Here is a 72,089-nt window from a genome sequence, read left to right on the forward strand (position 1 = left end):
AAAACCAGGCAATCATTCCATACTCTGAACGATAAGGCAACAGTTGGAAAAAGAAAGAACAGAGGGCCTGGATTCAGAAGACCTGAGTTCAGGCCTTTGTATTGCCTTTTACTAGCTGTGTGGCCTCAGAGGTGAGTCATCCACCTTGAATACCTAATTTAACCTGTAAGAATTGGGAGATTATAATAAATGGAACCTGGTGTGTGTCCGGCACACTGTGCTGGGTTCTTACACCTGGGAATAGGAATTATTATCCCTATTAAGAGATAATTATATGCTCCCCGGAGATTTCATTTCCTTTCCATCTTCGAGGTGGGATGTGAAAGCACTTTGTAAACTGTAAGGCACTATCTAGTAGTCAACTATTACACATGGTACAGCACCACGCTTCTCAAACTATAGTGTGTGTACTCTTGGGGTCATGAAGCCACCAAATAGATCGGAATGCATTTTCTTTGGGTGTAAATTTTACCCTATAATAAATACTTTAAAACATTTTTTAAGTAAACAGATATTATGGAGTAAAATGCAAATTTTACATTTCTAAGATAAAAACAAAACTTCAGAGAAATAGCTGTCTTAATTTTCTCATATATAAAATGTGTTTAAAATGTGATTATTATTCTATAAAAGGGTTATAGGAAGATTGGTTTCTTATTGACAAGTAGAAAGCATGCCAAGCTGACTATTTATCACACTGTAGATACTTAACAAAGGACAATTTCCTTCCTCGCTTTCATCAGTAGGACTAGGACAGTTGGGCAGCTTTATCATTCCAAATATTTCAAATGTATTCCTTATTCTGAAAATGATACTGATAATAATTTTAGTTTTCACTTATGAAATCTACATGTGTAAGTAGAGTTTCTCCAGCCCTTACTAGCCTATAAAAATTATAAGGCCGTATTCATAGTAATCATTTAGAATTTATTAACATTGACTGTACTGATGGGGGTATTCAGGCTCCCCTAAAATTCACAATCAATTATTTTCATATCATAAACATCCTCTCGTTCTTTGGTGTATGTCTTCCTATGTCACTGTTTTTGGAAGTCACTAATTACTAGTTATGTCAAACATCTTCTTTTATATTTACTGGATATTTGAGTAGATTGCTCATTCATAATTTTTGCCCATTTTTTAGAAAGACCGTTTATCTTTTTCTTACTGATGCATAGTTCTCCATATATTTTCTTACTGATACATGGTTCTCTATATATTTATATTCCCTATATAAGGAAAACAAGTTATATACACTGTAGATGTCTTCTCAGTTCTTGCCTTGTATTTTCACTTTGTTTACTGTGTGTGTGTGTGTGTGTGTGTGTGTGTGTTTCCTACAGAGAAATTTAGAATGTGAATCAGATTTAACAAAATTTTTCTTTCTGGCTTGTCCTTTTTGTGCCATTTTTAAGAAACCCTCTCCTACCTCAATGTAATGAGTAGTTCTCTTGTGATTTCTTCAACATCATTATGATTCCTATTTAGATATGTAATATAGCTAGATATATATTTTGTATATGATATGAGATAAAGATCCAACATTATTATTTTACATATATGTTGTCATTTGTCTGTACACTTTTTATAGTTGGCCAACTTTTCCTTGTGATTTGTATTGCCACTCTGGTGATATAACGTGCTTTAATTTATGTGTAGTTCTATTTCCATACTGTATCTATTAGTTGATTTCTCTCTGTGCCACTATCATATTGTTTTAATTATTATACATTTATATTAAGTATTGATATATAGTAGAGATAGTGCTTTCTAATAAACATTTTTAACTTATGTATTTTTTTATCTTTACTTTTTTTACTTAGGTTTTAGGATCATCCTGATAAGTTCTAGAGAAAGCCGTTTGAGATTTTGCATGGAGTTTATAGATTAATATGACAAAGTTAGCATCTTCATTTTATTGACTCTTCTCATTTAAAATATCAAATATATACCTATTTAATTAAGTCTTTTAAATCTTTCAATAAAGTTTTATAATGTTCTCTTTAAAGCTCTTAAATATCTTTTATTAGATGTTCTTAAGTACTTTGTAGTTTTGCTGTTATTGGAAAGTGTATTTTTTATTCAATATTTTTTCTGTTGGAGTGTTATTGAAATAAAGAAATGCATTTTGTATATAATCTTATATTTAGAAACATTATTGAATTATTTTTGATATTTTATATATTATTTTGGATATTGTACATAGACAATCACATTGCACAATGTGGTATTGGCAACAAGATGGAGAAGATTAATGGACAGAATAAAGAACCCAGAAACAGACCCACTTACATTTGGACGACTGATTTTTGACAAAGGCACAAAAGCAAGTCTCTAAAGAAAGGATAGTCTTTTTAACATATGATTCTGGGAAAATCCATATCCATGTGAACAAAAAAAAGAATTTTGCATCCTACATCCCCCATATACAAAATAATGTAAAATGGGTCATAGACCTAAATGGAAAAAGACCAAACTATAAAATTTCTAGAGGAAAACATAGAAGAAAATCTTCTAATCTTGAGATTGGAAAATATTTCTTAAATATGACACCAAAAGCATGATCCATGTAAGAACAAATAGATTAATTGTACTTCATCAAATATATGTAGGTGCCAAAAATTACCAAATTGCATGCTTCAAGTATATGCACTGTTCTGTATGTCACTTATGCCACAGTAAATCTGTTTTAAAGGCAACAGGAGAATCTATCCTATTCTCTGAGAATTCCAGAGGCATCGCATACTCTCTGAAGACATGCTTCCCAAGAGTAGTGACCATCTTCTTAAGAAGTTCATGCTTATATTTCACCCAAATCTCTTTTACCATACTGAAAACATTTTGTTTAGATTCCCTGTAAATTAACAACTCACCTTGCTTTATTTTGAATGTAGAAGCCTTTAGATGTGTAATGTTACATGTTTCGATTTCTTATAGGCTGATCCGAAAGTTGTGAAATGGAGAGTAAATATAAGGAAATACTGTTACTGATGGGCCTGGATCAAATCGATGATGAGGAGGAACTGGATAGGTTTAAGTTCTTTCTTCCAGGGGAGTTTGGAGTTACAATCCCTAAGGGCAAACTGAAGACTGCAAACAGGACAGAGGTAGCTAACTTGATGATTCAAAATGCTGGTGTGGTGTCTGCAGTGATGAAGACCATTAATGTTTTCCAGAAGATGAATTACATGGAACTGGCAAAAAGTCTTCAGGAAGAGAAGGAGAAAGGTAACGTGGGAGTACCCCACCTGCTCCGTGCCTTCCTCCGACAGCCTCGGCCTTTCCTTTCCTGACATCAGCGGGAAAAGGCCCCACTGCTTGTTGTTGCAATTTGTTTGCGAACTTGTGCATCTGCCTCTTTGTCTCTTTCTGCTGCAAATCACTTCTAGGAAGTCTTTGTTACAAATTCCGCAAATCCATTGCAGCATTTGTTTTCCGTCTCTTGTTCCCGCCCTTAGGGCTACCACTTACCATTTCATCATCTTTTCACTTTGCCTGTCTTTGCCTCTAGTCTACTTTCAGTGAACATCCACGCAGAATTTCAATGTTAACATCTCAACCCCCCATTCATACAGTGTGTATTGCTCTCACATTTCATCGAAGCCTTGAAAATAACATAGTTACAGCACTGGAAAATCGAAACTGGGATGTCAGGCACCTTTGTTCTTCCACACAGTTTGTCCATTCCCCTCCTTTCCCCAGACAGTCCTCCTTTCTTCAGGGGACAATCCTCTCTTTCTAATTCAGGGATTCTCTCTCCTCTCTCCAGCACAGGTGACAATATAAATTCCCCTCCCCACAAAGACTGTTTTTTACATTAGTCAATAAATCACTGATCATCTCTTTCTAAAGTATCTACACTTGATTTGAATCCTGATTTTGTTCCCTAAGAGCAATTGGTATGTCCTGGCTTTACATCCAAATGACTAAAAAGAGCAGAGGAGCATCTCACCCAAAGACTCTCCCAAATGACAGACTCCAAATGCAACAGTTTTAGGATTAAAGTACAGCTCTATTTTACCACAAAAATTACAACAGCTTTTTTCTTTTCTTTTTTTTTTTTTTTTTTTTTTTTTGAGACAAGATCTCACTCTGTTGCCCAGGCTAGAGTGCAGTTGCATCATCAAAGCTCACTGCAACCTCAAACTCCTGAACTGGGTTCAAGTGATCATCCTGCCTCAGCTTCCGAAGCAGCTGGGACTACAGGTGCAAGCCACCATGCTCGGATGATTTTTCTATTTTTTGTAGAGATGGGGGTCTTACTCTGGCTCAAGCTGGTCTCAAACTCCTGGCCTCAAGTGATCCTCCCTCCTTGGCCTCCCAAAGTCCTGGGATTACAGACATGAGCCATCACACCCGGCCCAACAACAGCTTTTAAATTGTGTGTGTGTGTGTGTGTGTGTGTGTGTACACCAGTGACATGGTTTCTCACACATTATTTCTTTGAAAGCTATATGGGGATATAAGCACATAATTCTATGCAGATATAAACTGTTGGGTAGCATCTAAGGCACTTTAGAGAAAAGACTTATTGTGTCATACATTTTATTAATATTTTCCCAGGCTATCTGGTTAGAAGGTGTAGTAGTTCTTAGATATGGCCATGAGATGGCAGCAACTATACATAATTGCTTCCAGGTAACCACAGTCCAGTTTTTCTGATCTGGGCAAGAGGCAGGAATCTAGGAGTTGTTGGCAAACATAGACTAAAGATATTTATCTTTTATTTTTCCCTCAAATAAAGAATTCATTCTTCTCTTTGACCAGGATAGCACCAAATTTCTCCTACTGAACTCTTTCTCCCATTTTGCTATTCTAATAATCCTGGGATTTTATTAGCTTAATTAGCTAAAAATGATCCAGTGTGAGATCAGGTTGGAAACTCAGGAGTGACTGGCAGCTCTGAGCACTGTACCAGAAGTCAATTTAGTTCCTTTATAGCTTCAAAATTCCATCCAAGGCCATATTTAGCCCTCCTTTGAATGTAGAAAGTTTATTTGTGCCCCATGCTATCTCTAACTATTATGATAGGAAATCGGTTTTTGTTTTCTCTGTTTCACCTTTCATTCTGTGTTGAATGCTCCGTCTCCATAGTGTTTGCATGTCTGCATGCAGAGTGCTATGTGCTGTGCTACTCCCAGCCTCGCCCCATAGAAGGTAGAGGAGAGCTGAAGAAATCTTTAGTGAAGACAGAGGAAATAATCAGTAGATGGGAGAGGTTTTTGTGGGAAGAGAGATGAAAAATATATGAGGACACCTAAGCCTGTAAAAAGGAAATTGAGAAAGACTGTGATCAAAGTTTAGAAAAGTCCTGTAAGATTAAACTAGATGATTGAAAATGATAAATGAAAAATCTGCACCTGATTATTAAGGAAAATGAGAGGAGGGCAGATGTGCTCTTCCGCAAATTCGTCATTGGCCCCACTATGTGTGAGATGGAGAATGGCTGATGTGATGTGGTAGAACGGTATGTTTATTTCCTTGGCCTCACTAGACTGTTGTTTTCTTTCCTGTACTGTCAACATAGAAGGGAGATTTTATATGCATGTTTCTCTGAATCACCAGTTTCACGGAGCTAACATACCACTGAAGGTCAGTTTAACTTCTTCCTAGAACAGAGATCCCTTTACAATATCCCTGCCAGAGAGTCAACCTCTTTCTGCGCTTTGAAAGGTAATACAGAGAACCTACTCATAAGCTACTTATAAGGCAGCTCATTCTACACTTAGCTCTAATAATTAAATCATTCTTCTTTCTGATAAAATTAAGGTGATTGCCTTTTTACTTCAGACCAGAACTGCTCAAGTTCTAACAGAAATGATATCTAATAATTTCTCATGCTCTCTTCTGCCTGAGAGTGCCTTAAATAGTTGTACATGATCATTTTGTTACATGGTCTTTTTAAAATCAGGACTAGAAGTTGGCTTTTCATAATAAAATATAACTGTATATAACCTGACCATAGAGTTGGGGCACCCGAGCCAGACTCTACAGCTGCATTATGGTGGTACTGGGGAGGAACTGGCCTGCCATCCACTCATCCACCCATTTATCCATTCAGTAAATATCTGCTGAATTGCTAATAGGTACAGGGAACTCTCTTAGGTTCTGGGGGTAGAACAAGGAGCAGCACAATTCATAATTGCAAAGATGTGGAAACAACCCTAGTGCCCATCAATACATGAATGGATTAATAAAATGTGGTATATGTATACCATGGAGTACTACTCAGCTATAAGAAATAATGGGGATATAGCCCCTCTTATATTTTCCTGGATAGAGCTGGAACCCATTCTACTAAGTGAAGTATCCCAAGAATGGAAAAATAAGGCACCACATGTAGTCACCATCAAATTGATTTCACTGATCATCACCTAAGAGCACATTTAGGAATAACATTAATTGGGTGTCGGGCAGATGTGGGGGGAAGGGATGGGGTACACATACATAATGAGTGTGATGTGCACCGTCTAGGGTATGGACACGCTTGAAACTCTGACTCGGGGTGGGGGCAGCAAGGGCAATATACGTAACCTAAACTTTTGTACCCCCATAGTATGCTGAAATAAAATTAAAAAAAAACAAAAACAAAAACAAATCCAAATTGTGTAGAGCTTATACTCTCATGTAGGAGGTAGATTTTTTTTCTTAAAACCAAATAAATGAATGTAATAAACTGAGATAAGTACTCTGATGGAAAGGAAGAAGGTTCTTCGAGGGCATGTGTCAAAAGAGCCTTAACATAAGCCAGGATTTAGAACTGGTATTGGTGAGAAGAGGTTTCCCCAGGGAGATGACCCTGGAGCTGAGCTCTGAAAAATGCATAGAAGTTAAAGACGTCTTCAGTCAGAGGGAACGCTTTGTGAAAAGGCCCTGTGGCAGCAGGTGTTGACTTGCATGAGGACTTCAGAGAAGGCCAGTGTGGCCAGAGTACAGAGAATAGCTAGAGGGCAGTATGAGATTCCTTTGACAGACAGACAGACAATGCAAGGCCTTGTAGAACATGATTAGAAGTCTGCCTTTGTTTTAAGAGAAGTCAGAAGTGATTAAAAGGTTTAAGCAGGAGAGCAATGCCAAATTTGTAATGTGAAATGATCCTTCTGGATTCTGCATTTGGAGGGTCCACTTTGGCTACTGGGAGAATAACTATTGCCACAGATCAGGAAGAGATAATGGTAGCTTTGATTAGCTTATACAAATGGAAATGAAGAGAAATATACTGAATTGAAATGTGGGAGGAAGAAGCATTAAAACTTAGTGATAGATTGGAGATGGAAGTTTAATGAATATGCATTATCAAGGAGGGTGCTTTGATTTCATTCAAATAATTAAGGTTTCCTGAGTAAAATATACATACGTGTGTTGGACACATGTATATACACACATTATACATATATACATGCACGTATGTATATATCTGTGTATTATTTTTATTGCAGTATATCACAAATACAGAAAGTATACAAATCTGAAGAGTAGAGCTCAATACGTTGTCAAAACCTAAATATACCATGGTACACAACCATCTTGGTTCATAAATGGAATCTTGTCAGTACCCTTGAAGTCTCTTTTGTGCCCCCTCCAAGACTTATTCTTACAGATAGCTATTATCTTGAAAGCTAACACCACAGATTCATTTTACCTTCTTTTGCACATGAAAGGACTTACACAATACAAAGTACTTTGTGTCTTACTTACTTTTTTCAAATGATGTTAGTAAAATTCCATCCATGTTGTACTTTGTAGCAGCAGTTTATTCATTTTTGCTACTATATAATATTCCATTTATTTGATAATTATATATGTATATATACACACACATGTGCAAAGAGAGGGAGGGGAGGAGAGAGAAAGAGAGCATGTGTGTATCATAGTCAGTTTACTTTTTATTGTTATTTGAGTCATTTGAGGCCATTATGGATAATGCTCCTGTGAATATTTCTGTACATTATGAGCATTATGTACGTGTGTCTGTGTGTGTTCATTCCTCTTGGCTATACACCTGTGAATGGAATTACTGGATATTAGGGTAAACAGATACTGAATTTTAATAGTGCCCCTAATTATTTTCCAAAGTGATGTACCAATTTGAAAATTCCACTTCACAGTTTTTTTAAAAAAAAAATCAGATTTGTGTTTTAAAAATATTACCCATTCTTGAAGATATTTTGATACGGCTTCAATATTCATTTCTCTAACAACTTTTGAGTCTGAGCACTGTTCATATGCATATATGTTTGTTGGCTATTTGTATATCTTATTTTGTAAAGTGATCATTCAGGTTTTCCCCACTTACCTGATAGTTTTTATCTATTTTAAAAATGTGTTTATGGGAATCGTTTATATTTTAATTACCACTACTTTGTTATATATATATACACATAAACTATCAAAAAGTGAACCTATCAGGGCACACCACTATCCCAGTCAATAAATGGAAATTTGTATATTTTTCTGTCACTCTGTGACTTGCTTTTGCACACTCTTAATTGTATTTTTGGTGAATAGATGTTGTAGTGTGCTGTAGAAAAGGCAGTCACACCCTTGCATTTTGATGGTGCAGATATCCATCCAGAGGTGGACATTCTGTTTCTTAGCTCTGGATCTGGGCTTGAGCACGTGATTTGCTTTGTCCATTATGACAGCAGTAAATATGATGAAAGAAGAGGCTTGAAAAGTACTTAAACGTTAGAACGAGCCTTCTCTTGTTGCTGGGACCCTTCTGACTTCCTGTGACCAAACCTGGCTTAGGATCCCAGAGGAGAAGAGACCACAAGCTGTGAGGTTCCTGCTGTCACAGCATTCCCAGACATCTAAGCTGAGGCCCTAAATGTGTGTGAAGCCATCTGATCATCCACCTTCACCCGAGCCAGCCAGGATCAGAAGAGCTGCTCAGACAATCCACAGAATGTCCAACTCCAGCTCTGTTTCCCCCTTACATTGATAGAATCCGTTGGCCCATAGGAATCCTCTCTGTGGCAGTGTGCCAGCTTTGGAGAAGGGCAACATAGTAAAAGTGAAATCGTTCCTGTTACACTTTTGTCTTAATCTGTTTTGTTTTGCTATAAGAGAATACCTGAGATTGGGTAATTTATTTAAAAAAGAGGTTCATTTAGCTCACAGTTCTGTGCATTGAGAAGTTAAGGGCATGGCACTGGTTTCTGAAGAGGGCTTTCAGTCTGCATCACAACATGGTAGAGAAGGTTAAAGGGAAAGCAGACACATGTGAAAAGGAGAAAACCTGAGTGGTGTCCTAGCTTTATAACAGCCCACTCTCGTGGGAACTAATTCATTCCCATAAGAACTAATCCAGTCTCGAGAGAGTGAGAACTCATTCACTACCTTGAGAACAGCACCAAGCCATTCATGAGGGATCCAACCCGTAACTCGAATCCCTCCCACTAAGTCCCACCTGGAGGATGCCACACTGGGCATCAAACTTCAACATGAGTTTTGGTGGGGACAAACAAACCATATCCGAATCGTAGCACTTTCTAGTGTGGCTTTTCTCAGTTCTGTGATGTCAGAGGGTGTCTAAACCTGACTTTCAAGTTGAGATATTCACAAATGTATTCCTCTTTGTGGATAGCAGCCAGTTGGATTTCTGTAAGGGAGACTGGAGCCAGGGAACCTCTATTCTGCCATGGTGCTGATATCACTCTTATTTTCTTCTTGAAACATAATGATATTTCAGTTTCTTAGCCACATTTGTTCATCTCTTTTGGGTTAATGTGTCTTTTTTTTTTTTTTAATCAGTTGATGAGGAATACAAATTGACCCAAAACCCAAAGCCAGTAAAAAAGAGAGCTCAAGCTGGAATTGGTCCTGTCGCCTCTGCAGCCATGGGAAATGATATCATGAAGCAACACGCTGCACCAGAAGCCCCTCCTCACAGTAAGGTGGGATGGGGCAAGGGGAGCACCCTTAGGCCTTACAGGAACACCTTCTAGTCACTATCTCTGTCATTTCCCACATTGGGGCCCTGTGTTCTTTATCTCGCATCATGCAAGTAAGGAAAACAAGGCAACAGTATAAAAAAGTGTCTGGGTAACAAAAAGAGAAATTGCCTCAGATTCATCAGATTAAACACCTTTTGAACTTTTAATCTCTGCCAGGCCCTGAACACATTAATACTTTGTTACAGGTTGGATTCCTTAGGAAGAAAACTCTGAGATAGACAGTTTTGCCAGGAAGTATACTGTAGAGTGCTTTCAGGATGAGTATCTCTGAGGAAAAGAAACAAGAAGGAGAAGAGGAAGAATTTCAAGTCCAGTGCAATTACAGCCAAGACCTCAGCCTGTCCTACAGGGGCTCAGTGGCTGAGAAGGCCTTTTAGGATTATCATGCTTTAGATGGAGGGGGAAGCCCATTATACACCCGCATTGACCGAGGTGAGGTGGCCTTGCTTAGCTGAGGGAGTAATGCCTGGACTTGTTCTCCCTGAGAATGATTATCTTGGTCCTGGGGGAGCAGAAGGCAACATCTAAGAGTCTCACCACAGAATCCACCACACACATGCAATTTCACTTCCTATGAAACAGGTACTATATCATTTTATAGATGCATCAGCTATAGAAAATGATCGTATGCACTCCATTCTCTTTGTCTAGAGTAGCTGCTTCCCCTGGGATTGGCCCAAAGTCTTCTGGATTAGTCAGGGAAACAAGACTCAGGTAGAAGGGATGCGTTTCCGTCATCACTTACGGAAATATGCATTATTTAGTCTGGAAGCCCAATTAAAGATACATGGGACCAAAGAGAAGCAAATGTGTAGTGGACCTTAGGGGAGCTGACGTTTTCCTGCGTTGGTCCACACTGAGTCTGTTGTATGTCCATCAGGGTCTTCTTATGCACTGACATCCCAGGTCCCATCAGAGATCCAATTCAGAAACTCTTACAGTTGGCCTTGTATGCCTCTGGGTATTTTTTTCCTCCCCCTGTATTTCCTTTTGGCTCTGGACAGCAACTTGCTTTTTAAAAGTAATATTTTTCTCCTAAAATAGACCAAAAATATCTTATCTCTCTTAATTCGGAAAAAAACAGAAAACACATAAGGAAGAGAATAAAATTATCCATAATCCTATCATTTAGAGAAAATCATATTTTACATTGGTCAATATCTCTCTAGTGTGTTTGCTTGTGATTTGTTTATTTATCCAATAAGTAACATATTACATATTCTGTTTAGGACCTTACCCTTTATTGAATCAATTATAATAGTTTATCATATTATTCCTCTAAAGTATTTTTAAAATTTGTATAGTAATCTAGATTTTATTTAATCAAATCCCTTTTTTGAGTAATTAAATTATTTCAAATTTTATAATTATAGATAATAAGATATAATTCTTTTATGTAAACCTTAGTGCATAACTCATCATATCTAAGGGTGAATTCATAAAAGTAGAATTGATTCCCCTTTGTAATTTCTCCTTTAACTGTCTTGTAGGATCTCTGACCTAGGTTTCCCCCTTTACTCAGATTTAACTTAATCTGTACTTTTATTATGCACAGGGCCTCATAGGAATTTGAGAGACTCTGTGCAGATCACTCAGCTCTCTTGCTTTTATACTAGAGTAAAATGAATATTCAAGGTAGTATTGGATGGAGATACAAGGACATATTTTGCCCTAATGGAATGAATAGAAGAAAACAGGATCAGATTTATCCCTTTGCCTTAGCAATGTTTCAGAGATCCAATGAACTCTTTACATACAGTAGATGGCAACACAAAGATTCAGGCTCAGGGAGCCTGCCTCCAAAACCTGTTTCACTGTCTCATATGAATACAGGAGTTGAAATCTTCCTTCTGCATTCTCTTGTCTATCTAGATAATTCTAGGCCTCAAATCACTTCCCAATCCCTCTTGTCTCATACTTTGAGTCCACCTGTCTTCCTATTGGCTGGCTTCCTAAAGTTTAACATTGTGGGTAAAGTAGGGTTCTCTTAATAATACCTTCTTTGGTCACAGCTGATATCTTCCTTTTGTTTTCTTCAGCCTAAGCAGAAACAGATGGTGGCCCAGCAGCAATCTGTCAGAGAAGAAGGGTTGCAGAAAGGCCATTTGACAGTTATGGTGCTGAAAACAACAAAGCCCTTTGAGTTTGAGACCCAGGAAGGCAAGCAAGAGATGTTTCATGCTACCGTGGCTACAGAGAGGGAATTCTTCTTTGTAAAGGTTTTCAATACACAGCTAAAAGATAAATTCACACCAAAGAGAATAATTATAATATCCAAATATTATCGGCACAGTGGTTTCCTGGAGGTGAATAGTGCCTCCCTTGTGTGTGATGCTGAGTCTGACCAAAAGATCAGTGTCCCAAATCACACCATCAGGAAGGCAGGCGAAACCCCAAAGATCCACAAGCTTCAAACTAAGCCCATTGGAACAGTTGTGAATGGGGTGTTTGTAGTCCAGAAGGTAAGTTCCTATAAATAATTGTGTATTGGATAGTAAGAATAAAATATATTTTTCACCCTGAGCTTAAAGGGACTTTAGAAATTATTTATTTTAATGTCTTTCTATGTAAATAAAATATAAAACAAACACCAAAGTACTAAAGAGTTAACATGCCAAAACTGACACAAAAACTCAAAAATAGCGTTTTTATTCTCAAGAAGCTGCCATGATCCTGTCTCACCTTCTGTTTATCCTTGTAGCCTCTGGAAAGGGATTAGTAACTTCATACTCAAATAATTTTTACCCTTTGTGTTATTTTTGGACTTCATACATATCATCTTTATTCTAAGTGACTACTGTGAATGCAAAATAACCGTAGTTGGGTAATAAACCAGATTAATTGACCTGGAAAACCAATAAGCAGGGCAGGATTTAAAAACTGTGATCAAATGCAGAAAATAGAAGAAAGAATTTGTTTAAAGAAATTTTTAAGAAGTGAGAAATAATAAAGTGTTATGATTCTGAGCTTTAGGGGATTGGCCTCATGGATGACTTTCTGGTTTAGGACAGGACCTGAAGAACCATAGAGAGGTTCTTTTGCTGATCCTGCATCCAGAAACCTTTGCTGTCCTGGGTTAGTTGCAGAAGAACTGATAGGAAGAATCTGTTCTCCTGGAAAATTCAAGAGTAAATGACCTTGGATAGGAAAGCCATATTCTTTATCCTAGTTTTAAGCCTTCAATATGGCCAGCCATCCACTAATATATATTCATTTAGCCCATATAATTAAAGCTACAATACTATTAATATCAATGTCCTAAATAACTGAGCACCACCCTGTTCCCTTGGATCTAGACTTGATTGTGAATTATTTCTTGTCCTTGATTCCTTACTCTTATTTAGACTCTTTACTAGGTCTTGCATCATTGCCTCATGTCTCTCCTGGATTTGTTGCTTTAAATAGCTCTCCTGCAACCCCAGGGTCATCTTTTCCCCTGATTATTCCGGCTTCTGGCCCTGGAGAAGCCCTACCTTCTCCACCCACCAGTTGCCCCTGTGAGCCATTCGAGTCTCCCAGAGGAAGGGAGCTCAGAACTGGAAAGATGGACACAGGAGGCAACATGTTCTAAGCAAGACATATCTGCCTTCTCAATCTGAATTAGCTAACATTAGCTATATATTAGATATATACCTGCTGGTTTCAAAGCTGGATTTTTTTTATGCAATTGAACTTTGAACAATTTGGGGATTAGGGTCACCAGCCCCAACACAGTCAAAAATCTGTATATAGCTTCTGACACCCCCCAAAATTTAACTACTAATAGCCTACTGCTGACTGGAAGCCTTACCAATAATGTAAAAAAGTCAGCACACATTTTGTATGTTATATATATTATATACTGTATTCTTATAATAAAGTAAGCTAAGTAAAAGAAAATGTCATTAAGAGCATTATAAGAAAGAGAAAATCTATTTACTAATCATTAAGTGGCAGTGGACCATCATAAAGGTCATTCTCATCGTCTTGTTGAGCAGGCTGAGAAGGAGAAGCAAGAGGAGAGGTGGGTCTTTCTTGATGTCTCATGGGTGGCAGAGGTGGAAGAAACTTTCTGCATAAGTGGACTTACACAGCTCAAACCCATGTTGTCCAGGAGTCAACTGTATTTCTTTCTGGAGGCTTCATCTGGCATGTCTGATGTCTGATTGATGTGACATTTCTTAACCAAATTCTCAGAAATAGGGTGTTGCTTTTCTTTTGCAGAAAACAGAACAGAAGAATTGTATATTATTTGATGTAAATGACAACACAGGGAGCATGGAAGTATTGGTGCTTAGAAAACAGAACAAAGAAGAATGTGAGGAAGGGGATAAGCTTCGACTTACATTCTTTGAGCTGTCAAAGAATGGAGAAAAACTACAGCTGAAATCTGGAGCTCATAGCCTTATAAAGGTGGTAACTGCATGGAACAGTCAACTCTCCAAGGGGATGGTATTTTGTATTTTCTATCAGAAAGCTGGACTGTGCTATTGAACAGGATATGGAATGTTAAGACCCTGTTATTCAATACACCTAATCTCACAGAGCCAAAGAACCTCCCTTGAGGAAATACACATCCCTGATACACAGTTAAGAGAACATGGGATTCACAAGGTAGAGAAACGCATTGTGGTGCCCACAGAGCCTGACAAAGAGTTCCTCTGTAACACTGCAAGGCCAATGCGGACCGCTTGCCCAAAGTTGGACAAACTATTCTGACTAATGTATATAAAAGCAGACACAGACCATGAACACATTGAGGACACATTTCTTCTCAGAGTCAATCCAAGCATTCCTGCATCTACCATAATCCAGGGCAATTGAGTCAGTGTAAACTTCTAGTCCTGTCCCCCTGTCACACCCTCACACCCATCCTAGTGCTGCACTTGGTGTTCTTCCCTGTGTCTCAGCATTGCTTGCAGGGCCTGCTGTCTCTCTTTGTGGGAGTGGAGGCAGAGACCTGAGAAATATGCTTGTGTGCCCTTGTTAAGTAGGAGTGTATATCTCAGGCCAGATATTAACTTCCAGACAGTGATCCAAGAGGGAACAATGTGTCAGGAGGGTGGGAAGGAGATAATTTTATGAGAATACAAAAAGAAAGGTACACTTCTGAAGGACATAGTCACTGCAGGAAGAGGATGGTTAACTGACCGACTACATCTCAGACTGTATATTTTTTCTCTTTCCAGGTTATTAAGGCAAAAAAAGAAAAAAAATGAAAAGGATCAATTCAGGTCAACAGGTCTAAGCAACATTTAATTGGCGAATGTGTGATACAGCCTATTCCATCAACTTGTGAGGTACCTGAGAACAGCAGTTCACAGGCCCTTCTCCCCACCAAATTAGCATTTGGATAGGATAATGGCTGGATAAACAACTCCAAAATATCAACACGTTATCACAATAAAAGTTAATTTCTCATTCATTACAGCCCCACAGTCTTGTTTAGTTTACCAATCCCTGGTCTCAAGCTGAAATACTAACAATGTATTAGGTGTTTATAGCATAGATAAAAGTAAAATATATGTGAGAGGAGGGGAAGATGGAGGCTTAAAAGCACCTTATGCATGCACTGATTTCAAGGAGAGGATGGAAAGTTGCAGGTAGATACCTACCTACACATGGTGCTTCTTGGAAAGAACATTGTAAAGCCCTGAAGAAATGACAAACAACATTCAGAGCAAAGGAGAAGGTGATAGGCTGATACATTTGGCAAGGCTGAAGGGATCTGTGGAGGGCATCCACATGTGGGGAAGATCAGGAGCATAGAGCCCTGGGGCACAGCACTCACCCCTCAGGCACTGAGGCCTGAGTTGTGAGGGTGCATCCTTCACCACCGCAGACCTCTAGACTGATCAGGGAGCTGCTTAGAGTTGGTGCAGAGACATACTGGAGAGCAGGCACAGCAGGGATCTGGTGGCTGCTGATCCTAGGTTTCTGCAGCTGGTGCCATCCTGAGCTCTCAGGTGCATGCGGTGAGGTCTGCATGGGCGTTGGTTTTGCAGCAGTTGTCTTTGCATTACCCTGCTGGGCCAGGAACGGAGTGAGCAGAGCAGATGCTCCCCATGTCATGCCCTGTGACTAGAACCGAAGTGCCCTTACCCCCTAGTATGGTATCTGAGCATAGGAGGTGTCCCCCAACTTGAACTTCTAACAGTGATCTAGGGAACAACCCACCGCCCCACACAAAGATCATCCAGCACTGCTATGAACTGTGGAAATCACAGTGGAAGGGGATAAAACAGAACAGCTGCACTATAGGCTTTCAGTGCACCTGCCTTGCATTGGTCAGCATTCCAGAGAAGGACACAAATGTGCCATCTAAGGACATCTCTTTCTTCTAGCTAAGCAGGAGAGTTCACAGCAAAGGAGAACAGGTGCCCTGCAAACCTGATAGCTCTGAGCTAAGAGAATAGGATTCAGATGAGGAAAAAAAAAAAAAAAAAAAAACAGCAAAAGAACCCTGGCAACATGAAAAAAACAAAACAGTTTGATATCCCCAAGGGATCACAATGGAGCTACAGTAGTGGAGCTAACCAAAAGGAAATTTTTGAAATGACAGAAATGGGATTCAGAATATGGATGGCAAATAAGATGAATGGAATTTAAGAGAAACTTGAAAACAAACAAAAATAAGCCAAAAATATTTTTAGTAAATCAATGAACAAAATGAAAAAGTTACTAAAGAGGTATACAACATAAGGAAGGATATAAAACAACTTAAAGAAATGAGTAATTTATAGAATATCAAAGCACAGCAGAAAGCTTCCACAACAGATTAAACCAAGGAGAAGAAACAATCTCAGAGCTTTAACAAGGCTCCTGAGCTAACCCAGTCATTCAAAGAGGCAGAAAAGAGAATAAAAAAGAATGAGCAATCACTTAGCTTATAACTGTGTAAAGCAAACTAATATACAAACTATAGGTATCTCTGAGGGAGAAAAAGAAAGAGCAAAAAGCATGGAAAATCTATTCAAGAGAATTATTGAGGAAAATTTCCCTGATATCACCAGTGATTCAGACCTCCAAATTCAAGATGGTCATTGAACACTGGGAAGATTCATAGCAAATAAGACATCTCCAAGATACATAGTCATCAACCTGACCAAAGCTAAAATGAAGGAGAAAATTCTACAAGCAGCAAGACGAAAGCAACAACTAACCAGCAAAGGAAAACCCATTAGGCTAATGGCAGACTTCTCAGTGGAGATTTAATAAACCAAAAGGGATTAGGCCCCCATTTTCAGTCTTCTTAAACAGAACAACCACCAACCTAGAATTTTGTATTCTGGAAAACTAAGTTACATAATTGACAGAGAAATTAAGACTTTTCCATACAAGCAAGCACTGAGGGAATTAGTAACGACCAGACCAGCCCTACAGGAAATACTCAGAACTGCATTAGTCATGGATCAACACAATAGATACTCACCAATGTAAAATCACTCAAAAGCTAAAGCTCACAGCTTATATAAAACTATAGCACAAGAGGGAAAACAAAACAATACATTACTACCCAACAGGATAAACAGAACAGCATCCCACATATCAATTCTATCACTCAATATTAATGGTCTGAATGTTCCACTCAAATGACATAGGCTGGATGAATGGATGAAAAAACAAAACCCAAGTGTCTGCTGTCTCCAGGAAATACATCTAACCCAGAAGGACTTGCACAGATTCAAGGTGAAGGAATGGAAAAATATACTCCATGCTAATGGAAACCAAAGAAAGCAGGTGCAGCCATTCTCATATTAGATAAAAGTGATTTTAAATCAACAATTGTAAAGAAAGACAAAGACTGTCATTATATAATGGTAAAGGGAGCAATTCAACAGGAAGACATAATCATCCTAAATATATATGCATCTAATACAAGAGCTCCCAGATTCAAAAAGCATATTCTACTAGATTTAAGTAAAGAGATATACAGTATCATCATAATTGCTAAGGACGTCAACACCCCACTGTCAGAGCTGGACAGATCATTGAAACAGAAAATAAATAAATAAACACTGGACTTAAATGGGGCTCTATAACAAATGGAACTAACAGAAGTTTACAGAACATTCCACAAAAACTAACGAATATTCATTCTTATCAGCACATGGGACATTCTCCAAGACTGATCATATCTTAGGCCACAAAACATGTCTCAACAAATCCAAAAAAGTTGAAATCTTACCATGTATGTTCTCATACCATAGTGGAATAAAACTAAAAATCAATTCCAAGAGAAACACTCAAATCTACACCAAGTGATAGAAATTAAACAACCGGCTCCTGAGCAATTATTGGGTCAATAATGAAATTAAGACAGAAATCAAAAGATTCCTCAAACTGAGCAACAAAGGGGACACAAGGTATCAAAATCTACGGGATTCAGCAAAAGCAGTTCTAAAAAATTCATAGTCCTAAATGCCTTTATCAAATAGACAGAAAGAGCACAAACTAACAACCTAAAATCACATCTCAAGGAACTAGAAAGGGGAGAACAAAACAAACGCAAAGCCAGCAGAAGAAAAAAATAACAAAGCTCAGAGAAGAACAAAAAAAAGAAAAAAAAATACAAAGTATCAATGAAACAAAAAGTTGGTTCTTGGAATAAATAAAATATATAGACTCTTGGTAGATTAACCAGAAATAGAAGAGAAAGGACTCAGATAAGCTCAATCAGAATAGAAAAAGGAGACATGGCAACTGATACCACAGAAATACAAAATATCATCTGTGAATACTATGAAAATTTCTGTGCATAAAAACTAGAAAACGTAGAGGAAATGGACTAATTCCTGAATCTTCACAACCTCCCAGATTCAATCAGGAAGGAATAGAACTCCTGAACAGATCAATAACAAGCAGTAATAAAAAAAAAATCTCCCAAGAAAAACAACAAAAGCCCTGACCAGATGGATTCACAGCTGAATTCTACCAGACCTACAAAGATGAGATGAGACCCACATTACAGAAATTATTCCATAACACTGAGAAGGAGGGAATCCTCTCCAACTCATTCAGTGAAGCCAGAATCACCCTGATATCAAAGCCAGGTAAGGACACAACAAAAAAGAAAACTACACACCAATGTCCCATATGAATACAGATGTAAAACTCCTCCACAAAATACAAGCAAACTGAATTCAAAAAGATAATCCATCATGACCAAGTGGGCTTCATCCCAGGGATACAAGGATGGTTCAACATAGGTAAATCGGTAAATGTTACTCACTACATAAACAGAAGCAAAAACAAAGATCATATGGTCATCTCAATAGACGCAGAAAAAGCATTTGACAAAATCCAGCACTCTTTCATGATAAAAACTCTCAACAAACTAAGCATAGTAGGAATATATCTCAAAATTATAAAAGCTGTGTATGAAAAACCCATAGCAAACTTCATACTGAATGGGGAAAAGTTGAAAGCATTCCCCCTAAGAACTGGAGCAAGAGAAGTGTGCCCACTGTCACCACTTATATTCAGCACAGTACTGGAAGTCCTACCCAGAGCAATCAGGCAAGTGAAAGAAATAAAGAGTATCAAAATCAGGAAAGAAGAGGTCAAACTATCACTTTTTGCTGATGGTGTGATCTTACATATAGAAAATCCCAAGAACTCCACCAAAAGATTCCTGGAATTGATAAATAAATTCAGCAAAGTGTCAGGTTACAAAATCAATGTACACAAATCAGTTGCATTTCTATATGCTAATAACAGTCAAGCTGAGAGTAAAATCAAAGACTAAATACCATTCACAATAGCTACAAAGAAAATGAAATACTTAGGGATACACTTAACTAAGAAGGTGAAAGATCTCTACAAGAACTACGAAACACTGATGAAAGAAATTGCAGATGACATAAACAAATGGAAAAATATATTATGCTCATGGATTGGTAGAATCAACATTGTTAAAATGTCTATACTTCCCAATGTGATTTACAAATTCAATGCAATCCCCATCAAACTACCAACATCATGTTTCACAGATCTAGAAAAAAATAATTCTATGCTTTGTTTGGAACCAAAAAATGGTCGAATAACCAAAGCAATCATAAGCAAAAAGAACAAATCTGGAGGCATCACATTACCAGACTTCAAACTAGACTACAAAGGGATATTAACCAAAGCAGCATGGTATTGATACAAAAATAGAGACATAGACCAACGGAACAGAACAGAGAACCCAGATATGAAGCCACCTACCTACAACCAACTGATCTTTCACAAGGCAGACAACAACATATGCTGGGGAATATAAGCCCTATTCAAGAACTGGCGCCAGAAAAATTGGATAAGCACATGCAGAAGAATGAAACAGGAAACCTATTCCCCACTATTTGCAAAAATTAATTCAAGGTGGATAAAATATTGAAATGTAAGGCATGAAACCATTAATATTCTAGTAGAAAATGTAGGAAAAACTTTTCTAGACATTGGCCTAGGCAAAGAATTTATGACTGAGACCCCAAGGGCAATTACAGCAATAAGAAAAATAAATAAATGGGGCTGGATTAAATTAAAAAGCTCCTGCACAGCAAAGGAAATGATGAACAGAGCAAATAGACAACCTACAGAATAAGAGAAAATGTTTGCAAACTATACATCCGAGAATGGGCTAATACCTAGAATCTACAAAGAATTCAAACAAATCAGCAAGGAGAACACAAACAACCCCATTAAAAAGTAGGCAAAAGATACAAACAGAAGTTTTTGAAAGAAGATAGGCAAATGGCCAACAAACATATAAAAAAATGCTCAACATCACTAATCATCAGGAAAATGCAAATTAAAACCACAATGAGATATCAACTTATCCCATCAGAATGGCTGTTATTAAAAAGTCAAAAAGCAATAGATGCTGGTGTGGCTGCAGAGAGAAAGGAACACTTATACACTATTAGTTGGAGTGCAAATTAGTACAACCTTTATGGAAAACAGTATAGAGTTTCCTCAAAGAAATAAATATAGACTTAGTATTCAACTCAGCAATCCCACTATTGCATATGTACCCCATAGGAAAAGAAGTCATTTTATCAAAAAGACACCTGCACTCAAATGTTTATTGTCACATAATTCACAATTGCAAAGATGTGGAATCAACTCAAGTGCCCATTAATTCATGAGTGGATTAACAAAATGTGTTATATATATATACACTATGGAGTACTTCTCAGCCATAAAAAGAAATGAATTAATGTCTTTTGCAGCAATTTTGATAGAACTGGAGACCATTCTTCTAAGTGAAGTATCTCAGGAATGGGAACACAAACACTACATGTACTCTATAATAATTTGGAACTAATCCATTGGGCACACATGGGCAACAGAGAGAAGTAAAAGTCATCAGAAATCAAGAACAAGGGAGAGGGGAGGAGGTGAGAGGTAAAAACTTACCTAACAGGTACAATGAAACACTATTCAGGTGATGGGCACACTAATATCCCTGACTTAAGCATTATAAAAGCTACCCATGTAACAAAAACATTTATACCCCCTCAATATTTTTTAAAAAATATTATATGGCAAAACAATAGCACAAAATATGAGGGAGGAATTAGCAGTATATTATTGAAAGTTCCTTATACAACATGTAAAGCAGCACAATATAATTTGAAAGTAGGTTCTGTAAAATTAAAAGTGTATATTGTGAACTCTAAGGCAATGACTAAAAATATTTTTAAGAGAGAAATAAATGATAAGACAATTTTGTGATATTGGAGAAAGGATAGGCATTAAGACCAATGGAAGATGATAGAGTCAAAAAGAGGCCCACACATTTACATTCTATTGATTTTTCTACTAACGTACAAACACAATTCAATAAAGAAAGGATAATTTTTCAAAAAATAGCACTGGAACAATTGGATACCCCTGCTAAAAAAATTAATGAACCTGATCTATACCTATTCTCTATACCAAAATTAACTCAAAATTGATCATTTGCTTAAATGTAAAACCCTAAAACTATAATATTTCTAGAAGAAAAGTCAAGAGAAAATCTCCATGGCCTTGGTTTGAGAAAAGATTTCTTAGGTATGACATCAAAAGCACAATCTATACCAGATAAATTTTTAATAATTTGAACTTCATCGAAATGAATAACTTCTACTTTTCAAAATTATCTTTAAGAGCATTGAAAGGCAAGCCATAGGTTGGGGCTTAATATTTGTTAGTCACATAGCTACTAAAGACCTTGTATCCAGAATTTATAAAGAATTGTCAAAATTCAATAATATGAGAACAACCAACTAAATTTTTTAAATGGACAGAAAATGATACATGGGTGATAAATAAGCACATAAAAGATACTCAGTATAATTCATCTTTAGGGAAATATAAATTAAAACTACAAATGAGATACCACTATACACTTATTAGAATGGCTAAAATTAAAATTGATTGACCACACCAAGTGCTAACAAAGATGCAGAAAAACTGGAACTATCATACAGTGCTGGTGGGAATGTCAAATGGTACAACCAGTTTGCAGAAGAGTTTGGCAGTTCTTAAAAAGTTAATATGCACCTACAATGCTAAGCTCTGAGGATGATGCAGAGCAGCTGAAACTCTCATTGCTGGTGGGAATGGAAAATCTTACAGTCACTTTAGAAAACAGTTTAGCAAATCTTATAAATTTAAACATACACTTACCATATGACCCAGTGATCTTGCTCTAAATTTTTTTATCCACTTGAAATGATAACATTCACACAAAAATTTGTATGTGAATACTTATGAAAGTTTTATTTTTAATCATGTACTGTAATTAAATAACCCAATTGTCCCTCACCTGAAAAGTTGATAAACTTTGGTAGATCCACACAATTGAACTCTGCTTGGCAATAAAAAGGAATAAACTACTGATACACACAACTACATGGATGAATCCCCCCCGCCAGAATAATATTTTATTTATTTATTTTTTATTTTGGAATACTACAGGGGTACAAATGTTTTGGTTACATGGATTGTTTTTGTACTGCTTGAGTCAAAGTTATAAGTGTGTGCATCACCAAGATAGTGAACATTGTACCCATTAGGTATGATTTCACCCATTCCCTCCTCCCCCCACCACCTGCTTGATTTCCATTCAGTTTTACTTCAATCTGTGCACATGAGTGCTGATCGGTTAGTTCCAGTTTAACAGAGAGTACATGTGGTGTTTATTTTTCCATTTTTGCAATACTTCACTTAGGAGAATGGTCTCCAGTTCCATCCAGATTGTTACAAAAGGTATTAATTCTTTTTATGGTTGAGTAGTACTTTATGGTATACATATACCACATTTTATTAATTCACTCATGAACTGATGGGCACTACATGGATGAATCTTAAATGTAGCAGATACTAAGTGAAAAAAACCAGACTCAAGATTCTACATACATTTTAATTTCATTTTATGACATTCTGGTACAGGCAAAAGTGTGCGTAAAGACTAGATCAGTGGCTGCCAGGAGCTTGGGGTTGGAAGACTTAACAACAAAATAGCATGAAGGAGAAAATTTTTATTATGATGAAACTATTCTATATGTTGATTTTGGTAGTGGTTGCATGATTGTATGCATTTGTAAAAACTCACAGAAATTTCCAAGAAGAGTAAATCTTACTGTATGCATATTTTACCATAATAAACATGAAAAATATGCATCCAGTTGGAAGACAGAATTATGGATATTTTTAATATGCTGTTGATTGTTGCTTTATTTCTCTGTAGTAAGCACCTATTGCTTTTATAATAAATAAGAAAGATGAAATTCTTTAAATAGCTCTCCCTTAAAAAGATCAGGGATTTTAAAACAATGCGTATTTCTTTCTTTTTTTTTTTTAGTCCCCCCATTCAACAATGCATATTTCTTATCCATTAGGTTAATAATATCCAGAGTTTGTGAGTGTGACAATGACATAATTAAGAAAAATGTCCTCAGAAGTATTCATTGGAATATTGGAATATTAATTCAGCAATATTACTAACAATTTTGTTCATATTCTCTGACCCAGACATTCCACTTACAGGTATTTAACTTTTGTGGGCGATAGCCTTGGACCTTCACAATAGTAGATTTCCCCATTATGTCCCTCACAGCTTCCACCCTATCCCCATACCCCTCCCCAACACACCCACCTAAACCTAAATCAAGCTCTGTAATTTACCATCTTAGTGTCATTAGGAAAGTGATTGTGCCTTTCTGTCCCTTGTTTTCCACATATTATAGGGAGAGTAAGAAGGAAAACTATCAACCTTCTAGAGCTAATATGAAGATTAAGTGACATAAAATATTTGCAAAATGCTAGGTACCAAATATGTGATCAATAAATTTAACTACATTTTGGTTTTAGATATCTATTTTTTGCTATTCTACTCTTAAAAAAAATTATCTTCAGTGCTTGTTTAATGCAGGTCTGCCTGGGGCAACCTTCTGATGGATCCATACAGGTGGAATATAAGAATCAGGAAATATGGTTGCAGAGCTAATGAGGAGCTGCTGGCACTTGTGGAAATGATTGACACCAGGTATTTCACATCAGATAGGCCCAGAAATTGTAACATATTCTAGTGCCTTTTTGCAAATCACCCAAAGATGTATGATTTAGCAAACAAATTACCCAATATGCTCTCTCCAGGAATCCAATTCTGAAAAGATATCCACTATTAGATATCTTATCTTTAGGCTAGAGCAACCTCTCTCCAGGACACAGGGCTTGGAAACTGAAACGCACGCTGGATTTTACCCAGCCCTCAGCCTGGTTTCTGTGGGCAGAACACAGATGGTTCACTCATGACCAGGACCTAATCCTGTAAGATCATACCCAAAGTATAAGTCCAAACATTGTCTGAGGCCCTTGGGCCCCACCTTCATCTGCAAGCCACAAACTCTTTGCTTTTAAGCAACTCACAAATAGATTAAAGAGACTCCTGTTGAAGTGTTCCTTTAGAAAAAGAGATGTTTATTTTTTTCAAATTATAAAAGTTATAAATGAAAAATATGGCTTTTAGAAAACAATAAAACATATAAAAGCACCCCTACCATTCATACCCTAGAATTAATAGCTGGTATATATAATGGTATATATATTGTGTTGTATTTCCACCAGTTATCTGTACATATTTTTTTTTTTTGCACTTGGATCTTATCTCCATAAACATCATTATGAATGGCATTCAGGTTTTTAGAAGGAGGACTCTAGAGAAGTTTCCATATATGAATCAGGATTGAGTGTTTGTTTATTGCTTTTCCTGGCCTTGATGACCTTGAAAAAGAAAGAGATAAAGATAAACCAGTTGAAAGGCAGATGGTCATAGATTTCTCCCTTCCCTCACACTGTCTCCTACGCATGTGCCACATCTCTTCCTCTATTCTCTTCTAAAGGACTCTTTTCTCACTCTCACCTGTCTCCTTTGATGAATTCTTGTCCTTTGAGTCATGCCTCCCCTCCTCTTGGTTGGAACCATGAAATGAGGTACTCACTACTACTCAACATGAGCACAAGTGGAAAAGCAGGAGATGTCAGGGAACAACAGGAGAGAGGAAAGAGCTGTTGTACCCAATGCCACGAGTTGAGGGGAAGATACTTATTGAGCAGAAAGGTAGGAGAGGATCCAAAAGATATTTCTGGTGCAGTTGTTGTCAAAGAAGGTTTGGAAAGTTTGTCTAATGGTCCCCCTGAACTAAAGCGATCTGAGCACATATGCATGTCTGCATGCTTGACTATGTCAGCGTTTGTTTTGAACTGTTTGCATTCCAGTATTAGCCTTTATTAGTGTTCCAAGAATCCCACATGAATGTGTCTATCAGTGTGACAAAGTGCATGGACTTTGTTGTGTAGATCCAACCACCTCCATCTGTTGTAGACCAGTATATGTAGCTCACTGAAGGCAGGTACCTCTGTGTTCTGATTTACTCAGGTACATCCTTGGTAATTAAGATCTGTTATGAGCTGTGTTGATGACCCTGTATGGTAGAGAATGTTTCTCCCATTTTAGAGACGATGAAACTAAAGTTCCTAGTGTTTAAGTTTTTAGTCGACTAGAAAATCAGAGCCAGGATTTGAAACAAATGTGCCTTAATCAAAACCAAATTCTTATTAAATTTTCTGTTTTGATAAAATCAACCTGTTCTTTATTATTTAGCCTAGGTATCGTATCCTTTGAGAGTTTATCTGAATTTTTTTTCTTTGCTATGATTAAAACTATCCTTCTTTCAAAAAAAAAATAATGGAAAGAAAGTTTTTACACACCAAAGTGCAAGGCATCGTTCTTTTTAGTTCTTTTTCCACTTGCTGGACTCTCTGTGTAATAACAGCAGTCTAGTCTCTAAACAAAATAATTTGACACTTTGGAAGAATGATGTTCCCATGCTCTCACCTTGATGTAACTGTGCCTTACAGATCTCAGCTGCCAGTTATCCTCACTTGTGCGTGCCAGTTCAAAGCAGATGAGTTTAAGTTTATCACCTTCCTCGCAGTTGACTTTGGTCAGTCGTCCATACACCACTACTTCCATCTTCCCTGTATTATCTTGTATTTCATAATAAGTGCATTTATCTCTCACATTTTTCTGCAAAAGAAAACACCCATCTTCTGAAAACTAAATTTTCATGTCTATGAGAAATACAGGATGTTGATGGAAACTTCTGCATCTGACAGGGTAACTAGAGCTGTAGGTCTAGAATCACAGGTACCAAATATCTTAAAATTCTCGGTCAGTAAATTCTTCCTTTTGAATCCTCTCCTGAGCTTTCCTTGCTTAAGGTCTTTATCTACTGGAATTTTTTAGAAAAACTTTCTTAATTTTTCCTGCTTCCACATCAGCATAGCTGAGGTTTTTTAGGGAGCTTGGATACAGAGGCAACTGATTACCTTAGTAAGTTTCTTTGATACCTACCCAAGAACAGAGAAGAGAGGCCATTCATGGCTCATTGTGAGCCTGGGGAACACTGTTGCAAAACCTCATTAACTAGATTATTATCTCAATATGTAATTCTTTCTTCTACCTTCTCCATTGAGTCACTCTTCACCAATCTGCCCAAATCTTGAATCTAGATAATCTAGTCTCATTGTTCTGATTTCTGTTGTACTTACTTTATTCATTATTTCTAGAACCACATATGTATGTACAGCCATTTAAACACAGTGTACAGAAAACAGCATGGGTAAAAGCAAGACACTCTAAGAGACATACATACCAGAGTAGGAAACAATACTTCAAAAAAGAAATTAGGTCAGCTAAGCATAATATTTATATGATGTGTTGAGACTAAAAGACACACTGTAAGAATTCACCAAACTTCTTTGCATTTTATTGTCCCTATTTATAAGTTGAGGGATTAAACTATGTGATTTCTCTAGTCTTCTCTTATTATTTAAAGCAGAAGTCAATTGCTCAATGATCTTATGATGGATGAATGAATGGGAAGAGGTGAGAGCACTTTGGGTCCAGATGATCAGAATCCTAGCTAACTACTGGACGTAGCTGCATGTTAGAGTCAAGTCGTCTATTTGATTTCTTACCCTGGTTGTCATAGCCAGGATGCAGGCGTGGTAGGGTGACTCTTTCATTCACATTTAAATTAAATTGTCATTGATACCTATGGGAAAGAACTCAAAGAAACAAAATTCTAAGGATATATGTGTTGATATAAACTCTGCACTGTCCTGGAGCAGGGTGGCCATGAATGGATCATCATAGCTGATAAAATGCCAAGGTTTCCTGGAGAATCTCTTTCTAAAGAACTTGCATGGTGATACCTTGAGAAAACAAATGTTAAGAGACTACATATCCCATAGTCTGAAGAGGAAAGACTCCACCCAACTACCTCTGGTCAGGGGGGTGCCTTGATTTCCTGTGTTCAGTAAGTTGACCAAACTCCAGTTGGCAAATTAAGACATTAAAATTTGAGGTTGCAAAAGAAATTTTATAAAACAATGGTGTGAGCTTACCTTGTGTACCATAAACACCCCATTCACAAATTTTTCTTTAGTTTGTGAACAGAGATGATTGATCTTAGGAGTTGCACTGGCATTTTTAATCAGCCTGTTTGAGATCTCCATCTTTCGGTCAGCACCCACATCAGACACGGATGAGAAAGGGTATACCTCCAGAAACCCATTGCGGCCCATATAATCTGATATGGTAATGATCTTCTTTGGAGTGAACTTGTCTTTTAGGTTGATGTTGAAAACTTTTACTCGGAAGAATTTACTTTCAGTAGCCACTGTGGCATGAAACATCTTTTTCTCCTCTTTGAATTCATATACAAATGGTTCTGTTGCTCTCAGCACCATCACTTCTATGGGTCCACTCTGGTGGCCTTCTTCTATGGAAGCTTCTTTAGGTAAAGGCTTCGATCTTGATTTCTAATTAGAATGTACACACAGACACAATTAAGACAGGGAATTGAGGGGCACTTTCTAGCGAGACCCATCCCAGGCGCAGTGTTGATCCTCAAGGAATACATTAAGTGGGAGGAGTTGGGGAAAAACTAGACAATGATAGCTGAAATGGTATAATGGAAGAAATGGAAAAGATTTAAGTAACAGTTTTATTATCTTCATAATTTTATGAATGAGGAAGGAAGGATGTTTTTTCTTTAATGAGGACTAACTCAATAAGAAAAGGTATATTTCCTAGCAAGAGGTATGTAGAGGCAGAGAGCAAAGGTAATGCTATCATAAAGTGACTCCCAAAATAGATGAGAATGAAAAAAGAATCTCAATTTTACTTGTTCCGGCCGGGCGCGGTGGCTCACGCCTGTAATCCTAGCACTCTGGGAGGCCGAGGTGGGCGGATCGTTTGAGCTCAGGAGTTCGAGACCAGTCTGAGCAAGAGCGAGACCCCATCTCTACTAAAAATAGAAAGAAATTATATGGACAGCTAAAATATACATATAGAAAAAATTAGCCGGGCATGGTGGTGCATGCCTGTAGTCCCAGCTACTCGGGAGGCTGAGACAGGAGGATCGCCTGAGCTCAGGAGTCTGAGGTTGCTGTGAGCTAGGCTGACGCCACGGCACTCACTCTAGCCTGGGCAACAGAGTGAGACTCTGTCTCAAAAAAAAAAAAAAAAAAAAAAAAAAAAAAAAATTTTACTTGTTCCCACTCACTTTAGTGACCAAATAAGACAAAAATTGAGAGAAAAAAAATCACCCTTCATAGTACTCAGAGTGAGGAATGATCTTAACCACAAACCATAGATTTCATAGGATTTCAGGTAGAACTAATTTTAGCAGATAGACACATTTTTTAGATTCAAATCACAAAGCTCTTTCCAACAAATCAATGCTGTGTTGCAAAAATCTTAGTAACACGGCCACTGGAAGAACCCTCTGAATGTTTCTGGTTTGAAGGGGTCTAGGCTGGAGGTGGCCCAGTTACAATAGCAGCAGGCTTTGAGGAGAGTCAGGGAATCAGAAGAGGTTGGCATGAGGGGACTTTTCTCTGACCTCCTGTCTCCACAGTGGCCTGCACTATTTCTGAGTTGCAGGAGAACACTGAATTGGAGGGTAGGCTGCTGATCTGGGAAGAGGAATGGAGGCAAGGGTGGGCCACGGGAGGCCTAGGGACCAGAATATGAAGGCAAATCAGCTGCCCCCACAGACCAGCAGTGCTCAGTGTGATCTGACCTAAAAAATTGTACATGCCGTGACCTGTGAGTGATGAGGCTTAACTCTGATTGACTTCTCATCATTGTGGCCAGTTCTCCCCAACACCAGGAAGCACATTCCCAGTGTAAGTTAATCGGTATCAAAGAACCTCACGATAGTCACAACATCAGCACCCTGACACAAAGTGTACAGGACTTAAAGAAGAAATTATGAAACTACTCTGAGGGTAATAAAAGGAGATCGGAGAGATGTGTTCTTTTTATGGTCATTGCAAGTATAGAGAATACTGGGAAAAATATAAAGCCAAATGATATAGGATTATTCTTTATACTATAAGGAATAACCATGCAATTTTTCTTACACAATAAAATAATTTAAATCTATATTTGGTTGATTGAATGGCAGTTCAAGTCTACAGCCATACCTCCTTGAACATGCCCAATCTCCCCTGAATGGAAGTTCAAGATATATTAAATGATTAAACAATCAAAAAAAAAAAAAAAAACCCTGGGTCACAGGAAAAAATGTGTAATGTGATCCAATCTGGGAGAAAGTGATACTCTCTGTATATACATAATAAAAGGTAAAACAAAAACGACTACACACCAAAATGTGGTGTTTGATAGAGGAGATGTTTCAGATAGTTAAAATTTAATTATTTTTATCTATGTACATGCTTTTGCTAACTTTTCTAAGATGATATTATTTGTGTAATAAAAATGAAAGAGAAAGCATCAGTGACAGTGTTCTGGTGGTCTCTGTATTTCTCCACCTTATTCTACCCTAAGATATTACTTTTATGGTGTGTTAAAAGAAAAACAAAAAAAGGCAAAACAAAAAATAAAATTAAACAAACAAATGTCTAATTATGCCCTCTATAGGATAGGGATGATCAGGTGCCCACTGGTTCATAGATTATCCTAATGAAGTGGGGCACAATACTAATTAGAATTTGAATTTAGGGTAGAATCTCAAAATATATACTTGATAAATAAATGAGTGATCTAATTAAATAAAGCATTGTTTATGCTAGGGAATTAGTGAGAAGCTCTTTCCAAGTTCTGTTAATCTCTGTCATTATATTGTAGGGAGGCAAAGGTACTGGGAACAGGAAACTGGTACCTTGGTCAACGGACTGCTGGATGTTTTTGCTGGAGGCATCTGGGGAGTCTGGGGAATGCTCTCAGTTGGGCATATGCCGGTTGCAAATAGTCCTGAAACCTGACTCTCTTCCTGGGACATCTGTATCCTCATGGTGTCTTTGGTTTGGGTGATTCTGTCTTCTTTCTGAAGAAAAATAGATTTTTGTTCAGCTTTCTAGCTAGTGTTTTTTAAAATCAGATGAAACACATCTTTTTTTCTTTTTTAAACAGGATCTTAACCCTGCCAATTTTCTCCTGAGTTGCAGGAGGAATAATAACATATTCGGATACCCCCATCACCTAGCCTCCTCCCATCTCAGTGAGGATTGCAAATCCCTCTGTAAATGTTAAAAACTCAGATGATTGAAACTTCATTGTTTTAAGATGGAATATTGCCTCTACATGTCCTGTAAAACTGGCTTCAGTCAATTGGTCAGGTACAACTCTTAGGGTAATTTTTGGGGTAGTATGGCTTACAACATCGTCAGCTACACTTATGGACATTTATTAACTAAGACTTTTTCATCAAGCAGATGCACAAAGTAGTCCCTCTCACTGCTCTTCAGTATACGGGAAATTCAGGTCTCCATTCTGTGACCATAACCACAACAGAAAGATTCTCTTAAATACATAGTTCCTCAGGCAGGATTCTGCAATCTCTGCAGTGTGGATCAGGCAACAAGAATATTTCAGGGTTTTAGCTATATTTAGAACAATTCAATACTCCACCTAAAGCATTACCATTAGCTGCATTTTTATACATTTTCAATTAAGATTGGAAAATATCTCTAAAATCACATAAACTTTGACTATCTTTAATTACATTAATGGAAGTCCATTAAATATTCATCATATTTGGCCAATTTGGCACAGTTTTTTTTTTTACCAGTTTTGCCATTCAGTAATCTAATTAAGTGATAGTTGTTAATAGAGAGGTAGAGGAAAGAACTGTTGGAAGTGCCCCCACCTGGAGTGCAGTTTCTTAATTACATAGGCGTTGACTACTCCCAAGCACTTGGGCTATGGAACCAGCCCAAAACATAGCACTGTATATTCAAAATTGTTTAAAAATGAATTGCAGACATTTTGCACACCTTAATGTATATAAAATCTACACCCATTAAATGTTCAAGTTTTAAAGTCCAATAAGGCTGGATTTGAATCCTGACTTTAATACTACCTCTGTGACCCTGTGGAAGATTTTACCCTCTATGAACCTGTTTTCTCACATGAGAAATGGGACAAACAATAACATCTTCATATGGTGTCATAAAGAATAAATGACATTATATACATAAAGAACACAGGTCTTAGAGTCCAGAACTCAGTAATGCTCAGTAAACATAAATATCTTTATTGCTATTATTTTCCCATGGTCTATTAGGGGTTTGTAAGTCTGCCCTGATGAACAGATGTTTCACACCTTATGATGACTCTGTTGATGGAAACCTTGCGTGGAGGGGATATAGGAAGCACAGTACAAGAGAAGCCCCTTTATTCAGGACTACCATGTGGAGTAATATAATTACATTGACAAGATTTTCTTGAGCTATTATCTTTTAAAAATAAACCTTAAACTGTCATCATGATAGCAGGGCTTGGATGCTGAAATTATAATCTTTGTTTGGATAATATTTTATAAGTTTAAGTAATTTTTTTTCCTTCAGAGAAAATCCTCCACCATCCTATCCTGTTCATGAATCATGTGATTCTGTGCTGTTTGCTTCTGGTACAAATAACAGCACAAATCAAAGGTAATAGTCTATTTCTGGCTTTGAATCCAAAAATAAAAAATAACCCTGTTGTAGAGAAAATATTTGTAAGAAACTATGATGAATAAGAGTAAGGGTTTCTTGCTTACCTAGGGAATCACAGATAAAATGGTCAGACACCATTTTTGCAGGCCTCCTGTGAAGATAGCTGGACCCCAAAGAAGAAAATGACAGCATGGTACATTTAGGCTGATGAGCCTTCCTTGGATCCTGTGCTCCAAGGAGGTTTCAGAGCAGCAGCACGATTCTTATGGAAATGGAAATGATTGTGCATTTAGGCAGGCAAGGCCTTGGAAAATGTCACTTTCAAGCCAGCATAAATGGAAAAATTAAAGTTGTCTTGCAATGTCCATGCATGCCATTGTAGTAGCAGAGAAACAGGGAGTCTGAAGTTTTGATGACTAGACAAGAGTTCTACCCGTGGACAATAGTCCCAAGATGGCAGTAGGTACAGGCAGCGAGCTCTGCTCCAATGCAATCAGGAGAAACTATGGGAGGAAATGTGGATTTTTTTGAACTAACAGCAATAAAAGCTATTTTAAAAATTGACAAAAATCTGTATGTAGGAAGCCTGTTCTCAACTGGTATGTGTGGAGTGGTGATGGGGGTGCAGCCTGGATCAGAGTGTAGCTTGCCCTGGCTGAGAATCTACATAAGAGTGGTGATGAAATGATCCCCTTGCCTTTCTCTCTAGCTGCCTCCTCCCACTGTGGATAATGGTCTTCTGTGCCCTGGGCAGAGGTGACCACACTGGTCACATCATGGCCAAACACAGGCAGACATGGATTTGATTTGAACAGAGAGATACAATTGTTTGTTCACTGCTGTATGCTTTTCCCCTGGACATGAAACCTATCATCTGGACCTATTTTATAGTAGGGTTGAAAGACACTCAATTATTAGATTTTGATAAATGGTATAAGAAAATAAAGGGCTGTGTTCAGTAAACACTGGCATGATGTGCTCTAATGCAAGCAGGGGTATCAGTGAAGTTTTGTCTGAAGAAGGGATTTTGGTTGGCCCAGAAATATATCAGGGCCAATGAAGAGAAGAGAGTAAGGGATTCTACACAAAGGAAGTACCATATGTTGTTTTGAACATCAACCCTAACATATGGTCATTAGTTGTAGTGGAAAGTTGTGGAAGGAAACCAGAATGTAAGTTACAAACATACTGTTATATTCATCTCTCTTTGGCTGGATACTTCTCTTCATACCCTATATTTGGACCAACAAAGAACAATGATCTTTCTGAAGACAGAAATGACTTCATGAATGCATACCTCGTAAATAACAAAGGATGTAGAATCCAGTGACAAGTTCAATTACATACTGATAAATGATGAGAGATGTAGTAAAATAATGAAATTATATTTAGTCAGAGATTAAATGAGAATCTCTTTCAAAACCCTGATCAACCTTTACATTTGAAGGAGGCAAAAACAGTAGAAACCGGAAGGTGGTACCTTGCTTAAGACTCTGTTGGATGGGGTTTTTTGATGTGGCGCATAAATGTGAGCATAGGCCACAGTTGGTGTGCTGAATCTGACGTTTGCAGAGGATATCTCTGCTCCTGGGATGGCTTTTTCCTTCTGGAATGATAAATTTGGATGATTTAATCTTTTCTTTTATGATGGAAAGTAATATTTTTTCTGGCTAATTTTTTTTTTAATATGAGTTGAATGGCATATACAATTTCTCTTTTTCAAAATCCTTTTGTATAGGATCTTTCCTCTGCTAATTTTCCCTGGACACTGGCATTAATTTAGCTTCTTTAGCCCACATTTCAGCACACATAAGAATAAGCATTACAGTCTTTGGTCTGGAAAGGTCAAAACTCATTGATCTTAGATAGATTCTTGGCTCTACCTCTGTGTGTAAACTGATGTGAGCCAACATGGTCAAGCACATCTCTTGGGCATATTTTTTGGTAGATAAGCCTCCTTCTTGGTGATAAGGGTAGCAAGTCTCAGAATCAAGTCAGATGAACTGAGGAATGTTTATAAGTGATCCTTTCTCATCAAACAATTCACAAACAGGTTCCCATCATCTGCTCTTCAGGTTCTAGTACACCCAGCTCTTCATCTTTTTCGGTGAACTCATTTCCCTTGCTGCAAGGATTCTCTTATAGCCACAATTCTAGAGACAGAATCACGCTGTCCTTCCTATCTATATGAAGCAACCAGAATTCTTTAGGATTCATAATCATAATCACAAAGGTTCCAAGTTCTACCTAGGGAATTCCCAGTACCTGGCATTTTATGCTTTAAGAAAGGACAGAGAGTGTCTGTAAATTCATATATTTTGACTACCATTAATTACAACAGTGAAAGCTCATTTCTGACAATTTACACTTGATGCCAATTTGCTACAGTTTTCCCCACCTCTGGATTTCAGTAACACAACTGTTTTGTACCATTTGCTGAAAAAGTGGCGGGTGGGAGGTGCTGGGGGAGCCTGCTGCTGCACTGTGCTCCCTGATTGGAGCATTCTCTGACCACTCTCCTGCATCTCCTATTAAAAATGTTTGTCCATTTAAGTATTTTTGATTATTACACTTCAAATGTTCATTTTTGTTTTCTCTTCTGTAGAAATGTCTGTTTATATTATTCTTATTCCTATTTGGTATCTAGTAATTCTTCTTGTATTGACCTTTTTTTTTTTTTTTGTATTTTTCAACATCAATTAAAATATACACTTCCTAGAACTCTGGGAGGCTAAGGAGAGAGGATCACTTGAGCTCGAGAGTTTGAGACCAGCCTGAACAGGAGTGAGACCCTATCTCTACTAAAAATAGAAAAAAATTAGCTGGGCGTGGTGGTGCATGCCTATAGTCCCAGCTACTCAGGAGGCTGAGGCAGGAGGATTGCTTGAGCCCAGAAGTTTAGGTTGCAGTGAGCTATGATGACACCACTACACTCTAGCCCAGGTGACAGAGCAAGACTCTGTCTCAAAAAAAAAAAAAATACATAGATACACACACACACACACACACACACACACATCCAACACAGCAGGTGAATTTAGATGCTAGAAATAAGACGTTTGATTTCATAACAGTTTTTTCCCTTTAAAAAATTTTTTTTGAAGATTTTAAGAAAATTTTATTTCAATGATGACATGCTCATCTTATACACTTACTTAAACTTTCTTATCTATCGTAAGCATATGATGCTAAGTATGAGATACTGTCACAAATAGAAATACATCATATTCTCAATAAAGCATGAGGTTACTTTTTGTGACAGTCTTCTTTTAAAAAATACACTATTACACTTCTCATGATCAAAGTGCGAATTAGTTCTTTTTTCAATAACTTCTGCAAATAGGCATTCCTGTGATAGTTTATTGGTCATAGTCTCTAGTATGATTTTACCTGTTCTAGCTGTTGATTAGATGTTTCACTCAATAAAGTAGCCACTCGTTTGCTTCTAAGTTAATTTCAAACTTGCTTCCAGAATAGCTTTATAAATACTATTGAATATTTGAATAATATGAGTCATGGTAAAACATAGTATATCACAATCAAGTTAACTATTATAAATACTATATGTAGCTATCTCCTTGGTAAGGTAATATTTGATTTTATGTAACAACATATTATCCAAATGTAAACAGAGAGAAATAATTGCATTATTACAAGGTAAGTAAAATTCTACCTGGTTCATAAAATTGTCATTAATTACATAAACCTTCTCCATACATTGCTCTATTTTTTTCCCTAGGTATTTAGTTTATAAAAGAGAAGCATCTGCATCTCTTAGTTACCAAATACATAAGGTTTTGGTATCTATATGCAAGTAGGGCAAAACAAAATGCATTAAAACAAACTGATAATACAAAGCAGCATATGGTGAACCAGTTGAGTGGTTCAGGGAAGATGTTCCATTACAATTGAAAAAGATAGATTGATATTATTACAGAAAAAAAGAGAATGAGAGAAATGGACTTCTATAAGGTTTTGAAATACATAGGAGAACAATAAGAAAAAAAAAGATTATTATGTGGCAAGAATTATATGTTCCTTATTCCATGGTAGTTAAGAAGACAGTGAATATTTTATTTCTGCTGAAACAAAGGGTGATGATAGTAAAAAAATAGCTTATTCTAAATTGTGGATTAATCTCAGGAAATGCCAAAGCTCATGGGTCTTGAGATTTCATTGGTCTGGCATGGAATACAGCCTCTACCTGGGCTGAAACCTGGTTTAAGCTGACTTAGGCAAGCACAGTTCTTTGGGTCATATTTTGGTAGATAAGGTTATCCAAATACTAAGAAGAAGGTCTCAAAAAAGTTGGTTGCACTGATGGGTATTTATGTATTAATACTAAGTCCTTCTCATTAAGGAAATGCATGCATGGGTTTCTGTCATCTGCTATTCTGGCTCCAGGAAACCCAGCACTACTTTGTTTTATGTGTTTTGATCATCACCATGCTAGAAGGACTCTTTCAAATGCACAATTCCAGATGCAGAATTCTGCTGCTTTGTAGTCTGCATATGTTAACCAGACTCTTTTAGGGTTATCGATAATAGTAATAAGTATTCAAGAATCCACCTGGACATTTCCTGTAAGTGGATTTTTATACCTTTTCCACGGGGAAGGAAGTGGATCTTCAATCATATGATTTACTACTTTTACTTTCACTAAACTTTACTGTGTTTGCCATTCATTAATATTAGGGTAATGTCTCTAATTTTTATCACTTCTGGCATCAAGTTGTCTAATAAATAAAATACACTTTTCATTTGAGAGGAGGATGGGAGGACTCTACTTCTGAAGAGTGGCTTCCTTCTTAACATAATGTGTGAGCACCCATGAGCACCTCATTCCTGAGAAGGCTTGCAGAGACTGGGCAATGCAAACAAACTCAAAACATGACACTTCAATTCAGAAATTTCGATGAATAAATTACTGACATTGGTGTATCTAAACTCCTAATCTAAAGCCATATATAATCATTAATTTTTCAAGTTTTATATTTCAATAGGACTGGATAGGAATCCTGACTTTAATGCTAACTTTGAGAAATTAGGAAGATTTTTAACCTCTGTGCATCTCAACATTATTTCATATACATTGGAACAGAGAATAGCATTCTCCTGACTATTGTCAAGAATGAATGAGAGAATGTACAGAAGGAACACATATTTTAGAACAAGCACCTAGTAGGTGCTTAAAAAGTAGAAGTATAATTACTGTCATTGTTGTTCCATGTTCCATGCTGAGATTTGTAGGGTTGCCCTTGTCCACAGATATATCCTGCGCTGTGCTTACTCTGTTAAGGGAAACCCCAGATAAAGGTAGTATTAGAGATGCCTTAAAAACAAGCCTCTCTATTCACTTCTGTGAAATGAGTAGTTTATCCTTATTAACAAGAGGACCTGTGAAAGGAAAGCATGGGAAGGCTCATCAGTTCTGGTAGTCCTGCCTTAGGGAGAACTTGCCAGAGGGAAGACTTTAACTTGGCACCTGAAATTTGAGGAGAGTTGTACCAATGATGAGATGAAGGGAATGGATTCCCAAAAAGGAAATAGCTTATGTGAAGATTTATAATGTTGGAAGGAATTTGGAAGGTTAGAAATAAATTCAGAGGTATTACCTGTAAGCAAAGGGGAACGGGGTGAATGAAACTGGAATGTAGAGTCTGAATACACTCTAGTCTTCATCTACGCTGGTCTGACCTCTTCCCCTCCCTTTCTTTACAGCTGCACCAACACGAGAGAGTAACCCTCTTGAGGCAGCAATCATTTCATTAATGCACACCTTTTAAATAGCAAAGGGCTATGATCTGGTAAGATTTCAATGTATGCATTTGACAAATGTATTAGTGATCTAATGTCATATAGAGATTGTACACAGCTAGGGAAGAGAGGAGAAGCTCCTTCAACATTGTGATGATTCTGTAATTGTGGTTGGGAGACACGCGGAATGGGACTCAGGAGACTGTACCTTACGTAAGAAAGTGCTGGATGGGGCTGCTGGAGGCATCTGAGGAGTCCGGGGGTGGCTCTGAATCAGGGCTGTGCCGGCCTCTGAATGTTTTAGAACCTCACTCTGCTCGGATAGTTTCAATGTCTTGGAGTTTCTCTGGTTTGTTTTTTTCTTTACCTGAAAGTATTCATTTTTGTGTTTAATGGCTTTCAATACGAGAAGCAGCACAGCATCTTTTCATTTCAGAGAATATCATCCTTTATTAGGTTCTAATAGATGTTAGTTACCTCCAGACATAGCCTGTCTCTAATGTATTGCTGCAGGAAATTGCCAAAATACTTTTTGTTAACATATAAAATGGTCAGGCATTCTTATGCATAAAATCATCCAATATTTACTTACTGATTTTTCTTTACAATGAAGAATCCATTTCTGTCTTTATGGCAAAATGTTCCTCAGTAAAAGCTGTTTTTTTTTTTTTCCCCTCTCTACCACCATTTTCTCATACCTTTCAACGTATACCACAGTTGTACAGAACTCACATGGTGTTTTACAATTTTGAGTTTTTGAATGTTATATTTTCTTTGCCTAGAAGTCTTTCCAATGTCTGTCTTTACCTTGCTAAGAACAATAGTACCTACTGCTTATTGATTTCTCATAATATATAAGGCACTGACATAAGAAATATCCCTCCATAATCTCATTAATTATCAAATCATCTGATGAGGAACAGGTAAGCTACTTCCCTAATATCATGCAACAGATAAGCCAGATGTAGACCAGGTCTATCCTATTCCAAATCCCGTGCTCTGACCACTGTGTGAAATTAGTACCCCACCCTCCTAAGGTCTTTAAATACTTTAGTATTTAGGACAAGTTTCAAATTCTGTTGAAGCCTATAATAAATGTCATTTTGCTCTTTGGAAAAATAATATTTGTCTAATTCTCACCTGGATGAAACTATGTATTTCAGAAATCAGTTTTGTTGGTGTCTGTTTCTTTTTTCTCAGTCGAAAGCAGAAGAGCTGAAGTTTATCTCCTTCCTCACAGGGAATATTGTGACATTTTCCTTTCCCCACTACTTCCATGTTTCCTGTATTATCCTGGATTTCATAGATTGTGTTGTTCTTATTTACTATTTTCTGCAACAGAAAATTAATATCCAATTCCTAAGAACATAGTTCATCACTGCCATACATAAGAGAAAGTCCCTTGTGACAGGGTAAAACAAGTTGCAGGCCTCCAGTGCTAGTACTGTACAAACATACGTGTGCCATAGTCCAGGATTTCTCAGCCAGCCCTTCCTTATCATCCTTTTTAAATCTTTCATGTCCTAGGTATTTCTAGTTCTATAACAATGGGTTATCTTCCTAATTTCTACTGCTTTCACCTCTAGGACAGCTATGATTCAAAAGTACCTTTATACACAGGAATCTGAAATCCTAGGTAACCTCTTTTGTCCTCTGCCCTTATGCAAAAAGGATGGTCATGTGCTACAACTATTCCTTCAGTAAGTTATGAGGGATCTGTAATAAAAAGTAAGATTCTAGTAACTCCCTAATTACTTTTTCTACCTTTGCCATTTATTGGGTCACTCCAATATCTGCTCCCCATCTTGTGCTCAGGTTCTTGAGCTCAACGTTCCTTCCATTTCTTGCTCACCAAAGGTATTAATCATCAATTCTAGAATCGTGTTAATAATAATGATCACTATAAGAGTGTGGACAGAAAATAATGCAGGTAAGATAAGGGGTTATAGAAAACAAATATAATATGTTGTGAGCTCTTGATCATATGAGAAATTACATGAATCAATAGCAGGATATAGATGATTTCTTGGGTTTGAAGGTCCTATGGTAACAAGTTTCAGGAATTTGGACCCAGGAGTATCAGGAAAACTACTCTGTGCTCTTTTTTTATTTTACTGACATTTCTAAATTATGAGTTTAGATTACTTGTCTTTCTAAATATCACCTAAATTCATGCTTCTCAAGTGTTCAATACCATTTTGATGAATGAGTTTCATTTGGTTACAACAGCATCCTAACTTGTTGAGTGCCTTTGCTTTCCAGGCACGATCAGTCAATTGATTACTTGCCCTGACTGTAAAAACCAGAACTCAAACCTCAAAGTGCAATACTTCATCCAAAATAAAAATAGAGTGATTGCTGCTACAGTTGAGGTAATAATCAGAAATATAACTTAAGTAGTATGTGTATATGGATCTAGACCCCACAGTGTCCTTAATCATTGTGGCTTAGAATACATAATCATAGCTGATGAAGTCTCAAGGTTTCTCAGTGAACATTTTCCTAAAAAGCCTGCATGGTAACATTTTGGGAAGAAAAACATGGGAAGGAGAATATTAATAGGTTTACTAATTTCCAGTCTTATCCTAAGAAAAGACATTATCATTAGTCTTGAGTGAGTCCTGGGTTCTAATATTCAGTAAATAGCCAAAACTGCATTCAGCAGCAGCACAAAAGGTTTTTAATTTCAGGTATTGGTGGGGATATTAAACAAAAGAATTTTGAGGACTTACCTTATGGAGCATAAATAATCCATATACAATAGTTCCAGAAGCTTGCGTTTTAATAATGTCTATCGGCAGGGTTTCCTTTGCTCTTTTTTTGATGTTGTTTGGAACCTCCATCTTTTGGTCAGGACCAGCTTCAGATACAGAAGAGGCTTCATTCACCTCTAGGAGATGGGCATTTTCAAAATAATCTGATAAAATAATAATTCTATTTCTGGTGAATTTTCTCTTCAAGTTGATGTTGAAAACCTTCATATGAAAGAACTGTTTCTCTGTAGCCACCGTAGCATGAAACATTGTTTTGGTCTCCTTTTCTGAGGACGCATATGCAAACGGATCTGCTGCACTCAGCACCATCACCACCTTCGGGCCCTTTTGGAGATCAGGTTTTCTAGTGGTTGCCTGAGAGTTGACCAGTGATTTTGGCTGCTGTGTTTGATAGAGCAGGAGAACAAAGGAAAATTTTTGAGTGGGGAATGCAGAACCACTACTCAGTCATAACCTGGAGCCCAACAGCATTTATAGATGTTTAGAGCTGTGGTGAAGATGTGGGGGAGGTCACTAAACAGGAAGGAGAAAATGTGCTGAACCAGTGTTATAGCCAGAGAATGTCATAGTGAGACTGCATGTGTGAAAGCAGGAGAACATCTTGTGAAAAAATAATCCTTAAGAAGTAAAGCATAGGAATAACATCAGAGCAGTGGATTCTGAGAGCATTGTCATGGAGTATTTTTAAAGAAATTTTAAGATAAAATAATAAATTATAATTTTACACTATTAGCATACAATGTAACAGCATAACTATAGACACATATAATTAAATAGTACTAAAAATGGAAAATGGTTCCCACTGGAAACCATAGACATGAATAGGTTTCAGGTATCACCAGTGTAGACAGGGCAATTTTTAGAGTATAACTCATAGTTCCTCTACCTAGTGTAGCACTCTGAGAGCAGGTGAGAACACATATGGCTCTAATGCAGTAGGATCATGGTAGAGATGCTCTGGAGAGTGGCATCTCCACCACCATAGCATTTCTCAATGTCAGGGCTCTAGGAGGTAGCTCACTATCAGAAACTTTGGGATCAGGGAGATTTGTCTTTAATATCCTTTCTCTGTAACATCCTGGTCTCTAACATTGCAGCAGAACACTTTAAATAAAAAAGGGAAGTGGTTTAGTAAATAAGAAAAATTGTGGGAGGCATGGGTGGGGCTCATCTACAATCCAGCAGGCTGCGGGGGTGCTCTGGCCTGAGATATCATAAATAATGATCACCTGTGGATGACTGGACTTAACTGGATGTGACTTGTCATGAACTTGACCAGTTCAGCCTAACACAGGAAAGTCCTTTCCCCAATGCAAGTTAATCACTAACAGCAGACTCATACCTGAGACTATTAATAGTAACAGTAATATGCAAACTTATAAGGAGTCACATGAATACAAGTCATACATGAAGGAAATTGTACAACTACTTAGACATAATAGGACAATATATTGTATGAAACAGTTTTTAGAAAATTGTATGTATGTGTATGTACTTACATAGGAGAAAATCTGAGAGGTTATATAAAAAATGTAGCATAATATTATGCTGTAATAATTGTGCTGGATTGTGTGATTTCTAATAATTTAAATTTAAATATTTTGTGTTTGATTGCCAGGTTTTCTGACTTCAGTACTTTTTTTCTGAAATAATCTTGTATCAAGAAAAAAACCGGCCGGGCGCGGTGGCTCACGCCTGTAATCCTAGCACTCTGGGAGGCCGAGGCGGGTGGATCGCTCAAGGTCAGGAGTTCGAGATCAGCCTGAGCAAGAGCGAGACCCCGTCTCTACTAAAAATAGAAAGAAATTATATGGACAACTAAAATATATATAGAAAAAATTAGCCGGGCATAGTGGCGCATGCCTGTAGTCCCAGCTACTCGGGAGGCTGAGGCAGTAGGATCGCTTAAGCCCAGGAGTTTGAGGTTGCTGTGAGCTAGGCTGATGCCACGGCACTCACTCTAGCCAGGGCAACAAAGCGACACTCTGTCTCCAAAAAAAAAAAAAAAAAAAAAAAGAAAAAAACCTATTATGAGAAAGAAAGGACAGAGAAGACCTACTGACACTACACAAGTTATTCTATAACTTCAAGAAGGAGAGAATTATTCCCAATTCATTCTATGAAGCCGGTACCACCTTGATACCAAAGCCAGAAAATAACACAACAAAAAAGAAAACTAAACACAAATATCCCTTATGAATATAGATACAAAAATCCTTAATAAATGCTAGCAAACTGAATTCAAAAGCACATGAAAAAAATAATCTACCAGGACCAAGAGGGATTCATCCCAGGGATGAAAGGATGGTTCAACATTAGTAAATTAATAAACGTGATCCACCACATAAACAGAAGCAAAAACAAAGACCATATGTTCATCTCAATAGATGCAGAAAAAACACTGTACAAAATTCAGCACCTTTTCATGATAAAAACCATCTACAAATTAGGCATAGAAGGAATGAATCTCAGTATTTTAAACACCCTATTTGAAAGACCCACAGCCAACATCATAGTGAAAGGGGAAAATTTAAAAACATTCCCCCTAACAACTGGAATGAGACAAGTGTGCCCACTGTCACCACTTCAATCCAATGTAGTGCTGGATGTCCTAGCCAGAAAAATCAGGCAAGAGAAAGAAATAAAGGGTATCCAAATTGGGAAAGAGGAGGTTAAAGTATTGCTTTTTGTTGATGATATGATCTTGTATCCAGAGAACCCCAAATACTCGAAAAACAGGATCCTGGATTTGATAAATAAATTCAATGAAGTCTCATGTTGCAAAATCAGTGTATATAAATCAGTAGCATTCCTATATACCAATAACAGTCAAGCTGAAAATAAAATAAAAGACTAAGTACAATTCACAATAGCTATAAAGAATATAAAATGCCTAGGAATATACTTAACCTTGGAGGTGAAAGATCTCTACAAAGAGAACTATGAAACACTGAGGAAAGAAATCTCAGAGGACACAAACAAATGGAAAAACTATCATGCTCATGGATTGGTAGAATCAACATTGTTAAAATGTCTACCCAATGTGTTTTACAGATTCAATGCAATCCCCATCAAAATACCAATGTCATATTTTGCAGATCTATAAATAATAAATTTACACTTCATTTGGAACCAGAAAAGAGCCCAAATAGCCAAAGAAATTTTAAGCAGAAAGAATAAATCTGGAGGCATCACATTATAAGACTTCAAACTATACTGCATGGCTGTGGTAACCAAAACAGCATGGTATTGATACAAAAATAGAGACTACCTCCAGCTGATCTTTGACAAAGCAGACAACAATGCACACTGGTGAGAAGAAGCCCTGTTCAATAAATGGTGCTGGGAAAATTGGATAACCACATGCAGAGGAATGAAGCAGGACCCCTACCTCTCACTACTCACAAAAATTAATTCAATGGATAAAATACTTAAATGCAAGGCATGAAATACTACGAATTCTAGAAGAAAATACAGGAAAAACTTCTAGATATTGATCTAAGCAAAAAATTTATGACTAAGACCACAATGGCAATTACAACAACAACAAAATAAATGGGATTTGATTAAACTGAAAAACTTCTTCACAGATAAGGTAATAATCAACAGAGTGAATAGACAATCTACAGAATGGGAGAAAATATATGTACACTATATATCTGATAAAGGGCTATTATCCAGAATCTACAAAAAAACTCAAGCAAATAAGCAAGAAAAAAAAAAAAAAAACCCCATTAAAAGGTTGGCAAAAGTTATGAACAGAAGCTTTTCAAAAGATGATAGATAAATGACCACCAAACATATGAAAACATGCTAAATGTCACTAAGCATCAGGAAAATGCCGATTAAACCACAATAAGGTATCACCTTCCCCCTGTTAGAATGGCTTTTATTAAAAAGTCCAAAACAATAGATGCTGGTGTGGATACAGAGAGAAAAGTAAACCTACCATTTGATCCAGCAATCCCACTACTGGGTATCTACTCAAAGGAAAAAGACACCTACCTGTACTTGAATGTTTAATGCAGCACAATTCACAATTGCAAAGCTGTGGAATCAACCGAAGTGCCCATTAATTCATGAATGGATTAACAAAATGTGTTATATGTATACTATGGAATGCTACTCAGCCATAAAAAGATGAATTAATTACTTTTCCAACAATTTAGATAGAACTGGAGACCATCATCCTAAGTGAAGTATCTCAAGAATGGAAAAACAAACACCACATATACTCACTATTGAATTGAAACTAACCAATGAGCACACATATGCACAGAGGGAAGTAAAACTCAGTGGAAATCAAGCAGGGGAAGGGGAGGGGAAATGAGGAGAGGGGTCAAATCCTACCTAGCAGGTACAATAAACACTATTAGGGCAATGAGCACACTTATAGCCATGAGTGAAGCATTACAAAAGCTATCCAGATAACAAAACATTTGTACTCCTTTAATATTTTAAAATAAAAAATTAAAAACTAACAATAAATAAAAATTATAAACAAAGGAAAGAATTGAGCATGTTACAGCTATGGCTGACATTTTCATTTCATCACTAGTGGCCAATCATACTCTATCCATTTCATTGTGTATTAGAGAAATACACATCACTCATTTTTGGAATAAAGCTCATTGGAATTTCAATTAGTTATTAGACACTCCTTGATGTGTGCATATAGCAAAGGTTGGCCTTTCCAAATGTGACAAGGAGACAACTTCATAAGTATTCTCAGAAACATGAAATTATAAATAATAGTCATTTCCACGTCATGGTTTATGGTGGCCCTTCAGGCTACATTTTCCTAACCTCCTCAGCTCCACTCCGTATTCCATCACTTCCTTTTGTCTTTGAAACTTTGGGCCTCACAATACATACTATGTCTCTTGGATCAAATGATCCTTATTTGCTCTCTCATTAGCTGTTCTGATTCATACCTTTGGACTTAGTTTTCACTTTTTCATTGAATAAATGTATTTACTGAGAGCTTCCTACAAGGCAGACACTGATCTAGGCTCTGGGATACACTGGTTCACAGACTGACAATGGAGTCCTAATCTTGGAACTTAGAGTAAGGCAGGAAGGATAAACATTCTTAATTTCAGTTGCCATAAATAATAGAAAAGAAAGAAGGAAATTTTTACTACAGAGAGCACCATGAAGTTTTCACTTAGGTCACTGGGGTCTAGGTGAGCATTTCCTGAGGACAAGATATCAATGTTGGGATAAAGAAGTAGAGTAGGGTTGGCCAGGTCAGAGCTCTCGGATGTAAGTAAAGTGCAGTGTGAAAATCCTGAAGTAGAAAGGAGCATGATGTTAGTCAAAGAAATTTAAACAGATTAGTGAGCACAGGGAACAAGTGAGAAAGACGCTGGGGCGGAGGGCAGTGACCCAACTGCTGTATCCCCCGTATTGTTATGGGCCCTACACCTGTCTCTCCCTCCCCAGACAACTCAGGACAGAAAATATTCTGCACTCAAAGATAATGTCAGGTTCATCAATATCCCTGTGGAAGCAAAGGCTTAAAATGTTGTGAATTCTCAATATATACATTTGATTAACTTGCTAATTATTTGTGTAATTTTTAAGTAGAGATAAGATTTCTGTATTTTTAATAGAAGAAATCGAAGAAAGGGAGACGAGGAAGAGGGTACCTCAGTTGAGGAATTGCTGGGTGGAGCTGATGACATCTGGGGAGGTGGGGGATGGCCCACAGCTGTGGACGTGCTGGCTCCTGCAGGACAGGGAGGCTGAGTCTGCTCCTCCGACATCTTAATCCTTTTGGTCCCATCCTTTCTTTTGGCTGTGTTTTTTCTTTTCTGAAAGTAGTTTGATTTTCCTGTTATTCCCTTTTAATAGCAAATGAAGTAGAGCACATTTTCATTCCTGGAAAGTTGTCTTATTATAACTATCAATGCATTTCATGGAAACCTGAGGTAGTTCTGTCCATCTGTGGTCAGTAATATATGGTTTCTTTAAACAAAGGAAGAGGAGTAAGTTATACAAATCATTTTTCTCTAATTTCCTCTGTGAGGGACGTGCAGACTTGAAAGTAGAAAAACTAAGGTTTTATAAACACAAGCAAAGCATTTTCCTATCTGATTCTCAAATTACCCATCCTCTTTACTGTGAGTGATGACATATTTAGGTTATATATATTTGCATTGTGTATACTAAAGTTTTTCTCTTATTACCGTGCAAAAAGAAGATGATCAATTATTAGGCAATTTGCTGAATCTGAAACCAAATGGGAAACTCATGACGCCATCACTGTCTGATGGAGAGATTGAGTGGAAGAGCTTAGCAGAGTTTCCTCTGTGGGACTTAAAACCTGTTCCTCTTCCTCAGTCTTACCTGAGGTCCAGGAGTCACCTCTGCTCCTTCAGATGTGAGACCCTTGCTTGTGGTGGGTACAGGTGTAGCAGGACCTACTTCTTTCTGCTTCTTCTTTTTTGAGGGGGTTGTTCCTTTTGCTGGAAAACATTTAACTTTATTTGCAACTAATGCAGAAAAAAGAAGGACATATACACCCAGAGCTGATGGTCTCAGAGAGCTGAAGCAGTTTCAATACTAATTCCTCTCAGCTCCTGCTGAGGATTCAGGTGAGCTCCATTGCTTTAGCCCAGCCTGGCCTCAAGGTGACCAGCAGTCAACAGCACAGGTAAAGGCACAGGCACTGTCTCATGCTCCTCAGTGCTTCCCACACCCCCAGCCCCCAGGCACTGTGCACATCCTTCCTGGCCTGTGAACTGCATGTGATCAGTCAAGCTCTTTCCCAATCCTGCTCTCCTATCATTTCCTTTTTAAAATTGAAGGTTCTCATGATGTTGACTGCTAGTTCATGTTCTCCAGATAATCCATTCAAATTATAGAAACCAGTGAATGGAAATGTGGTATAGGTTTGTGAGGTGAGGTATGGTGATTTGGGGCCTTGACCTTTAAATATATATATATATATATATATATATATATGTACATGTATTTTAACTCAGAGATTTTTACAACAGAGAAAGTCTTCATGCTTCTTAGAGGTAGGCTTACACTTAACTACTATCTCTTTTTTTTATTGTAAGAGGTAATGATATGTTAAATAGTCTCAATAGGACACATACATTAATTGATTAAATGTATATATTTCAAATTTAAACTACAAATTTAAATTTTTTTGTCATTATCTAATCTTTCTGATGTACTAGACGTCTCAATCTCTCTTCAACTCCCTCTCATTTCTTTTCTTTCACTGCATACTAAATACACCTTGCAAAATACAACAAATCTGCATTAGAAATGGAATGCTCTAAGTTGTTAACCTGTTGGCATCTGAAGTACCAACACTGCCAAGGCCACTCTAACAAATTGCAACAGGGACGTATCAACTATGTCCAAGGTGAGGTTTTAGTCAAGGTTGAGAAGGGCTGGGGACAGTGGCAGAGAGGGAATGTTCCCTGTTACCTTTTGACTTTTCCTTTCTAAGAGTTTCTGAAATGGGTTGAAGTGCTGGTATATTTTTGCAGAGTTGGATAAGTTTGTCCACACTGGTGTCACATTTGAACTTCTTTACCATCAAATTAGCAATCTTTACTTTGTCATATTCTTCTTGCATTTTTTCAGTCAGCTTTAACTTTTTGGCCAGTAAGAACTTAATCATTTTAAACTGATATTCATTGAAGTCCTCTAATCCATTCAGCAGAACAATTTTCCACCGTTCATTTGCCATGTCTAAAGACCTGGGTGAGCACAGAAGAGAAAAATGACATACAATGTCACACACCTATACAGACAATTTAAATGACTGCTTATGCCTATTTGAGTGACGAGCCCATATGAAAGTGTTTTCTATGGATGTGTGTGACAAAGAGGGACTTAATGACCAGATATGCCACTGTGGACATTGGGTGGAGAACTGCTGTATTAGGAATGCCTATGAAATTCATCCTGTTTAATAAGGATAGCTGAGTGGTGTCCAGGCGGGTGTGGTGGAAGGAGGTGTGGAAACAGGCAACTGTTACAGTGTTCAGAGCATGGGCTGTGCAGTGCCAGAGTCTCTGGTCCCTATCCCATCCTTTACTGGGTCTGGACCCCATCACCCAATGCCTGCCTGTTGATTTCTGACTCTTCTCACTCCCACTGTGACTAAACTGGTTTTAGGGTAAATCGTCTGCAGCCTCCTACCTTATACAAATATGTTTCTGAGTATCCGAGCTGGAGTCCCAATCTGAGTCCCCTTGTCTCTTCCCTAGTCAGCTCTCATTAGCATCCCGTCTGCCTTGGTGTTGACCATGTCCTCTGTGCCCTCTGAGCCCTTAATACTATCACTTTGCTGAACATCTTCGTGCTCTCTCCTGCAATGTCACACAGCATTTATTGGTTGAAATGATTTCATTAGCTGCTTGATTTTTTTTTTTTTTTAGGCTTGATTTAACTTTTTAGTTCTTTTCCCAGAGCAAGTTTTCTCTCTATAAGCCATGTTTTTATCCCACTGAAATTCTTCAATATTTCCCCATTCTCATTTCAAAAACTTTCTTACTCCTAAAATGTCTCAGAAGACCTTGAATATCTGCATCTTCTTTACTTCTGGTACTTTTGTATTCCTTATATCCTATGCTTTGTAAATGTACAGCACACCTGTGTTTTCATGCTTAATGGCTTTTCTAATTCCCTTCTCACTGTCTGGAAAGCCATTCTTAGATTTCTCTCTCTCATTACCTCCCATACAACCTTTTAGTCTCACCAGAGTCTTTGTCTTCTGCAAGCTTCACCCAGAGTCCTAACATAGACCAGGTCCCACATGGACTCACCTGGACGTATTTAGCACTTTGTGCACTTCCTTGACAATACTCAGTGCATGGTATGGGTTCCAATTTTCTTTTTAAATTAATGAATATTTTTTAGTTTAAGAGCCATGTCTTTGTGTACCTTTTGTATAATTGGGATATTTTATTAATAATTCCTGGCACTGTTATTTACTTCCTTCTTGAGGAACATGAGCATCCTCAGATTGCAAAGGCTCATAGAATGAAGAGACAATTCATACAAAGACATATTATAGTGAAACTGAAGAGTATTAGATACAAAATAACTATTCTGGAAGCCTCCAGAATGAAGAATAGATCACCCACAAAGATTCAAGAATTGGATTGAAATGGATTCTCAATAATAAAACTGTCTACAGTAAGACAACAGAGTAATATTTATATAATTCTCTTCCAAAATCTCTTATCTATAGCAAAACCAGAAAAATTTAAAAATAGAACGTTTTGATTTTTATTGTGAATACAAAAACAATTTATTTGCAAAATAAAAGCAAAGGTGATGTGACAGGAGGCTATGTAGTAATATAATCTTTATTCCACCTAAATGTCAGTGTCCATATGTTTTGTTGTGAAATATTATGCTTTTGATTTTGTAATAATGAATCAGATCTCAGTGGAGTTTCTAGTAATACAGTATTTAGAATATATGCATTAGTAGCCCCTCTAAATCCTCCAAATTGTGAATTAAAAAAAATGTCTAATTCCATAGGTATGGAAAAGGTCTTCTCCACTGGTTTTGAGGAGAAAGTAATTTTGAAATCAGAATTTTAATTTAGACAAAATGGCTTTCAAACAGAAGAGCCTCAATAACTCTTCTCTGATACTGAAGACCTCAGTATTTTTGCAAGACAAAGACTTCCACGAACACATCTATTGGAAGTAATACATAACAAGAAAAGAATAAATAAAATTAATAAATACTGCAGACCAAAAGATAAGTGGGGACAATGAACTTGATTATGTGTGCCTATGACTTAAAAAGAAAACCATGATCGAAAAGAAGAGAAACAGAAAGTATACTAATATGGTGGAGAGAGGAAGGAAAAAGAAAATGACAATTTGCTAATGAATTTGTCTTAGAGGGTGAGACAGAGGTATAAGTTAAAAAAGCAAGACAAACAGGAGATTATAGAAGTGTCATAAATTGAATATAGCTGATAGTTAATAGCAGCATATACTTAACATCAGTTAAGAGACAATTTATAAAATATGATTTAGGAAATCTACATATATGTTGTTAACAAACAATCACTTAAAGGTGAAAAAATTTAAAAAATTATATTGCAAAGAGTAACTAAAAGGAAGCCATTTTTATCTATGTTAGTATAACTCTCAATAGACTTTAAGACAAAAAATAATTTTCAATACCAAATAATGATAAAAAGTTCAACTATTGGGAAAATACAAGTTTAAGAATTTATCTTATCATAATAAATATATATTATTTGTTATTACTTTATAGTCCCTAATGCTCCCATAATTAGTATTATATAATATGTTTCTTTCCCTACACACACAGACATGCACACATACCCCTACACACATATATATTTATATATGTGTATACATGTTCTATACATGTGTACATGATTACACATACATATAATGTACCTTATATATGTGTGTGTGTATCAGCATATCTATACACTATAAATTTGAGAGCACTACTTGTAATAACACAATTTTATGATAGGATATCAGTATATCTTTCAATTACTAAATGAAAAAAAATTGTAAAGATATAAAAAATTCTGACAGTATAATTGATAAATTAACAAGATTTATCTAACATTTATAAAATTTAGAGATCAACATTTAAAATCTCACATTCTATTCAAGCACACATCAAATAAATATTGTACCGTGCTATGTAAAAAGTCTCTTAAAAATTCTAAAAGTTGGCAACAGAAATCTTTTTCTAATTGACTCCATCACCTTGCCACCAGACAAAAAATATCATTAACTTTCGGGAGGGCATAAAGTAATCCCCAAATGACTGAAATACTGCCTTGAAAAGTTGGTGTAGAATGGAGGTAAAGTAAAAGTTATACATCCTTATGAAAATGTTAAGACAACACTTACTGGAATATCTGTGTTTGTGAAACTGAGAAATTTTCTACTATGTGTGCATTTGTTCTTATGCTTTGTAAAATTGGAATAATACCATAAGATACAGCTTTATGTCCAGATGGTGATCTTTTTCCTCATATTATTTCATGATACTGTTCACAACACTCTCTTGTCTTTTACCCAGGCCCCACCACAGCCACCGAGTTCCTGAGCACCCTCCAGCCAAGACAAGCAAAGTCTTTTTCCAAATTGTAACTTACATCAATAGACACTCAGAAAATTAATTTTAAATCTGCAATGGTCAAAATGCATTTCTACTTTTTCAGGCCTCAGTTGTGATGGAATTAAAAGTGTCTATTATCCTTCTAAGTAAGTGAAGGATTAGAATCAAGCAATTGTAGTTTTTATTTTCCTGAGTACCGCTGACATCAGCCCTACTCCCCTCCCCCCACACCTGGAAGAACCAATACTGACTTTCTCCTTATGATCTAGTGGATTTCAAGGAAGAACACAGATCTTCTCTACAAATAATAAGCACAGGACTCACCTCACTGCAAATTTCTTCAACAGTAGTCTAGATCTTGAGATCTTCACAACTGCAGGAATCAATGCTTGTTTTGAGTAGAGAGATAAATCAGTAAAGCTCTCAGAAACTGAGCTGCAGGATGTTATAATCTCCTGAAATGCTAAGAAAATGAAGTGTTCACAAAGACAACAAGGAGAAAAGGCCCTGGGTGAAGTCACTTAATAACTTGACTAGTGCTGGCTGTTTCACAATATGCTATTGCCCCAGGAAAGAGGAGTTGTGAAACAATGTTGAGACTCCACCCATCAAAGTTCTTAGCTTTCGATTCTGACTCTCTCAGTCAGGGAAAATAACCAACTTCCTTCCTGTAATTATCTTTACTAAAATAAAAGGGGAAAGGGTAGAGGATGATGAGAAATTAATGGGTAAAATATATAATATTTAGGTGATAGATACAATAAAATCCCTAACTTTGCCACTATGCAATATATCCATGTGACAATGTTACAGTTGTACCCCGTAAATTTGTACAAATAAATAAAAAATTAATTAATTTTTTTTCTACATTTTCAATAGCTGAAGAATGTCCAACATTAGAACCTTCTTATCCAGCAGTCTCACACATGGGTCATTAGAGACATAAATTCCCTTGAATGACTCTCAAGTAAAAGAGAAGCAAAGTGAGCCACCCGGCCACGCCTCCCTCCTTTCCTGCACACTGAGGGGAGTGGCAGGAGATCTTGGCAGAATCACCTACTGTTAGCAGTACTTGACTGCATCACCTGGATGGGGGAATGTGTGCTATGAAATCGTTATTGGTTTAAATAGTACGTGAAGCATTCACCCAGTTATTAGTTGACAAACTTGAGGCTTGCCAGATCAGAAAATTAATATGAACATGTAAATTCTTCCTCACATATATATAAATGAGTTTGACACTAGCTGTCCTCTTGCCTATGACTAGACTACTTTACCTCAATAATTCATGTTTACTCATGCTTTCTGCATTTTTCATGGATGAAAACAAGTTGATAGTATCATGACGGCATTAAAGTCTTGAAAATTGTGGGGGCGTACTGAACTTCTGGTACAGTGAAGAGCCTGTTAAACTCTGTTCAGCAGTGTTTCTTCTGCTAAGGACACTGGGTGCCCTCAGGAGTACTGTAACCCCACATGTCATATGATAGCACCATCCAGCAGATGGTGCTGTAATCCACCATCTGATGTACAAGCAGGCTGTGGCCATGTGTGGGACAAGGGGCTTCAAAAACAGCTCTTACAGACAAATGATCCAAGGCCATCCATGCAGCAGAAGAAAGCTGATTGTTTTAATCCAAACGAGGGCCACAGAGGGGATAGATGAAGTATGGATTTGAAAGCATATGAAGAGTAAGTCAAAAACAAACAAACAAACAAACAAAAAAAAAACCCAAGGAGGATCTGGAGTGATGGCCATGAACACCTTGGGTGTTCTTGATTTTTTTCCCCAGACTTTAGATTGCTATTGAAGTGGATGCATTGCGCTAAAGTATGTGGTAGAGAGAGATGTGAGGGAGGTCCAAGAGGACCCAATCCAGGGGTCAGAGGATAAAGACACCTGGCAGGAATGACCATGTCTCAGGCCATTTTTCTGCCTCTTTCTTTGTAATCATTTCATTTGGGGCAATGCCTTCAGTTTAGACTCCAGCATACAACACAAAAATTACTGCCACCAATAAAGACAATTCAGAAAAATGCCCCATAATCTATACTGTGCAGGTGAAATTTAATAGGTGAAGCAAATGCTAAAAACTTTGCATTATTCCTAACTCTGAAACAGTGCCCAAACAAATGGTCGTTTGTGCCATGACACAAAAAGCTCACTAATACAACATAGAAGGCCACCTGATATGAGGACAAATGTCTGGATGAAGTTGCATGACTTTTTATCATCTGAAGTACTAATGTTCTGGGTCACTCAAAGTCCTCAGGAAAATTTCCCACCAGATTTATGTCTGACCCAAGATATTGACAAATTACTGTCTGGGGGCAATACTAACACACCTACCACCTGCAGTTTTAAATAAAGTTTTATTGAAACAAAGCTATGCCTACTCATTTATGCATTGTCAATGTCTGTGTCATGGTGCAACTGTGGAGTTGACAAGCTGCAGGAGAGTTCATCTGGCTGCAGAGCCTAAGGACTTTACTATATGGCTCTTTATAGAAAACGTTTGTCACCCAGTACCCAGCATCAGTCTAGCAGACAGCAGAAAGACCCTAAGGAGAAAAGCAAGAGCAGTAGAAGAGCAATCACATCAAGAAACCACAGTCAGAGCTTTTAAGGTCCACTGTAGGCCCATGGATAAAGGCTTACGATAAGGTTTATGGTCTAAGAGAAAAAAATGGAAATGGAGAATATTTAAGTCCTTCTCCAAGTGATTATCCCTAAGGGCCAGAATAAAATCTATTAGTATGGGGCTGCAGTTAGGAAAATTGATTTACACATTCATGATGAAATCCACCACTTGAACAAGGTGCCTCCTCATTTGCCTTCTCAAGGAAAGAGATGTCTCCTTCTCAAGAAACAGGACAGGGTGATTGAGTTTTAAATGATTAACCAATCTGATACCCCTTAGAACAATTTTTCATAATGTATTATGATTTATTAAATATTGATAGGTTTAATTTTTAAATATTTAAAACGTATTTTTGCATTTATTTTCATGAGGCAAATAGCCTTTTTTTTCTTTTTGTGTAATATCTTTTTGATTTTGGTATGACAGCAATATTGGTATTTCTAAAAGAATGTGTTTAGGATTGTTAATATTTTCTCCCCAAATATTTGACAGAATTTATCAAGTGTCTAATCTTAAAATTTTCATTGTAGAAAGATTTGTGGTTATAACTTCCTTTTCTATATAGATATACAGATATTTATTTGTTTTATTTCATTATGAGATAGTTTTGTTATTTGCTTTACAGGAATATTGTCTTTTAGTTCTAAGTAGCCAAACATACTAGCATAATGTTGTTTTTAATATTCTTTTATTTTCTTTTAAATATTTTATCTGTAGTGTCATTTGTTTACATTCTTGATATTGGTCATTTATATTTTCTCCTTATTTTTCTAAATTATTTTTAGTAGGCAGACTCTCTCTTAGGAGGATGCTTAGAAAAACCCCAAGTCAAGAGGAGAGACAAAAGACACAAAAGCTATTTGAAGCCTTTGGCACTCACAGTTAGAGCATATGTTAAACAGTGTTCTAACATGCAGATAGACTAACAAACCATTTCATACTAAAGGTCTATTTATTAATATTTCAATCCATTTTTCTACACACTTAGGGGATACAAGTGTAGTTTTGTTACCTGGATATACTGCATAGCTGTGAAGTTTGAATGAGAACTAAGTACTTAGGAATAAACTGAAAGAAGGTCAAAGATTTCAACACTACAAAATACAATACATTGATGAAAGAATTTAAAGACAACACAAATAAATGTAAAGACATATGATGTCTTTACATGGATTGGAAAACTAATATTGTTCAAATTTGCCCACTACACACAATAGTTGCAGATTCAATGCAATCACTATCAAAATCCCTATAACATATTTTTACAGAAATAGGAAAAAAAAATCCCAATATTCATATGGAACCACAAAAGACCCTGAATAGCCAAAACAATCTTCAGACAAAAGAACAAAAATGGGGACATTACACATCCTCATTTTGAAATATATTACAAATCTACAGTAATAAAAATAGTATGGCCCTGTCATAAAGACAGATATATAAAGCAATGGAAAAAAATAGAAAGCCCAGAAATAAATCCACGCATAAGTGGTCAATTGATTTTCAGCAAGGGTACCAAGAATACCCATTGGAAAAAAATAGTGTCTACAACAAAATGGTGTTGGGGAAATTGAATATCCATATGTAGACGAATGAAATTAGATTCTTATCTTATACCATACTCAAAAATCAACTCAAAAGTAAATTAAAGACTTAAATATAAGACCCGAAAATATAAAACTTCTAGAAGAAAACATAGAAGAAAAGCTTTCTGACATGAGTCTTAGAAATGATTTGTTGGATGTGACCCCAGAGCATAGTCAACAAAAGCAAAAATAGTGAAGTAGGATTGCAATAAACTATAAACCTTATGCATAGCAAAGCTATCAGTCAACAGAGCAGAAAGGCCATGTATGGAATGGAAGAAAATATTTGCAATTTATCTGATAAAAGGTTAATAAGTAAAATAAATAGGGATCATCTACAATGCAATAGCAAATGAATAATTATAACACAATTAAAAAACGGGCAAAGGACTTGACTATAAATTTCTCCAAAAAAGACATACAAATGACAAACAGGTATATGAAAAGATGTTCAACATCACTAACCATCAGGAAAATGCAAGTCAAAACCACAATGTGATACCACCTCACACTTGTTAATGTGGCTATTAGTAAAAAAAGATAACAAGTGTTGATGAGGAGGTGGAGAAATTGGAATCCTTGTGTATTTTTGGTGGGAATGAAAAATGGTACAGCTATTATAGGAAACAGTATGGAGCTTTCTCATGAAATTAAAAAAATAATATCATATGAGCCAACATTCTTGCTTCTTGGAATTTATCCAAAAGGATTGAAATCAGGATCTTAAAGAGCTATTATCCCTTCCATGCTCATTGCAGCATTATTCAAAATAGCAAAGATGTGGAAACAAGCTAAATGTCCCATTGACAAATAAATGGGTAAAGAAAATGTTGTATGCATATAATGGAATATTAATTCTTCTTTTTAATAAAAGAAAATTTTGTAATAGGTTACAACATGGATGAATCTTGAGGACATTATGCTGAATATAGTAAGCCAGTCAGAGATGTATAAATACTGCATGAGTCCACATATATAAGGTATCTAACATAGTCAAACTCATAGAAGCAGAGAGTAGAATGGTGGTTGCAAGGGGCTGGAGAAGGGGGAAATGGGAGTTGCTATTCGATGGGTATAAAATTTCAGTTATCCAAGATGGATAAATTCTAAAGATCTGCTATATGACATTGTGCTTATGGTTAATAATACTGTATTTTAAACTTGAAATTTGTTAAGTGGTTGATCTCATGTGAAGTGTTCTTATCACAATAAAAAAAACACATGCCTCACTATGCAGTTTTAGAGAAATAATATTTCTGATATAATTGGGTGTGCCTCTTCTAATCATAATCATATTATGATAGTCCAGCAACCCTCCTAAGGATATTTTTCTGCCTCTTGTATACCTTAAAACCACCTGGAACAGACCAGTCTCCAAGATCCATGAGAGCAGATTAACATCTCTGTGACCTGTTCTATCCTCTTTGGTCAACACACTTCAAATTTAGGAGAAGTTACAGCTTCTCACCTACTTGAGTTTGGTTCCAAGGAGGAGCTCAGATGTAGGTTGAGGTGAAAAAAGATAAGATAGAGTGGGGTCAAGGCATTAAAGGATGAAGCTATTTAAGGGGAAAAAAATTAAAGAGGCAAATTATTTTGGGTGGAGGGTAATTTCCTTCTTGAGACAGACTGTCCTTAGAAGTTAAAAGTTCACAGGGGAATCAGCATGATGTTGAGGGAAGCAAAGGCACTGGGCAAAGCACCTAAATGACTCCCTCTCTAACTCCTAATCACCATCACCTACAAACTAGTAAGCAACCACACATGGTTACATAACGTAATATGAATATGAATATATTAGAATAGTTCAGAATATAAACATCATTTGTATATAATGTTGTCATTTTCCCAGTGTCTATAAGTTAAATTTGAATTTAGAGGACATTTTAACTGTGTGTGACATCTTCTCAGGATGAAATCTATTTCCTAACTGCAGGGAGTTAGCTACGCTCCCTGCAAAGAGGTTTTCTCTTTCTGATCAGGTCTCTCAGGCAGGGGTCATCGCAAAGGATGAAAAAATAGTAGGAAATAGAAATAAAAATAAAATAATAATAATAATTCACAGAGCCAAAGATATAGTTTATAAAGTAAAGGTTTATGAAAATAGACAAAGGGAGGGTGTCCGGATGGATATATTTCTTCCCACAAAAATATATCAAAGACTGAAACTCCACACAGGTATTTTATAGGGTAGATACAGGCTCCCGTTGCCAAGGGCAACGGGATTTACATACTAACAGCCAGTTTGCTTTAGGGTCAAAGTCTTCTAAAAGGCTACTACAGATCCTTTAACTAACTCTATCTAGGGGAACAATGAGTTACAAAATCTTCTTAGGGCAAACTTCTAAGTTTTATGATAAGGCTATTACTTTAGCAAAAAACAGAGACATCTTGGCTCCAGTGATTGTGTTCCTGGAGACAGAGAGGATCTCAGAAGTCAAAATGAGCTGTGCTTTGTGTTAATTACTTTAACCGCATGGTTCTGTCTTGGCCCAGCTTGGGCATTAGCATATCTATTTGATCAGCTCTCATCTCCGAGGGTCTTTGTTGGTCAGCTCCAGCAACCTTTTGGTCCTAGGTGAGGCCTGTCTTGTCTTTCAAAACAGGTGAGAACCATAGACCCAGTTTACAGCTGTCTCTTTGAAGTGCAGCTGTTACTGACCAATGAGACTCCCTCTTGAGGCGAGGCAGCTTTTGAACTACACATTCATTTTTTCTTTAAGGCAAAGTCTTATTTGACGTCTGAAATCAAATCTTGTCTCCAGAAATATAGGGTTTCTATAACTCAGTATTCTTAGGAGCAACACCTAACTAGCTGAACGATGTTATGATTTTGACCATTTAATTTCTTTAATCTTCAGTTTTCTCAATGTAATGAAGAAACAGGATTCTGTAGCTTCTAAATTTCCTTCAAAATCTGGTTTCCCAAAAATGACCAAAAATAATAATATATTTGGCAAAAAATGAAAAAGAAGTCTAAAAGTTTGAGTCATGCTGTATAAATCTTCTCATAAAAGACATATCAGAAAAGAGTAGTGTAAGTGGAAAAACCAACCACTTCTTTCCCTAGAAATTTACCCCCAACACCATGAAAGCAGAACTGTAGTGTCTCTTCTCCGTGGAGTAATTTGGCATAAATAGCTTTATACCACCACAATTCCCTGAGTTTATAAGGTTGTGATTTTGCATATTATTTCACTTTATTTTATTGTTGTAAGAATGAGAGTGAGGATCTTTTTAGTTTTCTCCATCTGAGGCAGAATCCTGTCTTATTGTTCATTTAAGTTTCATCTCATCCTTATTCCTCGAACATTAACACAACTACCCCAGAGCAGAATAACAGGCCTGGATTCTATTTTATTTATTTATTTATTTATTTGCAGAATGGTGTTTTTTATTGTTTAAATTGTGTCTAACACACATGCAGAGAAATGCATAAATTATAAGGGTAAAGTTTGATTTTTTTTTCCAATTAACACATCCATGTAAACACCCAAATAAAGAAATAATCAAATACTTGAAATAATGGAAATCAATATTTGCTCTTTGTATCTGGCTTCCTTCACTTGGGATTATGTATATGAGATTTATCTATATTGTCATGGATAGCTGTGTAAATTCCTTCTGAATGGTATCATTGAAGTGTATTATGAAATAGTATTCTTTTTTTCCCCCTTTTTTTAAATTTCATGGTATTAAGGGGGCACAAATACTTTGGTAACCTAAATTGCCTTTACACCCCCCAAGTCAGAGCTACAAGTGTGTCTATCCAACAGACAGCACGCACTGCACCCGTTAGGTGTGAATTTACCCACTCCCTCTTCCCCGCTCCCACCTGCTCGACACCCGTTGAATGTTACTTCCTATATGTTCACATTAGTGTTGATCGATTAGTACCAGTTTAATGGTGAGTACATGTGGTGTTTGTTTTTCCATTCTTGTGATACTTCACTTAGAAGAATGGGCTCTAGTTCCATCCAAGATAACATAATTGGTAGTTCACCATTCTTTTTTATGGCTGCATAGTACTCCATGGTATACATATACCACATTTTATTAATCCACTCATATATTGATGGACACTTGGATTGTTTCCACATCTTTGCAATTGTGAATTGTGCTGATATAAACATTCGAGTGCAGATGCCTTTTTTATAGCATGTCTTTTTTTCCTTTGGGTAGATGCCCAATAATAGGATTGCTGGATCAAATGGTAAGTCTACTTTTAACTCTTTGAGGTATCTCCATATTATTTTCCATAGAGTTTGTACAAGTTTGCAATCCAGTGTATGAGTGTTCCTATCTCTCTACATCCATGCTAACATTTGTTGTTTTGGGACTTTTTGATAAAAGTCATTCTCACTGGAGTTAAGTGATATTTCATTGTGCTTTTGATTTGCAATGTCTGATGATAATTAGAGATGTTGAGCATGTTTTCATATGTTTATTGGCCATTAGTCTGTCTTCTCTTGAAAAGTTTCTGTTCATGTCCTTTGACCACTTTTTAATGGGGTTGTTTGATTTTTTCTTGCTGATTTTCCTGAGTTCTGTATAGATTCTAGTTGTCAGCCCTTTATTGAATGTATAGCATGTGAATATTTTCTCCCATTCTGGAGGTTGTCTCTTCACTCTGATGATAGTTTCCCTAGTTGTGCAGAAGCTTTTTAATTTGATCAGGACCCATTTATTGATTTTTATTGTTGCTGTGATTGCTTTGGGGTCTTCATCATAAATTCTTTGCCTAGGCTAATGTCTATAAGAGTTTTTTTAACATTTTCTTCTAGAATTCTTATGGTTTCATGCCTTAGGTTTAAGTCTGTTATCAATGCTGAGTTGATTTTTATGAGGTGAGAAGTGCAGATCCTGTTTCAATCTTCTGCATGTGGCTATCCAATTTTCCCAGCACCATTTATTGAATAGGGATTTTTCCCCCCAATGTATGTTTTTGTCTGCTTTGTCAAAGATCAGATGGCTATATGAGGATGGTTTTATATCTGGGTTCTCTGTTCTATTCCATTGATCTGTGTCTCTATTCTTGTGCCAGTGCCATGCTGTTTTAGTTACTATAGCCTCTTAGTATCGCCTGAAGTCTGGTATGCTGATGCCTCCCAATCTGTTTTTTTTGCTTAAGGTTGCTTTGGTATACAGGCTACTGTCTGGTTTCATATGATGCGTAGAATTATTTTTTCTACATCTGTGCAAAATTATGTTGAGCTTGGGTCTGCAGAGTGGGAGGCATCCCGGCAGGGCTAGGGGCCTAGTGCCCTGTCTGCAAGAAGCTTTCTGCTCACTGACAGCACAGTAACTAGGCTCAAGTTAGCAGAAGGTCTCTCCAGCAGCCCAGGAGCCCCACAACAGTCTGAGATGCCAGGGAGGGGAATGTTAACTGCTCCAGCTACACTTCTCGCTGGTCTTTGAGCCTTTTGGGGCTCAATCCCTGCCAATGCCCTTCTCCTTCCAACTCTGCTCTGCAACCTCTTCCCATGGAGTCTCCTGTAGTTTCAGGCACCCTTGCTTCAGGCCCTCATCTGATCTATGTTTGTCTGTCTGATTTTTCTCTTTCATTTAAAACTTCTCCTTCTTACATAAATGCTCTTGCTGGTGGTGTCTCTGGTCCTCCATCTTGCTTTCCAGGCCTGGATTCTAAATCGAGACTATAATTGATCACCTATGTGTCAATGGGAGAATGAATTTACCTTTGTGTTCCCTTTTTCCCCCCATATATAAGGCGAGTAAAAAGGAGAAAATGATCAACCTTCTAAAGCTGATATGAAGATTAAGTGACACAAAATAATTGCAAAATATCAGGTGCAAAATATCAGGTACCAAATACATGATTAATAAATACATTGTAAATTTCAGTTTTTGCTACCTACTTTATCCATTCTACACCAAAGTAAATTAATTATTCTTTGCTTTGCCTAAATAAATGTTTGCCTGAGACAATTTTCTCATGGATCCCTATATGTGGAATGTGGGGACTAGGAAATATGATTTGAGATCTACTGAGGAGCTGTTGGTACTTGAGGAAATGAAAGAAACCAGATATTTCACATCAGACAAGGCCAGAAATTCTTCTAACATACAAGTGGCTTCATGCAAATCACACAAGATGCCCCATTTGGCTGACAAATTACCCCTTTATGCTCTCTTCAGGAAACCAATTTTGAAAGAATATCCTTTGCTCTGGGCTAGATCAACCCCTCCCCAGGACACAGGGCTTGACAATTGAAGCACAGGCTGGGTTTCATCCCTACCTGCCCCTCAGCCTGGTTTCTGTGGGCAGGGCACAGCTGGTGTATTCTTGACCAGGGGCTAACCCTGTGAAGATCATACCAAATGTAAAAGTCCAAACATTGTTTGAGGCCCTTGTGCGCCACCTTGGTTGGCAAGCTACAAACTGTTTTTAAGAAACTCATAAATAGATTAAAGAGACTTCAGGGAAACACTCTTTTAGAAAAAAAAAATGTTTATTTTTTTTCAAATTATGAAAGTGTTAAAAATAACCACAGACTTTAAGAAAATACAAAAAAGCAAGAAGAATAAAATATAAAGCATCCTTATCCTATTTTCTAGCATTAATAGCTGGTTTATATACTGTCATATTTCAAGCACATATATATGTATACACACACACACACACACACGCACACTTTTTTTTTTGCACTTAGATCTTATCTCCAAAAACTTGATTATTGATGGAATCCAGATTTTTAGGAGGAGGACTTTAGGTGAAGCTTAGATTGAATGGTTATTTGGTATCCTTGTCCTTGTTGTCCTTGAAGAAGAAAGAAACAAGGATAAAACAGTTAAAATACAGGTGTTCATACATTTCTGCATTCACTCACACTGTCTTTTTTACCATGGGCCATATCTCTCCCTGTATTCCCTTCTAAAGAACTGTTTTCTCACTCTCACCTACATCCTTTAATGAATTCTTGTCCTGTGAGTCATGCCTCCCCTCCCCTTTTCTGGGACCATGAAATGAGATACTCACTGCTACCCAGCATAAGCACAAGTGGAAGAGCAGGAGATGTCAGGGAACAACAGTAAAGAGGAAGGAGCTGGCGAACCCAATGCCAAGAGTTGAGGGGAGTGTTCTTATTGGGCAGAAAGGTGAGAAGAGGGTACCAAAGGTATTCCTGGTGCAACTGCTATCAAGAAAGATTTGGAATGTTTGACTGTTGGCCTCCTGAACTAAAGCAATCTGAGAGCGTGTGCATGTCTGTGTGCCAGAATATGTCAGCGTTTGTTTTGAGCTGTTAGCATTCCGCTATTAGCCTTTGTTAGTGTTCTAAGAAGCCCACATGAATGTGTCTATCAGTGTGACAAAGTGCATGGGCTTTGTCATGTAGATCCAACCACCCCTGTCTGTGGTAGTATATGTATCTCACCGTAGGCAGGTTCTGATTCTCTCAGGTGCATCCTTGGTTATTTGAGTCTGATAAGAGCTCTGCTGACCACCTTCCAATTAAATTCCCTCTCCTCATCATTGTGTATCACAAATAATTACATTAGTTAATACATAAAACAGTTGGATTTTTATAAAGTTTAATTAAGATAATTGAAAACCCCTTAGAAGAGGATGAGTCATTCTGAGTATTCAGTAAATTAGTGACATCAATATCACTATTTATTTAGATAATATTAGCCACAGCTACTACTTAAACAGCTATGTCTATACTGATGTAATTCAGTCAAAGGCCCAGTTCAAATTATCTTTCGAGTATAACATATACATATCATATGGATAGCTTGTGTATGTCCTATGTCAACCTCAAACTTAACCTATCCAAAAAAGAAGAAATTTTTTTTTGCCTGGAACATGAACTTCCTACTGTGTTCATAGGGGTGTATTGAAGAATAAAGGGAATAATAATATACATAAAAACACAGCTTTCACTTTCAGCTTTACTCAGTAAATGCTCAATTAGCAGAAATATCATCATTGTCATTGTTATTTCACAGTCCATGCAAGGTTTGTATGTCTGCCCACTCGACAGATATATCATGATTCATGTTGACTGTCTTGTGGAAACCCCAGATAAAGTTATGGAGAATAGGAATAAAAAAACCACCTTGTTTTTTTCCCCCCATATATTAATTTTAAACCAGAAATATCTCCATTTGTTTTCTAAACCATTCTGTGCTCTTTGCTTTATGGGAATCACGACAAAAGATACAAAAAATAAGAATACCCTCTTCTTGGTTTTCAATAAGAAAGCATAAGAAATCATATTGCAAACAATATCTTTGGATAACCCATGAAGTATATGAGCAAGGACTTCTTTCAGAGCTAGTGAATCATAGACGAAATGATCAGACATTTACTAGGCCCCCTACAGAGATGAGGAGGCACGTCTTCCCAAAGGCACCATCCCCCATGATCACCAGCTTCTTTAGGTTTGCAGCCATGGCTGGGGCTTCTGCTCTGATGCCTCCAGGGGTGTGGCTGAGACTCCACAAATAGATTCTTGTCATTTGCTCTTTAGGTCTCAGAAACTCAGTTTCCATTGTTTGGGCATACTGATCTTCACTTTGCTGGAAGCATTCAGAGAAAGCACAGTTCTCGGGGCAGGATTCTATTTGTCCTGTGGTTTGCATCAGGTCTCCAGAGTCGTTCAGCATTCTTAACAGTAATCAGAACCATTCCAGATTCCACTAGGGCATTCCCAATATCTGTCATTTTATGCCTTGTTAAAATAAGGATAAAGTCTGGAAAATCATATTTGACTATCTTTAATTTCACTCATGAAAGCCCTTAATATTATTGTACCTTCAATATCAAATCTTGTGGTTCTTTCTACTTGTGGCTTTTAATTTGTATTTCTTTTGTCCATAAAGAGATGGATGAAAAGGGCTAGAAGACCTGCTTGTTAATTATGGATTCCTGGTGAGAACACACCCCCCTAACCCCACATACACCTCATTCTGTTTTAGAAGATTTGAAAGGTCTAGATTATGAAAACAAATATAAATCTCAACACTATCTATTTGAAATATTCATGTATATTACAGATAGTATATTACAGACAGTATATTACAGACACTTTAATCTATTCTCCCACATTGGAAGAAATACACCCCCAAACTACCAAAGTTTTGTCATTGACTAAGTCGGATATGCATCCTGCATCCAACACTAAATAACTTTATCAGCTTGGAAGTGATTTCTAACCTCTCTGAACCTCAGCATTCTCAATTGAGAATTGGTATAAAAATTGCATCCTCATGGAGATGCAATAAAGAATATATGACACAGTGTTGTGATGAACAGTTTTTGCTCCTGAATTTGAAAATGCTTAATATTCATAAATATCAATATTATTTTATTGTTATTAATATTTCATGGTCCATGTAGAGTTTTGTACGTATGTTGTATTCACGGACATTTTATGCTTTATGTATACCCAGTTGTAGGAAATCTCTGATTGACAAGGTAAAGGAAGACTATTAAAGAAGCTTCACTATTTCCTTCTTCCACACTTAGCAGTCTAATCTCCTTGACAGAAGTGTATTGAGCAATTTCTTCTTAAAATGATTCAAAACAAGTGTTCTCATTACATGAGCAGAATTTGGTTACCTACAATTTTAGATTTCAATGCATACTATAGTAGCTGATCATTTCCCTCATGGTAATGTCTTCCTACTACCATCCCTGACTATGTTTCATTCCATTCAGTGCTCTACACTTTAGAGGAGACACAGCGGAAGGTCAAACTTCTGTCTTCTTCTGGGTTTGCATCCAGAAGCATTATGAACCCATGTCATACACAAAATCTTTGAGAGAACCCATAATGAGTAAGGGCAAGGCTTTCCTGCTTAGCTGATGACTCACAGACTCAGTGGTGAGACAACATTTGGGCTGAACACTAAAGAAGAAAAGATACATGGTGCATTTTAGGATAGGCAGCCTTGGAGACAAGTGCCTTCTTCTAAAATCCCTGTGTCTGAGGGATTTAGGTACAGTAGAATAATAGTTCTGTCTGTAGAAATGGCTGTCACATATTTTGGCAATTGGGAACTTAGACATTGTGAACCAGTTTCTTCCAAGCCATTATGCCTCAGAAAACTGATTGTTTTGAAATGTCTAATTTTGTCTTTGAAGTAGCAGAGAGAAAAATGGATCTGAGCTATTAATGGCGAGGCACAGGCTCCATCTATACACTTAAAGCAAGATGGCAAGTAGGCTAGACTGATAGAGCCATCCACCAAAGAATAGTTTTAGAAAGTGTATAGGTAAATGTTAACTATCAAGATTGGCCAGTCAATAAGAACATCACTAACAACAAAACAAAACAAAAAATATCGAACTCCTTACATGGGAGTTCTGTCTTCAGCTGGCACACATGGGTTAGTGGGGCAGGAACCAGTGGGTTCTCAATGTAGTTTGGCACTTGGATGAGACACAAGATTGGAGAATAGTGGTCTACTTATCCTTTTACCTTAGCTTCAAGTTTCCTGCCCATTCACTGAAGACATAGGCATCTGGTTCTTAGGTGCAGATGGACACATGAGTCTTAACATGGCAGTAAAAGAAAAGGTTGAGATAATGTCCCACAGGCACCTAATTTTTCACTAAAACCTTGCAGAAATGATTATAAAAACAAACCCAAGCCAGAACAATGTCTAATTTTAACTATATGTAAATATGAAGCAGATGGTTTAACATCTACATTCTGACTCTGGAAACAATATATGCCCATTAAATGCTCAATGGAGTTAGAGTTCAATAATGCTAGATTTGAATCTTGGATTAAAACTACAAACCATTGTGAACTTGATTAGAGTTTTACCCTCTAAAACTTCTCAGTGTCTAGAAATGCAAAATGTGACGAACAATGACATCATAATGGTGATAAAAGGAAGAATGAATGCGAAAATGTACCAAAAGTACACATAATTTACATTCAGCACACTCACTATGTCTGTGAACTTGAGGAATATTTTTAAACTCTATGCATTTTGTTTTTCTCTAACATAAAATGAGGCTGAGAATAGCATTCTCAAGATTGTGTTATAAAGAAGGAATGTGACAATATATACAAAGAACACAGGTTTTAGAACTAGAATCCAGTAAATGTTTAAAAAGTAGAAATACCATTTGTCAACTTAAGTACACTGTTCCTGAAGAGGTTTGCATATTGGCTCTGATTCACTGATGTCTTATGCTCTGTTTACCTTGTTAATGGAAAGCTGAAATCAAGGTGCTATGAAAAGTACTTTATTAAGGAAACTACTCTATTTACTTTTGCCTCTTATTGACAAGAATATCTTAGGCTATTATCATCTCAAAATTAGTTAAATAAAAGGGTCCCATCACAATGGCATAGAATTTGCATGAGAAAATATAATATTTGCTGTCATTTTAAATCATTAACTAGTTTTTTTCTTGGGTAATTTCTCTCCCCTACTATCTCTGTTCCTGCTCATGCTAATTTGTATTCTTGGTTTTACATCTACCTAACAGAAGAAATCAATGATAAAAATAGCCTGTTTCTGGTTATAAATTCCAACACATTGGACGAAATCTTTGGGAAAACCCCTGTTGAGTGAAGCAAGACTTGCCTGCCCCTGTTGTGAGTCGCAAAGAAACTAGTCAGACAGACACTCTTTGCACAGTTGGTGGCTAGATGCCCAAGAACAAATGGCTGCATGGCCTGTTTAGGCTTAACATCCTCCTGGCATTCCTGTGCTCCAGGAAGTTCATATACAGCATCATAATTTGTATACCTGTAGAAGGGATTGTGATTCATGTTTTGGCAGGCAAGGGTTAGAAATTCTAATATAATCATTTCCAAGAAATATGAGTAAGAAAAGCATAGTGTTCTGGAAATTTTCACTTAAGTCATTGAAGTGGCAGAGAAAATATGAATCTGAGGTTGCAGTGACTGGGCAAGGGCTCCAGCCTTAGCCATTTGTGCCAAGATGACAAAAAGGTATAGGCTACTGATTCCATCCCTCAAATAAAACCTGTAAAAACTATTGAGGAAACTATGCTTTATTGAAACTAACCAACAACTGCAACAATAACAACAACAAACCAAATCAAGAACCCTTGTACATAGGAAACCTGTCTTCCAGGGTGTGTATGTGGCGGTGGAGGTGTCGGCCTCTGTGTCGGAATGCAGCCTGAGGCTTGGGTGAAAAGCAATTACAGAAAGTATTGATTTGACTCTCCTGCTTTCCCTTTAAATTCCTGCCCTTTCACCTTAGATGTGGGCTTCAGAGCTCTGAGTGCAGGGATCTTTCATGGGACAGGGCAAGGTGATCTGGGACAAGGGTTGATGTGCACAGCAGGAACTGACTTTGCCCCTTGTGCTCTGTTCCCTGGGGTAGAGAACCTACCATCTGAGCTTCCAGTCTAGAAGGAAGAAAATGATGCCTACATTGCAGTCGTTTACATGCTACAAGGAAAGTAAAGGCACCTGGGAAAGCACGTAAGGAGGACCTGCGAGAACCCACAATGGGAGGGTCTGGTCTATTCTGAAAGGGGGTACCAGTGAGGACTGGCCACAGGGAGGGATATAGGCTGGCAGCTGTGCAGAGCTGGGTTAGAGAAGAGACTGGAGAAAGGGATCCCAGCAAAGGAAGTCACAACTTTGTCAAAGCTCCTAATTTGGTAGAGAGCATGGATTGTTTAGAATAAAACCTGCAGTATGGTCACGAACAAAGTGACAGTGTGAAGGGAAACTGGAACAGAGATGATGAACACGATCTTGTATTCATCTTTCCTCCTCTGGCTACTTCTGCTTAATCTCTCTCCACACCTGGACCAATAGAATTCAGTAATTCTCTTGAGTCGGGAATAAGTTCATGAACATAAACCTTGTGAACAGCAAAGGACATAGCATCTATTAGGATCTCAATGCACAAACTTGATTAGTTCTGAGAAACATAATCAGAGAAAGAGATTGTATTTAGCAGGGATTCAATGAAATGGTCATTCAAGATCTGATTACACTTGTTATTATGTTGTTGGGAAGCACACAGAACGGGAAGAGAAAGATGTAAGAGAAAGGCTTACAATACTGCAGGGTGAGGTTTATGGAAGTGCCTGAAAAATGAGAATGAAGGTAAGTTGATTGCTGCATTTTACAGTGGCTGTCTCTGCTCTGGGGATCCTTCATCCCTGTGGGATCACAAGTTTGGTCATTGTGTCTAAATTGTCTGAAGGAAAATAGATTATTTTCTCCCAGTAATGATTTTCAGGATGAGATGAAAAATTACATATATTTTCTTTTGTTTCTCATGCCTTTTAACAGGATCCTCACTGTCAATTTTTTCTGGAATAATAGTATACATGTAGAATCCTTAATCTCCTCTCCTGCATCCAGAGAAACCAGCATTACCACATGCACCCTGAAAATGTCAAAGCTCAAGGGCTAGAAACTTCACTAGTCTGGCATGGACTACTGGCTGTACCTATGCTGAAAGCTGGTTTAAGCTAACTTAGTGAAGCACAATTCTTTGGGTCATGTTTTGGTAGGTAACCCTGCCTGATTACAAGGGAGCAAGCCTCACAAAATGTTGGTTGTCCTAATAGGTGTTTGTTAGTTAAGTTTTTCTCATCAGGCAAATATACAAAATGGTTCCTATTATATGTTCTTTAGGTCCCAGGAAACCCAGCACTATGTTGCTTTATGTGTTTTGATCATCACCATGCTAGAAGGATTCTGTCAAATGCACAATTCCAGATGCAGAAATCTGGTGGGTTTTTTTTTTTAATCTTAAAAATGTGATGTTATTTCTTCACACATCCTTTGGAAATTATGCTGTTTTGTAGCATGCATAGCCACCATCTTTTTGATTCTCAGTAATATTTAGAAATATTCAAGAATCCATCTGGGTATTCCCAGTAAGTGTTTTTTCCTTCTTTTTTTTTTTCACCTTTTGCCAAGGGTAAGAAAGTGTATCTGTCATCATATAATTTACTACCCTTATTCTTACTAAATTTTACCATTTCGACCATTCATTATATTGGGTTAATTCCATAGATTTTGCTACTTATAGCATTCAGTTATGTAATATATAAAATGCAGTCTTTGTTAGGAGGATAACAGAATCTCCTTCTGGAGAGTTAATTCCTTATTAGAACACCCTTTGATCACCCCTAGGACTTCATTCCTTAGAGGAAAGCTTTAGGAGCCTGGGCAATGCAAACACATACAGAACGTGACATTATCAATTCTGAAATTTTTATAAATAAATTACTGACATTGGTATATCTAAATTGCTAATATAAAGCCACATATAATGATTAGTGTTTCAAGTTTTAGGTTTCTATAAGGCTGGATATGTATGCTGACTCTAACACTAAATTTGAGAAATTGGGAAGATTTTTAAGCTCTGTGCACCTCAGCATTATTTTATTTGAATTGGAACAGAGAATAGCATCCTCATGAGTATCATCCAGAATGAATGGGAAAAAATACATAACGAACACATATTTTAGAACAAGCACCTAGTCAGTGATTAAAAGGTAGAAACAATATTGTCATTGTTGTTCCATATTCTATGCTGGGATTTGCTCCGGTGCAAACTTATTTCCTGCGCTGTGCTGACTCTGTTAAGGGAAACCCCAGATAAAGGTAGTATTAGAGACATCTTTGATATAAGCCTCTCTATTCACTTCTGTGAAATGAGTAGTTTATCCTTATTGACAAGAGGACCTGTGAAAGGAAAGCATGGGAAGGCTCATCAGTTCTGGTAGTCCTGTCTCAGGGAGAACTTGCCAGAGGAAAGACTTTAACTTGGCACCTGAAATTTGAGGAGAGTTGTACCAATGATAAGATAAGGGGAATAGATTCCCAACAAGGAAAAAGCTTATGTGAAGATTTGTAATATTAAAGGAAATTTGGAAGCTTGGAAATAAATTCAGAGGTATTACCTGTAAGCAAAGGGGAACGGGGTGAATGAAACTGGAATGTAGAGTCTGAATACACTCTAGTCTTCATCTACACTGGTCTGACCTCTTCCTCTCTCTTTCTTTACAGCTGCACCAACACGAGAGAGTAACCCCCTTGAGGCAGCAATCATTTCATAAATGCACACCTTTTAAATAGCAAAGGTCTATGATCTGGTAAGATTTCAATGTATGCATTTGATAAATGTATTAGTGATCTAATGTCATACAGAGATTGTACACAGCTAGGGAAGAGAGGAGAAGCTCCTTCAACATTGTGATGATCCTGTAATTGTGGTTGGGAGACACGCGGAATGGGACTCAGGAGACTGTACCTTACGTAAGAAAGTGCTGGATGGGGCTGCTGGAGGCATCTGAGGAGTCTGGGGATGACTCTGAATCAGGGCTGCACCGGCCTCTGAACGGTTTGGAGCCTCACTCTGCTCCTTGGATATTTTCAATGTGTTGAAGTCATAGATTCTCTGGTTTGTTTCTTTCATTACCTGGAAGCATTCATTTTTTCTGTTTAATGGCTTTCAATATAAGAAGCAGCACAGCATCTTTTCATTTCAGAGAATATCATCCTTTATTAGGTTCATGTTAGTTACCTTCAAACATAGCCTGTCTCTAATGTATTGCTGCAGGAAATTGCCAAAATATTTTTTGCTAACATGTAAAATGATCAGGCATACTTATGCACAAAATTGTTCAATATTTACTTACTGATTTTTTTTACAATGAAAACTCCATTTCTATCTTTATGACAAAACACACCTCAGTATAGTTTGCTTTTTATGTCTCTACCATCAGTTTCCCATACCTTTCAACATATATCATAGTTGCAGAGAACTCACATGCCATTTTACAAGGTTGATTTT

General features: G+C 37.1%; 3 protein-coding genes across 3 annotated transcripts in view; 1 reads left to right on the forward strand and 2 right to left on the reverse strand.

The window, feature by feature from the left end:
* The first annotated feature begins 2,957 nt into the window (after positions 1–2,957).
* LOC138390329 (interferon-inducible protein AIM2-like) lies at positions 2,958–15,157 on the forward strand. Its single transcript, XM_069479204.1, has 5 exons — positions 2,958–3,228; positions 9,757–9,899; positions 11,999–12,421; positions 14,163–14,351; positions 15,128–15,157. The coding sequence occupies exons 1-5, from the start codon at positions 2,958–2,960 to the stop codon at positions 15,155–15,157; spliced, it is 1,056 nt and encodes a 351-aa protein (XP_069335305.1).
* Positions 15,158–25,009: 9,852 nt separating this feature from the next.
* On the reverse strand, positions 25,010–52,589 carry IFI16 (interferon gamma inducible protein 16). The gene is made up of 12 exons (XM_069480372.1): positions 52,403–52,589; positions 48,425–48,699; positions 47,327–47,472; positions 46,627–46,791; positions 40,934–41,356; positions 39,342–39,533; positions 38,410–38,568; positions 33,925–34,050; positions 30,668–30,832; positions 27,882–28,298; positions 26,308–26,499; positions 25,010–25,193 (listed from the first exon to the last, which is right to left on the reverse strand). Exons 2-12 carry the CDS (start codon positions 48,687–48,689, stop codon positions 25,113–25,115), a joined length of 2,331 nt encoding a protein of 776 aa, XP_069336473.1. The 5' UTR covers positions 48,690–48,699; positions 52,403–52,589; the 3' UTR covers positions 25,010–25,112.
* Positions 52,590–70,821: 18,232 nt separating this feature from the next.
* Positions 70,822–72,089, reverse strand: part of LOC138390330 (pyrin and HIN domain-containing protein 1-like) — a 10,136-nt gene continuing 8,868 nt past the window's right edge. The window contains exons 7-8 of the mRNA XM_069479206.1: positions 71,547–71,714; positions 70,822–70,872 (exon numbers count right to left, since the gene is read on the reverse strand). Coding sequence (XP_069335307.1) covers positions 70,822–70,872; positions 71,547–71,714 — 219 coding nt within the window. The remainder of the gene's footprint in view (positions 70,873–71,546; positions 71,715–72,089) is intronic.

The sequence above is a fragment of the Eulemur rufifrons genome, chromosome 8 (genome assembly GCF_041146395.1).
Source record: "Eulemur rufifrons isolate Redbay chromosome 8, OSU_ERuf_1, whole genome shotgun sequence".
Classification (NCBI taxonomy): Eukaryota; Metazoa; Chordata; class Mammalia; order Primates; family Lemuridae; genus Eulemur; species Eulemur rufifrons.

Excerpts from the sequence above, each read along its gene's own strand:
- LOC138390329 (XM_069479204.1), top strand. The coding sequence starts at position 2,958 with ATGGAGAGTAAATATAAGGAAATACTGTTACTGATGGGCCTGGATCAA. Across the intron at positions 3,229-9,756 it reads TCAGGAAGAGAAGGAGAAAG|TTGATGAGGAATACAAATTG; the intron begins GTAACGTGGGAG and ends TTTTTTAATCAG. Across the intron at positions 12,422-14,162 it reads GGGTGTTTGTAGTCCAGAAG|AAAACAGAACAGAAGAATTG; the intron begins GTAAGTTCCTAT and ends TTTCTTTTGCAG.
- IFI16 (XM_069480372.1), bottom strand. The coding sequence starts at position 48,689 with ATGGCAAATGAACGGTGGAAAATTGTTCTGCTGAATGGATTAGAGGAC. Across the intron at positions 28,299-30,667 it reads CCAGCAGTCCGTTGACCAAG|AAATCAAGATCGAAGCCTTT; the intron begins GTACCAGTTTCC and ends CATTCTAATTAG. Across the intron at positions 26,500-27,881 it reads GGGTGTTTATGGTACACAAG|AAAAATGTGAGAGATAAATG; the intron begins GTAAGCTCACAC and ends TTTCTTTTGCAG.